The sequence below is a fragment of the Enhydra lutris genome, unplaced genomic scaffold (assembly GCF_002288905.1).
Source record: "Enhydra lutris kenyoni isolate GAN:26980312 unplaced genomic scaffold, ASM228890v2 scaffoldscaffold2, whole genome shotgun sequence".
Lineage (NCBI taxonomy): Eukaryota > Metazoa > Chordata > Mammalia > Carnivora > Mustelidae > Enhydra > Enhydra lutris.
In genome coordinates, this window is record NW_019154086.1 from 34515849 (window position 1) to 34587937 (window position 72089).

Below are 72089 nucleotides of genomic sequence, written 5' to 3' on the forward strand. Positions count from 1 at the left end.
TGACAAAAATATGTTATATGGTGGGGGAAAATATTTGTAAACCACATATTGAACAAAGGACTATTATCTTAAACTCTCAAAATATAAATAACTCTCAAAACTCAACAGAAAAGAAGGGGGAAAAAATTGGAAAATAGCCAAAAGCCATGAACAGACATTTCACACAATAAGATACAGATAGCAAGTAGGCATATGAAAATATACTCAACATCACTTATCATTAGGGAAATGCAAATTAAAACTACAATGATGGGGAGGAGTCAAGATGGCAGAGAAGTAGCAGGCTGAGACTACTTCAGGTAGCAGGAGATCAGCTAGATAGCTTATCTTAAGATTGCAAACACCTACAAATCCAATGGAAGATCAAAGAGAAGAAGAACAGCAATTCTAGAAACAGAAAATCAACCACTTTCTGGAAGGTAGGATGGGCAGAGAAGTGAATCCAAAGTGACAGGAAGATAGACCATGGGGGGAGGGGCCGGCTCCCGGCAAGCGGCGGGGCAACGGAGCACAAAATCAGGACTTTTAAAAGTCTGTTCCGCTGAGGGACATTGCTCCAGAGGCTAAACCGGGATGAAGCCCACGCGGGGTCAGCGTGGCCTCAGGTCCCGCAGGGTCACAGAAGGATCTGGGGTGTCTGAGTGTCACAGAGCTTGCAGGTATTAGAACGGGGAAGCCAGCTACAGAGACAGAGCCGAGGAGTGAGCTCATACCTCGGGGTTACCTTGAACCGGTTGCAGGCTCGGTCAGCTCGGAGCACGGCTAGAGGCCACGGTGACGGGAGTAATTGGGCGCTGTTCTCTGAGGGAGCACTGAGGAGTGGGGCCCCAGGCTCTCGGCTCCTCTGGGCCAGAGACTGGGAGGCCGCCATCTTCATTCCCGTCCTCCGGAACACTACGGAAAGCACTCAGGGAACAAAAGCTCCCAAAAGCAAACCCGAGCTGATTACTCAGCCCGGCCCCTGGTAAGGGCGGTGCAATTCCGCCTGGGGCAAAGACACTTGAGAATCACTACAACAGGCCCCTCCCCCAGAAGATCAACAAGAAATCCAGCCAGGACCAAGTTCACCTACCAAGGACTGCAGTTTCAATACCAAGGAGAGCAGCGGAATTCCAGAGGAGGAGAAAGCAAAGCACGGAACTCATGGCTTTCTCCCCATGATTCTTTAGTCTTGCAGTTAATTTAATTTTTTTTCTTTTTCAATTTTTTTTCTCTCTCTCTTCTGTTAAATTTTTTTTAACTTTTGCCCTTTTCTTTTTTTAACGTTGTTTAACTAGTTTATCTAATATATATATATATATTTTTCTTTTTTATATTTTTTCTTTATTCGTTTTCTTTTTTTAATTATTTCTTTCTTTCTTTCTTTTTTCTTTTTTTTTTCTTTCTGAACCTCTTTTTATCCCCTTTGACCCCCTCACGATTTGGGATCTCTTCTGATTTGGTTAAAGCATATTTTCTTGGGGTTGTTGCCACCCTTTTAGTATTTTACTTGCTCCTTCATATACTCGTATCTGGACAAAATGACAAGGCGGAAAAATCCACCACAAAAAAAAGAACAAGAGGCAGTACCAAAGGCTAGGGACCTAATCAATACAGATATTGGTAATATGTCAGATCTAGAGTTTGGAATGACGATTCTCAAGGTTCTAGCCGGGCTCGAAAAAGGCATGGAAGATATTAGAGAAACCCTCTTGGGAGATATAAAAGCCCTTTCTGGAGAAATAAAAGAACTAAAATCTAACCAAGTTGTAATAAAAAAAGCTATTGATGAGGTGCAATAAAAAATGGAGGCTCTCACTGCTAGGATAAATGAGGCAGAAGAAAGAATTAGCGATATAGAAGACCAAATGACAGAGAATAAAGAAGCTGAGCAAAAGAGGGACAAACAGCTACTGGACCACGAGGGCAGAATTCGAGAGATAAGTGACACCATAAGACGAAACAACATTAGAATAATTGGGATTCCAGAAGAAGAAGAAAGAGAGAGGGGAGCAGAAGGTATATTGGAGAGGATTATTGGAGAGAATTTCCCCTATATGGCAAAGGGAACAAGCATCAAAATCCAGGAGGTTCAGAGAACCCCCCTCAAAATCAATAAGAATAGGTCCACACCCCGTCACCTAATAGTAAAAGTTACAAGTCTTCGTGACAAAGAGAAAATCCTGAAAGCAGCCCTGGAAAAGAAGTCTGTAACATACAATGGTAAAAATATTAGATTGAGGGGCGCCTGGGTGGCTCGGTGGGTTAAAGCCTCTGCCTTTGGCTCAGGTCATGATCCCAGGGTCCTGGGATCAGGCCCCGCATCGGGCTCTCTGCTCAGTGGGGAGCCTGCTTCCACCTCTCTCTCTCTCTGCTTGCCTCTCAGCCTACTTGTGATCTCTGTCTGTCAAATTAAAAAAAAAAAAAATTGGATTGACAGCAGACTTATCCACAGAGACCTGGCAGGCCAGAAAGAGCTGGCATGATATATTCAGAGCACTAAACAAGAAAAACATGCAGCCAAGAATACTATATCCAGCTAGGCTATCATTGAAAATAGAAGGAGAGATTAAAAGCTTCCAGGACAAACAAAAACTGAAAGAATTTGCAAACACCAAACCAGTTCTACAGGAAATATTGAAAGGGGTCCTCTAAGCAAAGAGAGAGCCTAAAAGTACTAGATCAGAAAGGAACAGAGACAATATACAGGAACAGTCACCTTACAGGCAATACAATGGCGCTAAATTCATATCTCTCAATAGTTACCCTGAATGTTAATGGGCTAAATGCCCCAATCAAAAGACACAGGGTATCAGAATGGATAAAAAAACAAAACCCATCTATATGTTGCCTACAAGAAACTCATTTTAGACCCAAAGACACCTCCAGATTTAAAGTGAGGGGGTGGAAAACAATTTACCATGGTAATGGACATCAGAAGAAAGCAGGAGTGGCAATCCTTATATCAGATCAATTAGATTTTAAGCCAAAGACTATAATAAGAGATGAGGAAGGACACTATATCATACTCAAAGGAACTGTCCAACAAGAAGATCTAACAATTTTAAATATCTATGCCCCTAACATGGGAGCAGCCAACTATATAAACCAATTAATAACAAAATCAAAGAAACACATCGACAATAATACAATAATAGTAGGGGACTTTAACACTCCCCTCACTGAAATGGACAGATCATCCAAGCAAAAGATCAACAAGGAAATCAAGGCCTTAAATGACACACTGGACCAGATGGACATCACAGATATATTCAGAACATTTCATCCCAAAGCAACAGAATACACATTCTTCTCTAGTGCACATGGAACATTCTCCAGAATAGATCACATCCTCGGACCTAAATCGGGTCTCAACCGGTATCAAAAGATTGGGATCATTCCCTGTATATTTTCAGACCACAATGCTCTGAAGCTAGAACTCAATCACAAGAGGAAATTTGGAAAGAACCCAAATACATGGAGACTAAACAGCATCCTTCTAAAGAATGAATGGGTCAACCAGGAAATTAAAGAAGAGTTGAAAAAATTCATGGAAACAAATGATAATGAAAACACAACGGTTCAAAATCTGTGGGACACGACAAAGGCAGTCCTGAGAGGAAAATATATAGCGGTACAAGCCTTTCTCAAGAAACAAGAAAGGTCTCAGGTACACAACCTAACCCTACACCTAAAGGAGCTGGAGAAAGAACAAGAAAGAAACCCTCAACCCAGCAGGAGAAGAGAAATCATAAAGATCAGAGCAGAAATCAATGAAATAGAAACCAAAAAAACAATAGAACAAATCAACGAAACTAGGAGCTGGTTCTTTGAAAGAATTAATAAGATCGATAAACCCCTGGCCAGACTTATCAAAAAGAAAAGAGAAAGGACCCAAATAAATAAAATCATGAATGAAAGAGGAGAGATCACAACGAACACCAAAGAAATATAGACAATTATACGAACATACTATGAGCAACTCTACGTCAACAAATTTGACAATTTGGAAGCAATGGATGCATTCCTAGAGACATATAAACTACCACAACTGAACCAGGAAGAAATAGAAAGCCTGAACAGACCCATAACCAGTAAGGAGATTGAAACAGTCCTCAAAACTCTCCCCACAAACAAGAGCCCAGGGCCAGACGGCTTCCCGGGGGAATTCTACGAAACGTTTAAAGAAGAACTAATTCCTATTCTCCTGAAACTGTTCCAAAAAATAGAAATGGAAGGAAAACTTCCAAACTCATTTTATGAGGCCAGCATCACCTTGATCCCAAAACCAGACAAGGATCCCATCAAAAAAGAGAACTACAGACCAATATCCTTGATGAACACAGATGCGAAAATTCTCACCAAAATACTAGCCAATAGGATTCAACAGTACATGAAAAGGATTATTCACCACGACCAAGTGGGATTTATCCCAGGGCTGCAAGGTTGGCTCAACATCCGCAAATCAATCAATGTGATACAACACATTAATAAAAGAAAGAACAAGAACCATTTGATACTCTCAATAGATGCTGAAAAAGCATTTGACAAAGTGCATCATCCCTTCCTGATCAAAACTCTTCAAAGTGTAGGGATAGAGGGCACATACCTCAATATTATCAAAGCCATCTATGAAAAACCCGCCGCAAATATCATTCTCAATGGAGAAAAACTGAAAGCTTTTCCGCTAAGGTCAGGAACACGGCAGGGATGTCCATTATCACCACTGCTATTCAGCATAGTACTAGAAGTCCTAGCCTCAGCAATCAGACAACAAAAGGAAATTAAAGGCATCCAAATCGGCAAAGAAGAAGTCAAACTATCACTCTTCGCAGATGATAGGATACTATATGTGGAAAACCCAAAAGACTCCACTCCAAAACTGCTAGAACTTGTACAGGAATTCAGTGAAGTGTCAGGATATAAAATCAGTGCACAGAAATCAGTTGCATTTCTCTACACCAACGACAAGGCAGAAGAAAGAGAAATTAAGGAGTCAATCCCATTTACAGTTGCACCCAAAACTATAAGATACCTAGGAATAAACCTAACCAAAGAGACTAAGAATCTATACACAAAAAACTATAAAGTACTCATGAAAGAAATTGAGGAAGACACAAAGAAATGGAAAAATGTTCCATGCTCCTGGATTGGAAGAATAAATATTGTGAAAATGTCTATGCTACCTAAAGCAATCTACACATTTAATGCAATTCCTATCAAAGTACCATCCATTTTTTTTCAAAGAAATGGAACAAATAATCCTAAAATTTATATGGAACCAGAAAAGACCTCGAATAGCCAAAGGAATATTGAAAAAGAAAGCCAAAGTTGGTGGCATCACAATTCCGGACTTCCAGCTCTATTACAAAGCTGTCATCATCAAGACAGCATGGTACTGGCACAAAAACAGACACATAGATCAATGGAACAGAATAGAGAGCCCAGAAATAGACCCTCAACTCTATGGTCAACTAATCTTCGACAAAGCAGGAAAGAATGTCCAATGGAAAAAAGACAGCCTCTTCAATAAATGGTGTTGGGAAAATTGGACAGCCACATGCAGAAAAATGAAACTGGACCATTTCCTTACACCACACACGAAAATAGACTCAAAATGGATGAAGGACCTCAGTGTGAGAAAGGAATCCATCAAAATCTTTTAGGAGAACACAGGCAGCAACCTCTTCAAACTCAGCCGCAGCATCATCTTCCTAGGAACATCGCCAAAGGCAAGGGAAGCAAGGGCAATAATGAACTATTGGGATTTTATCAAGATCAAAAGCTTTTGCACAGCAAAGGAAACAGTTAACAAAACCAAAAGACAACTGACAGAATGGGAGAAGATATTTGCAAACGACATATCAGATAAAGGGCTAGTGTCCAAAATCTATAATTAACTTAGCAAACTCAACACCCAAAGAACAAATAATCCAATCAAGAAATGGGCAGAGGACATGAACAGACATTTCTGCAAAGAAGACATCCAGATGGCCAACAGACACATGAAAAAGTGCTCCACATCACTCGGCATCAGGGAAATACAAATCAAAACCACAATGAGATACCACCTCACACCAGTCAGAATGGCTAAAATTAACAAGTCAGGAAATGACAGATGCTGGCGAGGATGCGGAGAAAGGGGAACCCTCCTACACTGTTGGTGGGAATGCAAGCTGGTGCAACCACTCTGGAAAACAGCATGGAGGTTCCTCAAACTGTTGAAAATAGAACTACCCTATGACCCAGCAATTGCACTACTGGGTATTTACCCTAAAGATACAAACGTAGTGATCCGAAGGGGCACGTGCACCCGAATGTTTATAGCAGCAATGTCTACAATAGCCAAACTATGGAAAGAACCTAGATGTCCATCAACAGACGAATGGATAAAGAAGATGTGGTATATATACACAATGGAATACTATGCAGCCATCAAAAGAAATGAAATCTTGCCATTTGCGACGACGTGGATGGAACTAGAGGGTATCATGCTTAGCGAAATAAGTCAATCGGAGAAAGACAACTATCATATGATCTCCCTGATATGAGGAAGTGGAGATACAACATGGGGGGTTAAGTGGTTAGAAGAAGAATAAAGGAAACAAGATGGGATTGGGAGGGAGACAAACCATAAGTGACTCTTAATCTCACAATACAAACTGAGGGTTGATGGGGGGAGGGGGGTTGGGGGGGTCGGGTTATGGACTTGGGGAGGGTATCTGCTATGGTGAATGCTGTGAAGTGTGTAAACCTGGCGATTCACAGACCTGTACCCCAGGGATAAAAATATATATTTATAAAAAAAAAAATTGCCTGCTTTTAGCAGAAGATTAGGAGATGTGAAAAGAAAGAGGAAAGTGTGATGCATACTCAAAAACAAAAGCATATAGTAGAAACCACTATGAGGAGGTCTAAATATTGGACTTTTCCAACAAAGACTTTAAAGAAGCTATATAAATATGTCTAAAATTAAAGGAAACTATTTTTGATGAATTAAAGATAGGTATAATGACAATATCACACCAAATGGTAGAAATTATTTTAAAAAGAACCAAATGAAAATTCTAAATTTGGAAAACACATAGCTGAAATGAAGATTTACTAGAGGGCCCACCAGTCGATTTGAGTTTACAGAAGAAAATCTATGAAATTGAAGATAGATTAATAAAGATTATGTAATCTAAAGAACAAAGAGGAAAAATAAAGAGAACCTCAGAGGTTGCCTTAAAAATGTGTAATATGTGTAATAGGAATACCAGAAGAAGAAAAGAAAGAAGAGGTAGAAAAAGTTGGAGAAATAGTGGCTGAAAACTTCCCAATTTGATGTAAAACATCAATCTATATATCCAAGGGGTTCAACAAACCCAATAAACACAAAGACAGGATAAACACAAAGAGATCCAGACCCAGGCACAGCATAGTCAAATGTTGAAAGACAAAGACAAAGAAAAAAATTATTTTTACATACAAGTGAACACCAATAAAATCAACAGCTGACGTCTTTCCAAATCTATTCAATGAGTTGTGGGGAAGATGGCAAAGTTGGAGGACCCTAAGCTTACCTCATCCCATGGATACAGCTAGATAACTCCCACATCAATGTAAAAAACCCCCCAAGTAACCCAAAGACTGGGAGAACAGAGTTGCCACAGCCAAATGTATAGAAGAGGGGATTCTGAAGAAGGTAGGAAGTGTGGAGACCTGGCCAGGAAGTATATGAACGCAAGAGACTGTCCACCAGAGGGAAGGAGGTCGTAGACATGGAGAAGGGTGAGAAACAGACTCTCACACTAGGGAACCTGCACAGGGAAACAAATCCCCATAATCTATGGCTTTGAAGACCAGAGGGGCATAATATCATGTGTTCTTCTGATCAGCAGGGCTTAATCTGGAACTTTAAAATTCAGTGGGGTTTGGCTTTTGGAGAGCTTGAAGAGTGAAAGGAAATAATCCCTTCCCTTGATGAGACAGCACAACAAACAACCCCTTAGAGATGCAGCATAGTAGCAGCAGTTTGAAAAATGCCTGGGGTATACAGGAGGGGTATTTGTTCAAAAATCTCAGAGTGTATGCTGGAAGGGCAGAGATCATTTGGAGACTTCTCTAGGAACAAAGGAACTGGCAGATGCCATTTCTCTCCCCTGTCCCCACTCCTCCCAATCCCAGCCTAGATAAATGGATGTTGGCAGGAACCAGTATGGTGCCTACCTAACTTACTAACAGGGCACTCCCCCATGTTCTTCTGAAGACAAACCCCCTCCACGTGGGCCACTGCTCCAGGTCCCCTCCCAGAGTAGACCTGCACAAACCTTGTCAACTGCCCCCATGTTCTCTTGCAGACTTGCTCCTTCCAATATGCCCTTAGCCAGAGCCCATCCAAAGCAGAGCCACAAGCCTGACAGGTTGCAAGCAGCCCTGGCAGGGCCCACCACCACTCCAAAGTGACTCCTACCCCAAGGAAAGAGGAAGATAACCACACATACTAGTCTGACTTAAGCCCTAGCTATAGGCTGTGGGCAGACATCTACTCTGACTACAGGCCCCACCTACCAATGAAAGGAGGCGACACAGGGAAAGCACCCAGCAGTTCATTGCTACCACATCTCTGGCAAGCAGATGGTCTGACTCTGTGCAAGCCCAAGGCAGCCCCAGACTGGCCCACTAATGAAAGGGGGACCAGACCTCAGACTCATGAAAGAAAAGGACAAATCACAATAAGAGAGCTAAATGAAACAGAGATAACTAATTTCCCTGAGAGAATTTAAAGTAATGGTCACAAAGATACTCACTGGACTTGAGAAAAGAGTGGAGGACCTCATGAGATGCTCAATAAAGAGATAGAAAACATAAAAAAGAATGAATCAGAGATGAAGAACTTAATAACTGAAATTAAAAATACACTAGACGTAATAAATAGTGAACTAGAGGAAACAGAAGTATTGATAAGTGACCTGGAGAACAGAGTTATTAAAGGTAATCAAGCTGAACAAGAGAGAGAAAAATTAATAATAATAAATGAAAACAGACTTAGCTCAGCAAAACCATCAAGCATAATAATATTTACATTATAGGGATTCCATAAAAAGAAGAAAGAGAAATGGGGGCAGAAAATTTATTTGAAGAAATAATAACTGAAAACTTCCCAGATCTGGATAAAGAAACAGAAATTCAGATGTAGGAAGCACAGAGAAGCACCAACAAAATCAACCCAAGGTCCACACAAAGACACATAGTAATTTAAAGGTCAAAAAGTAGTGATAAAGAGAGAAGTTTAAAAGCAACAAAAAACCACAGTTGCATACAAGAGAAACCCCAAAAAGCTATCAGTTGATATTTCAACAGAAATTTTGTAGCCCCAAAGGGAGTGGCATGATATATTCAAAGTGCAGAAAGAAAAAAAAACTTGCAACCAAGAATAATCTATCCATAAGTCAAGCAGTGAGAATCAATTATCATATGCTCTCACTTGTGGAGCATAAGGAATAACACGGAGGACATTAGGAGAAGGAAAGGAAAAGTGAATTGGGGGAAATCAGAAGGGGGAGACAAAGTGTGAGAGACTATGGACTCTGAGAAACAAACTGAGGGTTTTGGAGGGGATGGTGGGTGGGGGGATATGTGAGCCTGGTAGTGGGTATTAAGGAGGGCACATATTGCACAGAGCATTGGGTGTGGTGCATAAACAATGAATCTTGGAACACTGAAAAAATAAAATTAAATAAAAAAAATACTCTATCCAGCAAAGCTATAATTCAGAATAGAAGGAGAAATAGAGTTTCCCAAAGAAACAAAATTTGAAGAAATTCATGACCACGAAACTGGGTCCTACAAGAAATGCAAAAGGGAGTGGAAAGGAAAGATCATAAGCAGGAGTAAGAAAAACAGGAAGTAGAAAAGCAGTAAAATTAAGTATATCTGAGGAAATCAATCAAGGGTTTCACAGAACAAAAGGATGAAAATTACAGCATCATACAACTAAAATGTGGAGAGGAGAGGGGTTAAGGAATGAGTTCAAACTTAAGCAACATCAACCTAATATAGACTGCTGTATGCATAAGATGCTATACAAACCTCATGATAACTATGAATCAAAAACCAGTAAGAGATATGCAAAAAAATAAAGAGAAAGGAATTCAAATATAGCACTAAAAAAAGCCAGCAAGCCATGACAGAAGAGAGCAAGAGAAGAAACGAAGAGAGAAGAACTACAAAAACAACCATAAAACAAGGAACAAAATGGCAATCAGTACATACCTATCAATAACTGCTTTGAATGTAAATGGACTGAATATTCCAATCAAAAGACATAGGGTGATGGAGTGAATAAAATGACAAGGTCCCCCTATATGCTACCTACAAGAGACTCATTTCAGACCTAAACACACATGCAGAATGAAAGTGAAGGGATGGAAAAGAATTTATCTTGCAAATAGAAGTGAAAAGAAAACTGAGGTAGTACCACTTATATGAGACAAAATAGACTTTAAAACAAAGACTGTAACAAGAGACAAAGAAGGACTCTACATAATCATAAAGGGAACAATCTAACAAGAAGATATAACAATTGCAAATATTTATGCACCCAATATGGGAGCAGCCAAATACATAAAACAGCTAATCACAAACACAAAGGAAGAAATCAACAGTAAGACAATAATAGTAGGGGGCTTTACCACCCCACTTACATCACTGGAAAGATCATCCAACAGAAAATCAACAAGGAAACAGTGGCTTTGAATGACACATTGGACCAGATGAATCTGACAGATATATTCAGAACATTCCATCCTAAAACAGAGGAATGCATATTCTTTTCAGGTGCACATGGAACATTCTCCAGAAGAGATCATGTTAGGTCACAAAACAAATCTCAACCAACTTAAAAAGATTGAAGTGGTATCATGCATCTTTTCTAACTACAATGCTATGAAACAAGGAAATCAAGCACAAGAAAAAATCTGGAAAGAACACAAATACATGGAGGTTAAATAACATACTACTGAACAATGAATGGGTCAACCAAGAAATCAAAGAGGAAACAAAAAAAAATACATGGAGACAAATGAAAATGAAAATACAGTGGTCTGAAATCTTTGGGATACAGCAACTGCTGTTTTGAGAGGGAAGTTTATAACAATACAGGTCTATCTCAAGAAGCAATAAAAATTTCAAATGAACAACAACCTCTCACTTAAAGGAACTGGAAAAAGAAGATCAAGGAAAACCCAAAACCAGTAGAAGGAAGGAAATAATAAAGATTAGAGTGGAAATAAACAAAGTAGAAACTAAACAGAAAACAAAAACCAGAAACTACTAGAACAGATCAATGAAACCAGGAGCTGGTTCTTTGAAAAAAATCAACAAAATTGATAAATCTTTGGCCAGACCCATTAAATAGTGTGTGTGCGTGTGTGTGTGTGTGTGTGTGTGTGCGTGTGTGTGTGTGTGTGTGTGTGTGTGTTGGGGTGGGGGGACTCAAATAAATAAAATTAGAAATAAAAGTGGAGAAATACCATCCAACATTATAGAAATACAAAGGATTACAAAATATTATTATAAAAAATTATATGCCAGCAAATTGGACAGCCTGGAAGAAATAGAAACATGTAACTTCCCAAGACTGAATCAGGAAGAAATAGAACATATGAACAGACTGATTACCTGCAATTAAATTGAATCTGTACTCAAAAAACTCTGAACAAACAAAAGTCCATGACCAGATAGCTTCACAGGTGAATTCTACCAAACATTTAAGAAAGAATTAATATCTATTCTTCTCCAAATCCATTTTATGAGGCCAGCATTATTATCCTGATAATAAAACCACATAGAGACACTACAACATAAGAGAACTATAGGCCAATATCTCTGACGAACATGGATACAAATATCCTTGACAAAATATTAGCAAACCCAATTAACAATGTATTTAAAGTCACTCAGCATGAGCAAGTGGGATTTATTCCTGGGATGCAAGGGTGGTTCAATATGTGCAAATCAACTCATGTGATACATCACATAAACATAAGAAAGGATAAAAACCATATGATCATTTCAATAGATGCAGAAAAAGCATTTGACAAAGTACAACATCCATGCATGATAACAACCCTCAACAAAATAGGTCTAGAGGGAACGTACCTCAACACAGTATAATCCATATAAGAAAAACCCACAGCCAACATCCTACTCAATGGTGAAAAACTAAGAAAATTTCCCCTAAGGTCAGGAACAAGACAAGGTTGTCAACTCTCACCACTTTTATTCAACATGGACCTAGAAGGCCTAGCCATAGCAATCAGAGAAGGAGAAATAAAAGGCATCCAAATTGGTAAGGAAGAAGTAAAACTTTCACTAGTTGCAGACAACATGAAACTATATATAGAAAACCCTAAAGATTCCACCAAAAACCTATAACTGATAAATGAATTCATTAATGTCACAAGATACAAAGTCACCATACAGAAATCCATTGCATTTCTATACACTAATAAAGAAGCAAAAGAAAGAAAAATTAAGAGTATAATCCCATTTATAAGTCCACCAAAAATAATATAATACCTAGGAATAATCTTAACCAAGGAGGTAAAAAACCTGTATTCTGAAAACTATAAAACATTGATGAAAGAAGTTGAAGATGACACAAACAAATGGAAAGATAGTCAGTGCTCATGGATTGGAAGAACAAATATTGTTAAAATATCTACTATCTAAATCTATAGATTTAATAGAATACTTATCAAACAACAAAAGCATTTTTCACAGAACAGAAAAGAAAATCTTAAAATTTGTAAGGAACACAAAGACCTTGAACATCCAAAGCAATCTAGAAAAAGAAGAACAAAACTTGAGGTATCACAATCCCAGATATCAAGATATACTACAGAGCTATAATAATCAAAACAGTATTGTACTGGGATGCCTGGGTGGCTCAGTCAGTTAAGCAGTTGCTTTGGGCTCAGGTTATGATCCTGGGGTCTTGGGATAGAGACCCATATTGGACTCCCTGCTCAACAGAGAATCTGTTTCTCCCTCTGCCTATCCCCCTGCTCATTCTCTCTCTCCCTAGCTCACTCACTCTCAAATAAATAAATAAAAATCTTAAAAAAACAAAAAACAGTATGGTACTGGAACAAAAATAGACATATAGATTAATAAAACAGAATGGAAAGCCCAGAAAGAAACCTGCCATTATATGGTTAATTAATATTAGACAGAGGAGGCAAGAATATGCAATGGGAAAGGGCAGTATCTTCAACAAATGTGTTGGGAACACTGGACAGCTACATGCAAAATGAAACTGCACCACTTTCTCACACCATACACAATAATAAACGCAAAATGGATTAAAGACCTATATGTGAGACCTGAAACCTTAAAAATCCTAGAGGAGAGCACAGGCAGTAATTTCTCTAACATTGGTCATAGCAACTTTTTTCTAGATATGTCTCCTGAGCCAAAGGAAACAAAAGAAAAAATGAACTATTGGGTTTACATCAAAATAAAAATCTCTGCACAGCAAAGGAAAAAATCAAGAAAAATAAAAGACAACCTACTGAATAGGAGAAGATATTCGCAAATGACAAATCCAATAAAAGGCTAGTATCTAAAATGTAAAAAGAATTTATAGAATTCAACACCAAAAAACCCGAATAATCTAATTAAAAATGGGGAGAGGACAGAGGACATGAACAGAAATTTCTCCAAAGAAGACATTCTCCATAAACAGGTAATATATTTCATATGATAGGTCCACATGCAATTAGGTCTATTTCTAAATTTTCTATTTGGTTTTTTTTTTTTTTTTTGGCTTATTTTAATTACAAATACCACACTTCTTATTGCAGAAATTTTATGTTTTGGGGTCTGATGTGACTAGTTTGCCCTCATTGTACTTTGTGTTCAGAAAGTTTCCCAACCATGCTTGCTTGTTTACTTTTTGAATTCTAGAATTAATTCTCTAAGTCCAGAAAGAAAATCCATTTATGTTGTTTTTATTGGTAATGTGTTAAATTTGTGGGAAGTAAAAAATTGATTCTAGAGAATGAGTAAGCAGATCAATAAATTTTGTAAATTTTAGGCAGTTGGTATGTAGTAATGAAGAGCTTTTTGTAGCACAGTGGGAAAGAGAGGGAATTTTGGAGAAATCTAGATTCAAATTTCTATTTGCTTCCTTACTTACTAGATGTGAAAACTTTAACAAATTGATTAATTTCCCTATGTTTGCATTTTCTCATTTAGAAAATGGAGATAATACTGAAGGTAGGGGTTGTTTTGGGATTAAACCTTCACAGGTGTGAATTTTCTGGTTCTTTTTCTTTCTTCTCTGATGCATAATGCCTGTATAGCACCTCGTCCATAGTGGAAACTACATAAATAAATATCTGTTGAATAAGTCAGTGATATATCTACCAAAGTTCCTGGCATTAATGGGAAATCAAATGGTAGTTCGCTTTTTTTTTAAATTTTAGAAACTATGCCAACATCAAATTCATAATCTTAAGCTATTTCCTTTGGCTTTTCATATTATTGAAATATTTTCTATAAAAGCCAGGAATGAATATTTTTCTCTATGATACCATTTACAATGAAAGTTTGATGTGGTTGAATGTGATTTTCTGAAGCTTATATTTTCAGTTTATATTTTCTTTAGTTTTATATTTACAATAGCCCTAAGTGATTGCTTACTGGAAGCAACTCATAAGTAATAAATTAAAAGTAGACTTACAGGAATAATGAGAAGAAAGATCAGTAAGTCATATCCATACTATCCGTATGCATTTTAACACTGCATAAGATTTGTAATTGGAGAAAAAAAATCTCTGAAAAAAAGATTTTTATCGGTTTCATTTGTTCATGAGTGGGGTTGTATTTGTTGTTAAATAGTAAAATTTCTAAAGCAAGTAACTGCAAAGGAAAGCTAAACAAAACTACTACTCAGTGAGTTGGTAGCAAGATTAGAATGAGAGAATGACTTATGTAGCTGTGAATAAGATTCTCAATAGCAGTAAATAGCTTTAATTGCTCAATTGTTCACTCAATATATATTCTTTCATTATTCTCTAAGTATATATTTAGAAATTTTAAATACGTTGTTTGATTTTTCTAAATATATATAGAGAGAGAGACAGACTGTGGAATACACAGAAAAAGGCAGAAAAAGACAAAGACACAGAGATTTTAAATACAATGAACCTAGTTCCATCCTTGTACAGATAAGTGTAGGGTAGAAAAATGCATATTGATATACTGATAGAAGCTCCGACTTCTGACAATGATTGCTGGAATTATATCTTTAATAATTCATGAAAATTGAGTCAGTATGTATTAATGGAAGCAAGATTGTCTTCCTTTAATTAACTGGAACTGTCCTAATGATGTTGTGGAGGGATACCTGAGCTAGTTATAAATGTAGCTCTTTTTTCTTCAAAATGTCCAAGTTCTTTGGTCAGTAACCAACACTAACTGGTTTCAACACAGGCTTTCCTGCAGGCTTTGGCTCTTCTAGTGTAAAAATTTCCCCCCAGTGTCTTTCTTTTTATCCTCCTTGTTTTCTTGGAACTATTGCTATAATGATACATGCATATGAGTAGATAGATATTTCTATCAATATTTAATTGTGGTATAGTAGAATTTATAGACCTTGAAATAAAAAAAAAAGCTAAATTCAAATTTTGGCTTTACTATTTATTAGTCAAATGACCTGGGCAAATCATTTGATTTCTCTGAATATCAGTTTCTTCATAGGCAAACCAGCAGGTAATTTCTTCAATTACAAATTGGTGGTTGTAACTTCTTTGTCAACGGGTTAATGTCTTCTAAATGCCTAACACAGTGTTAGGCACAAAGTAAATACTCAATCAAGAGTTGTTACTTACTATTTATTATAGTCTGAAGTTAATCTGACTAGCTTCCCTGGAAGGATATATGGGGTGATAGCTGTTATGTGTGTGTCTCCTTTGGGAAGTTGTTTGGTAAGGAGGAAACCAAGTTTCTTCCTTCTAATTCATCAAAGACTTTCACTTGTTAAACCACCTGGTTCATTCCCATATGTCAAATTAATACTTCACACAGCTAATCCCTCCTCTTTGAAACATTTCTGCACATACCTCCCAGGAGGCTGATCTATTTGTCTAGAGGCTCCTTCTCTGCCTCCTTTGCTTGTTTGTTTTCAGCAAATTGATAACCTAAATTTTGCAATGCTCCAAAGGCTTAGTTCTTTGACCTCCCTTCTTCCTATACTCATTCCTTCGGGGTCCTTTTCATTTTCATAACTTTAAGCACCATTTTAATGCTGATCACTTCCCATCTTAATGCTCAGCCCAGACCTCACTCCTGAGTCTCACACACAAATACCGAACTGATCTTATCTCAGTTTTTTCATTCATAAAATGAGTTTGGTAATACCATTCTGTCTGTTCTCTGGCTCAGGTTTTGAGGATGAAAATGAATTTGTGAATGATGTTAGAAAATTCCAAAGGTATATGAAGTCCTAATTATCTTGTAACATTTTAATATATGCAATATGTTATTTAAACACCATAATAACTACATTTTGTGTTTAAAACTAAACAACTAACTTACTAACTAGCATTTTTTCAATAGCTTTAAATTTGAATGTACTATAATCATTAAATTGTAAATTTCAGGCACAGTTTGCAGGCTCCTACAAAGACGCTATTTTGGGGAATAGTTGGTGCACAAACCATGCTAGCATGTTTTTTGTCATTACACTTATTTACTTTATTTCCTTTTGGTAATTCACTATAATGTGAATGAGTAAGGTTTCCTTATTAAAAGTTAGGAATGTCAGATTGAGTAAAAACAAAATAAAAATAGGATGATCCATGAAAGTGACTTAAAGAAAAAAAAATGACATACAGAAATTAGAAAAAAAAAACACAACAAACGGTTAAATGCTAACAGAAAGAAAGCAACATAACAAGAAACACACACTACAGAAGAGATTCTCAATAATCAAGTGGACAGGGGAACCAGTTACATGGATGAGATTCAGAATACTTCTTAACTGTAATGTTTGCTTGGTGGACTCGAAGTAAAGATTTTGTATGGCCTGACAATGGGAATTTCCCTTCACCAAGGGTAATCTGAATAACATCTCTGCAGAGTGCCTAACCTGCCAACAGCAATGTCCAGTATTGAGACTTCAATATGGCACCATTCCACCTGGATTACCAGCCAATCATCGATACAGGTTGATTGCACTGTACCATTCTTTCATGGAGAGAACAGAATTTGGCTTCCCTGGAATGGATAGTTGCTATAAATCCAGATTTGCTTTTTCTAGTTGTCATGTTCTTGCCATCAGTACCATCACAGTTAGGATATTGACATTTACATAATCAAGATATAGAATATTTTTATCAACACAAAGATCTCTTATGTTGCCCTTTTATAGCCATCCCACCTATCTTCCACACCTTTATCTCTGATTCTTAAAATAATCATTAATCTCTTCCCCATCTCTATAATTTTATTTCAAAAATGTGATGTAAACAAAATGATATATGACCTTTTGAGGGTAGCTCTTTTCACTTAGCACAATTCCCTGGCAATTAATACTAGTTATTGTATATATCAGTAGTTCATTCCTTTTTATTGCTGAGTAATATTCTGTAGTATGGATTCATCAGTTTCATTAACCATTCACCTATTGAGAGACATCTGGATTGCTTCCAGGTTGGGGCTATGATCAGTCCTGTATAGTTTGTGTGAATGTAACTTCTTATTTCTCTGGGATAAGTGCCCAAGCATATCATACGGGATATGCCTGTATGCCCAAGCATTCATACGGGAATTGCATGTTTAATTTTATAGGAAACTGCCAGACCGTTTTCCAAAGTGGATGTATTATTTCCTTTTCACCAACAATATATGCTAGATCTAGTTTCTTTGCATTCTCCACAGCATTTGGAGTTATCACTACTTTCTATTTTAGCCATTCTGTATACGTATAGTGATATCTCACTGTAGGTTTTTTTTTTTTTAATTTAAAAAATTTTTTTATAAACATATATTTTTATCCCCAGGGATACAGGTGTGTGAATCGCCAGGTTTACACACTTCACAGCATTCACCATAGCAGATACCCTCCCCAAGTCCATAACCCGACCCCCCCAACCCCCCTCCCCCCATCAACCCTCAGTTTGTATTGTGAGATTAAGAGTCACTTATGGTTTGTCTCCCTCCCAATCCCATCTTGTTTCCTTTATTCTTCTTCTAACCACTTAACCCCCCATGTTGTATCTCCACTTCCTCATATCAGGGAGATCATATGATAGTTGTCTTTCTCCGATTGACTTATTTCGCTAAGCATGATACCCTCTAGTTCCATCCACGTCGTCGCAAATGGCAAGATTTCATTTCTTTTGATGGCTGCATAGTATTCCATTGTGTATATATACCACATCTTCTTTATCCATTCATCTGTTGATGGACATCTAGGTTCTTTCCATAGTTTGGCTATTGTAGACATTGCTGCTATAAACATTCGGGTGCACGTGCCCCTTCGGATCACTACGTTTGTATCTTTAGGGTAAATACCCAGTAGTGCAATTGCTGGGTCATAGGGTAGTTCTATTTTCAACAGTTTGAGGAACCTCCATGCTGTTTTCCAGAGTGGTTGCACCAGCTTGCATTCCCACCAACAGTGTAGGAGGGTTCCCCTTTCTCCGCATCCTCGCCAGCATCTGTCATTTCCTGACTGGTTAATTTAAGCCATTCTGACTGGTGTGAGGTGATATCTCATTGTGGTTTTGATTTGTATTTCCCTGATGCCGAGTGATATGGAGCACTTTTTCATGTGTCTGTTGGCCATCTGGATGTCTTCTTTGCAGAAATGTCTGTTCATGTCCTCTGCCCATTTCTTGATTGGATTATTTGTTCTTTGGGTGTTGAGTTTGCTAAGTTAATTATAGATTTTGGACACTAGCCCTTTATCTGATATGTCGTTTGCAAATATCTTCTCCCATTCTGTCAGTTGTCTTTTGGTTTTGTTAACTGTTTCCTTTGCTGTGCAAAAGCTTTTGATCTTGATAAAATCCCAATAGTTCATTATTGCCCTTGCTTCCCTTGCCTTTGGCGATGTTCCTAGGAAGATGATGCTGCGGCTGAGTTTGAAGAGGTTGCTGCCTGTGTTCTCCTAAAAGATTTTGATGGATTCCTTTCTCACACTGAGGTCCTTCATCCATTTTGAGTCTATTTTCGTGTGTGGTGTAAGGAAATGGTCCAGTTTCATTTTTCTGCATGTGGCTGTCCAATTTTCCCAACACCATTTGTTGAAGAGGCTGTCTTTTTTCCATTGGACATTCTTTCCTGCTTTGTCGAAGATTAGTTGACCATAGAGTTGAGGGTCTATTTCTGGGCTCTCTATTCTGTTCCATTGATCTATGTGTCTGTTTTTGTGCCAGTACCATGCTGTCTTGATGATGACAGCTTTGTAATAGAGCTGGAAGTCCGGAATTGTGATGCCACCAACTTTGGCTTTCTTTTTCAATATTGCTTTGGCTATTCAAGGTCTTTTCTGGTTCCATATAAATTTTAGGATTATTTGTTCCATTTCTTTGAAAAAAATGGATGGTACTTTGATAGGAATTGCATTAAATGTGTAGATTGCTTTAGGTAGCATAGACATTTTCACAATATTTATTCTTCCAATCCAGGAGCATGGAACATTTTTCCATTTCTTTGTGTCTTCCTTAATTTCTTTCATGAGTACTTTATAGTTTTCTGTGTATAGATTCTTAGTCTCTTTGGTTAGGTTTATTCCTAGGTATCTTATAGTTTTGGGTGCAACTGTAAATGGGATTGACTCCTTAATTTCTCTTTCTTCTGCCTTGTCGTTGGTGTAGAGAAATGCAACTGATTTCTGTGCACTGATTTTATATCCTGACACTTCACTGAATTCCTGTACAAGTTCTAGCAGTTTTGGAGTGGAGTCTTTTGGGTTTTCCACATATAGTATCCTATCATCTGCGAAGAGTGATAGTTTGACTTCTTCTTTGCCGATTTGGATGCCTTTAATTTCCTTTTGTTGTCTGATTGCTGAGGCTAGGACTTCTAGTACTATGCTGAATAGCAGTGGTGATAATGGACATCCCTGCCGTGTTCCTGACCTTAGCAGAAAAGCTTTCAGTTTTTCTCCATTGAGAATGATATTTGCGGCGGGTTTTTCATAGATGGCTTTGATAATATTGAGGTATGTGCCCTCTATCCCTACACTTTGAAGAGTTTTGATCAGGAAGGGATGATGCACTTTGTCAAATGCTTTTTCAGCATCTATTGAGAGTATCAAATGGTTCTTGTTCTTTCTTTTATTAATGTGTTGTATCACATTGATTGATTTGCGGATGTTGAGCCAACCTTGCAGCCCTGGGATAAATCCCACTTGGTCGTGGTGAATAATCCTTTTCATGTACTGTTGAATCCTATTGGCTAGTATTTTGGTGAGAATTTTCGCATCTGTGTTCATCAAGGATATTGGTCTGTAGTTCTCTTTTTTGATGGGATCCTTGTCTGGTTTTGGGATCAAGGTGATGCTGGCCTCATAAAATGAGTTTGGAAGTTTTCCTTCCATTTCTATTTTTTGGAACAGTTTCAGGAGAATAGGAATTAGTTCTTCTTTAAACGTTTCGTAGAATTCCCCCGGGAAGCCGTCTGGCCCTGGGCTCTTGTTTGTGGGGAGAGTTTTGAGGACTGTTTCAATCTCCTTACTGGTTATGGGTCTGTTCAGGCTTTCTATTTCTTCCTGGTTCAGTTGTGGTAGTTTATATGTCTCTAGGAATGCATCCATTGCTTCCAAATTGTCAAATTTGTTGACGTAGAGTTGCTCATAGTATGTTCGTATAATTGTCTATATTTCTTTGGTGTTCGTTGTGATCTCTCCTCTTTCATTCATGATTTTATTTATTTGGGTCCTTTCTCTTTTCTTTTTGATCAGTCTGGCCAGGGGTTTACCGATCTTATTAATTCTTTCAAAGAACCAGCTCCTAGTTTCGTTGATTTGTTCTATTGTTTTTTTGGTTTCTATTTCATTGATTTCTGCTCTGATCTTTATGATTTCTCTTCTCCTGCTGGGTTGAGGGTTTCTTTCTTGTTCTTTCTCCAGCTCCTTTAGGTGTAGGGTTAGGTTGTGTACCTGAGACCTTTCTTGTTTCTTGAGAAAGGCTTGTACCGCTATATATTTTCCTCTCAGGACTGCCTTTGTTGTGTCCCACAGATTTTGAACCGTTGTGTTTTCATTATCATTTGTTTCCATGAATTTTTTCAACTCTTCTTTAATTTCCTGGTTGACCCATTCATTCTTTAGAAGGATGCTGTTTAGTCTCCATGTATTTGGGTTCTTTCCAAATTTCCTCTTGTGATTGAGTTCTAGCTTCAGAGCATTGTGGTCTGAAAATATACAGGGAATGATCCCAATCTTTTGATACCGGTTGAGACCCGATTTAGGTCCGAGGATGTGATCTATTCTGGAGAATGTTCCATGTGCACTAGAGAAGAATGTGTATTCTGTTGCTTTGGGATGAAATGTTCTGAATATATCTGTGATGTCCATCTGGTCCAGTGTGTCATTTAAGGCCTTGATTTCCTTGTTGATCTTTTGCTTGGATGATCTGTCCATTTCAGTGAGGGGAGTGTTAAAGTCCCCTACTATTATTGTATTATTGTTGATGTGTTTCTTTGATTTTGTTATTAATTGGTTCATATAGTTGGCTGCTCCCACGTTAGGGGCATAGATATTTAAAATTGTTAGATCTTCTTGTTGGACAGATCCTTTGAGTATGATATAGTGTCCTTCCTCATCTCTTATTATAGTCTTTGGCTTAAAATCTAATTGATCTAAGGATTGCCACTCCTGCTTTCTTCTGATGTCCATTACCATGGTAAATTGTTTTCCACCCCCTCACTTTAAATCTGGAGGTGTCTTTGGGTCTAAAATGAGTTTCTTGTAGGCAACATATAGATGGGTTTTGTTTTTTTATCCATTCTGATACCCTGTGTCTTTTGATTGGGGCATTTAGCCCATTAACATTCAGGGTAACTATTGAGAGATATGAATTTGGCGCCATTGTATTGCCTGTAAGGTGACTGTTCCTGTATATTGTCTCTGTTCCTTTCTGATCTAGTACTTTTAGGCTCTCTCTTTGCTTAGAGGACCCCTTTCAATATTTCCTGTAGAGCTGGTTTGGTGTTTGCAAATTCTTTCAGTTTTTGTTTGTCCTGGAAGCTTTTAATCTCTCCTTCTATTTTCAATGATAGCCTAGCTGGATATAGTATTCTTGGCTGCATGTTTTTCTTGTTTAGTGCTCTGAATATATCATGCCAGCTCTTTCTGGCCTGCCAGGTCTCTGTGGATAAGTCTGCTGTCAATCCAATTTTTTTTTTTTTTAATTTGACAGACAGAGATCACAAGTAGGCTGAGAGGCAAGCAGAGAGAGAGAGAGGTGGAAGCAGGCTCCCCACTGAGCAGAGAGCCCGATGCGGGGCCCGATCCCAGGACCCTGGGATCATGACCTGAGCCGAAGGCAGAGGCTTTAACCCACCGAGCCACCCAGGCGCCCCTCAATCTAATATTTTTACCATTGTATGTTACAGACTTCTTTTCCAGGGCTGCTTTCAGGATTTTCTCTTTGTCACGAAGACTTGTAACTTTTACTATTAGGTGACGGGGTGTGGACCTATTCTTATTGATTTTGAGGGGGGTTCTCTGAACCTCCTGGATTTTGATGCTTGTTCCCTTTGCCATATAGGGGAAATTCTCTCCAATAATCCTCTCCAATATACCTTCTGCTCCCCTCTCTCTTTCTTCTTCTTCTGGAATCCCAATTATTCTAATGTTGTTTCGTCTTATGGTGTCACTTATCTCTCGAATTCTGCCCTCGTGGTCCAGTAGCTGTTTGTCCCTCTTTTGCTCAGCTTCTTTATTCTCTGTCATTTGGTCTTCTATATCGCTAATTCTTTCTTCTGCCTCATTTATCCTAGCAGTGAGAGCCTCCATTTTTTATTGCACCTCATCAATAGCTTTTTTTATTACAACTTGGTTAGATTTTAGTTCTTTTATTTCTCCAGAAAGGGCTTTTATATCTCCTGAGAGGGTTTCTCTAATATCTTCCATGCCTTTTTCGAGCCCGGCTAGAACCTTGAGAATCGTCATTCCAAACTCTAGATCTGACATATTACCAATATCTGTATTGATTAGGTCCCTAGCCTTTGGTACTGCCTCTTGTTCTTTTTTTTGTGGTGGATTTTTCCGCCTTGTCATTTTGTCCAGATACGAGTATATGAAGGAGCAAGTAAAATACTAAAAGGGTGGCAACAACCCCAAGAAAATATGCTTTAACCAAATCAGAAGAGATCCCAAATCGTGAGGGGGTCAAAGGGGATAAAAAGAGGTTCAGAAAGAAAAAAAAAAGAAAAAAGAAAGAAAGAAAGAAACAATTAAAAAAAGAAAACGAATAAAGAAAAAATATAAAAAAGAAAAAAATATATATATATATTAGATAAACTAGTTAAAAAACGTTAAAAAAAGAAAAGGGCAAAAGTTAAAAAAAATTTAGCAGAAGAGAGAGAGAAAAAAAATTGAAAAAGAAAAAAAAATTAAATTAACTGCAAGACTAAAGAATCATGGGGAGAAAGCCATGAGTTCCGTGCTTTGCTTTCTCCTCCTCTGGAATTCCGCTGCTCTCCTTGGTATTGAAACTGCAGTCCTTGGTAGGTGAACTTGGTCCTGGCTGGATTTCTTGTTGATCTTCTGGGGGAGGGGCCTGTTGTAGTGATTCTCAAGTGTCTTTGCCCCAGGCGGAATTGCACCGCCCTTACCAGGGGCCGGGCTGAGTAATCAGCTCGGGTTTGCTTTTGGGAGCTTTTGTTCCCTGAGCGCTTTCCGTAGCGTTCCGGAGGACGGGAATGAAGATGGCGTCCTCCCAGTCTCTGGCCCAGAGGAGCCGAGAGCCTGGGGCCCCACTCCTCAGTGCTCCCTCAGAGAACAGCGCCCAATTATTCCCATCACCCTGGCCTCTGGCCACACTCTGAGCTCACAAGCCTGTGTCCAGTTCAAGGTTACCCCGAGGTGTGAGCTCACTCCTTGGCTCTGTCTCTGTAGGCGGCTTCCCTGTTCTAATACCTGCAAGCTCTGTGACACTCAGACACTCCAGATCCTTCTGTTACCCTGCAGGACCTGAGGCCACGCTGACCCCGCGTGGGCTTCATCCCGGTTTAGCCTCTGGAGCGATGTCCCTCAGCGGAACAGACTTTTAAAAGTCCTGATTTTGTGCTCCGTTGCCCCGCCGCTTGCCGGGAGCCGGCCCCTCCCCCCGCGGTCTATCTTCCTGTCACTTTGGATTCACTTTTCTGCCAGTCCTACCTTTCAGAAGGTGGTTGATTTTCTGTTTCTAGAATTACTATTCTTCTTCTCTTTGATCTTCCATTGGATTTGTAGGTGTTTGCAATCTTTAGATAAGCTATCTAGCTGATCTCCTGCTACCTGAAGTAGTCTCAGCCTGCTACTTCTCTGCCATCTTGACTCCTCCCCCTTTGATAATATATTGTAGTCACTCTGAATTATGATTCATATCTCCCATGTTTGTTGATATTGTTTGGTTGTTTATTTTTTAGTGACTTGACTAGACTACTTTGCTGAAGTCTATTTTCTCTAGAGTGTGCAGTTTCTGACATCATTCTGAAGGCTGTGCAACCTAGGGCCCACACATAGTCTTCCTGATCACCAGGAAGTGACTGGTTTTAACTTGCTTTCCTTGACTATCTTTTTTGCTGATATCCCCATTAAGTTTCTGGTTGGTTTTTTTTATTGGCATCATATGTCACTCTTAACATCCCCTAATGGCTAGATAATTATTCCATTTAAAAAATACTTGTTAAATAAAGTTTAACACAGTCTCCCCCAATTGAAGTTAGATGTTTTGTCAAGGGCAGGTGTTGTCAGGAACTTTCTTTTATATATATATTTCAACTGATAAATGATAGATACAGAATGTTACCATTCTAATGAATGAATGGATATACACAATGAATTCCAAAGGCACTAAAATCATAAAAACTGTCAACCAGTTGTTTTGAATCTCAGGGTTGAAAAACACATCTTTCACCTTTAAAGTTTCTTGTAAAAGGGGGAAAAGAGCCTTATTAACATTCTAGACCTAACTGTAATGTTTTTGGATAAATATAGAAAAATTTGTTAAATGACACCATGAGAATATAATCAACAACATCTAAATGTTGGCAGTTCTAGGACAAATCATTCACTTTTTTAAAGAAATAAATCAAGAAGTAGAAGAAAACAGATGGGAAGAAGAAACCTACGGATTATTAAAGACCTAAGAGACCGATATCAATGGATCTTCTGTAGATCCTGATTTTAGCAAATTGTAAAATAAAATGTGACACTCAAGGAAATTTTAACACTGATAAAATGTTGTATATCATTATGTAATTATATTTAATTATTTAGGTATAATAATCTTATAGTGATCTATGTTTTCAAAACTATTCTTATGTTTAGAGATATATGATGAAATATTTACAGATAAAATAAATTATTATACATGCACTTCAAAATGATCCAGAGATAGAAAATGTGTAAATATAATAATGAAGCAAAATTGGTAATGAATTGATAATTATTGAAACTGGCAATGAAATGACTCATGGCTTCCTTATATTATTTTGAAATTTTCCACAATAAAAAGCTTAAAAATAAGCAACACATATTTACCAACCATACAGTCATCACCATGTTAACCAATGTGGAACAATAAAAGAACTATATATTATGATTTTAAACTACAAGAACTTTTGCTCTAATTCAGGTGAGAAGGTTAAAGTTATAAAACAATAAAAATCAATGGAATTAAAAATTAAAATACATGGTGCAGATTGTAGGCATCCAGAGGGGAATTAAATTCCTAAGACTTGAGGAAGTTAGAAGATAAGAGATTCAAGCTGGTATTTTTAAAAGATGAGACAAAGCTGAACAGAAAAGAGCTTTGGCAATTTACTAGATTCTGTAAAGGTTAATAAATAAAAATCTCTTCTTACTATTTTGCTTGGGATATACTGCCCAATAATCCACCCCTGGACTCTCAAAGGTAAACTAAGAAGGTTTAAAGATTTAGGAATTCTTCCTTGAATTAATCTCTGAATATTAAATTATGGAAATTTCATCAAGTACACATAGTCCTTTTGTCATCATACTTTAAAGGTCATCTCTTATTCTCTTGAAGAGAAACTGTCTCTTCTCAGTAAAAAACAAACCAAAATACATATTTCAAATAAAAGTAAAGATGGAAGGTCTTTCCCTGCACATACTGCCACTTTCCAAAGGAAATCATTACACAAGTTAGCGAGGAGTTAAATATATCCTTAAGAAAAAGGTATCTTCTTTGCTGAATGCTATGCTTCTAATTGAGCCTGGCACAGTATAGTCTATAAGTAAATATTTGTTGATTCAATTCTGAGTGAAATTAAGGAGAAAAAAGTTAACAGAAGAATGAGCAAGGGATAGTTAAAAAAATTAACAAAATATAAAAAGGTGTTTATAATTAAAATATGCAAAGAAATTTGCAAATATTAAATAATTTGACAAAATGTGATGAAGCAGGCACTTTCATATACAGGAAGTAGAAGCACAAACTGAAGAGCAATTGGGCTCTATTTATTAAAGTTAATACTCTTTTAGCCACAATTACATATTTAGAAATTTTACTATTATACTTACACAAGAACGCAAAAATATATCTACATATAGATGTATACTGAAGCATTGTATGTAATAACAAATCAACAAAAACTTCAAACAACCAAAATGTTAAGGATTAAATAAATTATGAAGCATAATGCAGAATTTTTTTTTTTTAATTTTTAAAAAAATATTTTATTTATTTATTTGACAGAGAGAGAGTAGGCAGAGAGGCAGGCAGAGAGAGAGGGGGAAGCAGGTTCCCTGCTGAGCAGAGAGCCCGATGCGGACCTCAATCCCAGGACCCTGAGACCATGACCTGAGCCGAAGGTAGAGGCTTAACCCACTGAGCCACCCAGGTGCCCCCATAATGCAGAATTTAACAGAGCAGTGTAGATCCATAAGATGATAGGGAAAAATATTCTAGTAATATTATTAAGTAAAAAGCTAGGTTCCATGGTGAGTGCTGTGAAGTGTATAAACCTGGCAATTCACAGACCTGTACCCCTGGGGCTAATAATACATTATAGGTTTATAAAAAAAATTTAAAAATTATTAAAAAAAAAAAAAAAGCTAGGTTCCAAAGAATAGGCATTGTAGGACATCATTTGTTTTTTCTGAGAGCATACACAAACTTACATGGTCACATTTACATGTATGTAAAACATTTCTGAAGAGATATAAACCCACTTTCCACACACATATTGTGTGAGTAAGTCACATTAGGAATAGCTTATTGTTGACAACAGTAATACTGTAATTTGTAAGTATTTGCAAACAATACTATTTATTTTTAATAAAAAATTTTAATGTTGATAACAGTAATATTAATGCAACATTCGCTATTCATGAATCAGAAAACTTTTTAAAAACTGTGACAATTTCAGATATTTAGAATTATTTTATTTTAGAATTCTTTAAAACCCTCTAGAAGACCAAATTATTTAAAATATTGTTTATTTTTAAGAAAGAAGGCATTATCATATTACTACCAAATTTTTACTACGAATGGTAAGTTCTTCAAATTTTGTTTGAAAGTATTCTCTCTGGTTAACATCTGCTTCAATCTAGCTACATTGTAGTAGAATTAAATAATTGAAGAATCATCAGAATGTCAACTTTCGTATTCTGTGCACAAGATGAAAAGCTGTAATTTAGTGCTACATTTTCACTAAACTGGTTATAAGAAATAGTGTGTTTAAAGCTAACATTCAGTATTATACGCAAAAAACACAAAATGGAAGTCACGAAGCATGTAAGGGATTCTAAATAACCTATTTGGAGTTGGCCTATTTTCTGTGTATCCTGTGATTTTGATAACACTGACTGGAATGACAAGGTCATTTTTGCATCTTCATTTAGATTTTTACCCTAAAAAGAAAGGCACTAACACTTCTACTCCCATTTCTGAGCCCAGCTGATCATTCATAAAATGTTACAACCTATATATTCTTTCCTGGTTTGGAGAAAGCATATTTAAAACAAACAAACAAACAAAAAACAAACAAACAAACAAAAACTGCCACATTGAAAAGTAAAACAAATTACATTTAAAAATTACAGCTATTTCCTAGCTCATGCCATTTTAGTGAATTTTGCTCAATATTATGCCTGCAGTTGCTCAGCTGTAATTTGCAAAGCTAGTGTAGAGGGAACAAAGAGCTGTTTTATGAGAACTGCAGGAAGTGATGTCATGCTGGGTAAGTAGATCCAAAAGATTATTCCACTCCAAAAGTGCTTTCAAATGTGAAATAAGAAGGGAAGTAAATGAACTTAAGACATTACAGAGAAAACAACCTTAACAAGGAACTTAGGCAAAAATGTCTCTGAAGAAAGAAAGTGTTGTGTTATGAGGGCTCACAAACAGATGCCTGAAGCAAAAAGCACCCGTCCAAGCCAGAGTTTGTGAGGGTCAAGGGCAGAGGTCTACAAATAGTAGCTCATGGGCAGCATCCAGCCTATGGGCATGATTACTTTGCATGTTTAATTGAGCAAGTATTTAAAAATCAGATTTCACATAAAATGCTATATTTTTAACTTCTTTTGGGAAAAAAATCCATGTTCTTCAATCATAGAATGACATTTGATATAATGACATAGAATGGCACTAAAACAATTGAGTGCCATGAGTGGTGGTTGCCCCTCACAGAGAGGATACCTTCCTCCCATTATCCATTACCCACAGTCCTTGCTTTACTACTATTCCAAATTATTTCATCATGTAAATTAGAAAGAGCTGCTTTTTCTCAAGATAATTTACTACTATCACCCAGAAAATTTTCTTAATAGATATACTCATCTATTACAAACTGTGATTTGTCGTACAAATGTTGACAGAGTTCCTTGGAATTGCTCAATGCAGTCTGCCCAGTGGTATATGGAGGCATAATGCTGGATCGCTCACTCATGGCACCTGCTTTTAGGGGACTTAGAATAACATGGGATGAAATGAATAAGACAAAACCAGAGCAACACAGGATCTATTCTTTCGACACTAACATCACGATTAACATCTTCTCTCTTCTTTTCTTTTTCTTTTTCCCCTCCTCCTTTCCTTCCTTCCTTCCTTCTTTCCTCCTTCTTTCCTTATATCCTCCCTCACTCCTACCTCCCTCCCTTCATCCCTCTCTTCTTTCCCCCACAAACTTATCTAGTTATTAACAAAATATTTAAAATAGGTAAAATATAATTGATCTATTGTTCATTTAAATTTGCTAAGAGACCAAACCAAAACATTATCAGTAGTCTTGCGTGACTCAAAGATCATGAATAAATAAGTTTTCTCCTAGAAACTATTTCAGAAGCAAGAGGAAAAAAAGTATGTAAAATATGTCTCTCTTACATAGTACCTCAAAGAATATAAATTTTTCTTTCAAACAATTATCAATATGTTTTCTGAAGGAGTATCTGAGAGGATAGGAAGAAGACATTTTCCTGAAGTATATCTATCTGGACTATAAAGTACCCAAATCTTACCTTCCAAAACTTAAGAACAAGAAATAACGTTTAAAAAATTAGAAGAAAAAAAAAACAATAACAATATTCTTTGGCTTATTTGTTTTGCTTTCTTCTCTCTTCCGTCAGAAATAACATATAAGCTTTTCAGTGAGGGCTTACCTGAACACCCAAGCTAAAGTTGATCTCCCATTTTTCTCTATGTCATGACCCTACTTGTTTACTTCATAGTTCTAAATATGCATGTATTTGATCAATTTATTCAGCTCATTTGTTGAGTGCCTGCCACATGTCAGACATTACTGTGGGCACTGGGAAGAGCAAGGTAAATCTTCCTGCTGAGGTCTCACTATCTACTGTGAAGATACACAAATAACAGACAGGCACATAAGTAAAATCATTATCTACTGGGGTAAATGCAATCCTTAGTTCATATTTCTATTTTTCCGTCCCACTAGCCTGTGTCTACATGTATTTTGTCTTCTACTATATCCCAGCACCAAGGACCATTCTGGCACATTCTCTGACTAAGTGGCTGAATGATTTTACTAACATTTTTTATTTTAGTGAAATGAATTTCTGTGATAACGTACAAGTAAGGGACCCAGAATATTAGTGATTGCAGGTAACTATAACCTATGTGAGTGGTGAGGGGTTTATACCTGATACATTTGAGTTCAGGTAATGATTAATTAATTACATTATAAAAAAAAGGTTTTTGGAAAATAAATGAAGAAAATGCTTCTACTGCTCAAATATCACCATGGCTAATACCTCAGTGCTTATTTTTCCAGAGCTTATTGTGTGAAATAAATATTTATAAAAATATGTATTTCTTTAACAAAATAATGTCATACTATACATGCTGCCTTGAAACCTGCTTTTTTAAAAAAATCAATACTGGCTACTTTTACATTTCAATAAATATGATAAGGCTTTACTCTATTTCCTCCTGAAAACTTGACAGTTCAGTGAGTACAATCCAACAGCTAATAATTCTGAGTCATAACCAAGCCAAACAAAAAACTTATGAGCCATGATCTGTTCGTACATTTGAGATTTTAAAATAGTATACATTTTTAAAGGGAAAGGGGGAGGAGAGGAGAGAATATACATCCACTGAAGTGAATCAGGGAGCAAATTAATACTATTGCTATTTCATGAGAATAACCAACCCCCATGCACTCAAGTGGTTATTATCCTAGATGGAATGTCAGTTCTAACATTTCTCTACTTGAATTGTTTACTTGTACCCATATTGTTCCAGAAGAGAATTTCAAGTGAAATGTCATCATTAATACTTCTCTACTTGAAGTATTCTCTTTAATAATTTATCCATATGCCATATTTCTTTGGGGAAAAAAGCACTTAGGGTGCGTAACAAAGATGTGTACATACATAAAAAGAGTATAAATAAGAAAAATACAGGTCAAAAAAGAAATAGAATCAAGAATTAAGTTAGAAAACAAAATATATCTATTCTAGAAATATGTCAACAATGTTATTTATAAAATAGAATGGAAAAATACATTTTATTAATATTGTTAGACTAGGTATAAGATATGAGTATTCTTTCCTAAAATGTTGCTCATGTGTTTATTAACATGAAACCAGTGGGGGAAAACCTCATGTGTTACTGGAATGAGTAACAGTGGAATTTACTTCAGGTATGGGTGACATATTAGGATCTCTTTCAAATCGAATTGTTTCATTCTGTTTTGCATGCTGCCCTTGATTGCCTGGCCTTCCCAGAGCTTTTTGATCCTGAGATTTATTATTTTTGTGCAGCTATGGCCTTTCATCTGAAACTACCAAATTCCCCCACATCCTCATTTTGAAGAACTGCCTGGCAGAAGGAAAGCAATGACCAAGCAAAGAGAGCAAGTCTTACAAAGGATTGACCCTGCCAATCTCCCCTGCCTTGGAGTCCACTTTATTCCATCTATTTTTATTCTAACTTTTGATAAATCTCATCTCTGTTACCCCTGATTATTACCAGATGGAATGAAGGGGAGGGGCGACTGGACAATTAAAATCCCTCTAGCTTCTTGACCCTGATTAGCTGACCCTGTTGGAAAATAGGTCTTCAAGGATTTATAGTCAATTTTACCAAACATAAGTGGGATGCTATATAATGACAATTTGTGCCCGCCCAAACTCATATGTTGAAATCTAATCTCTAATGTAATGTAAATATTGGGAGAGCCTTTGGGAGGTGATTAGGTGAGGAAGGTGAAGGCCCCATTAATGGTGTTAAAAGAGACCCTGCAGAGTTCCCTTGCCCTTTCTGGCATGTGAGACAGCAAAAAGAGGGCCCTGTATGAACCAGGAAGCAGGCTTTTTTGCCTGACACTGAATCTGCCAGCACCTTGATTTTGGACTTCTCAGCCTTCAGAACCATGAAAAAAAAATGTTTGTTGTTTGTAAGCCACCCAGTCTGGGGACTTTGTTATAGCACTCTGAAGTGACTAAGAACATGGCAGACGTTCCAGATCACTTCTAATACTGTATCTTGTCCTTACTAAAAGTAAGGGGAAAAATTAATACATACAATGCTAATCAAAATTTATTTTCATAGTTGGTATAAATAAGAATGTGGTTGAAACAGCAATGAGAATACATATCACACTTGTCACCTGTAAGAAGGGGGGAAATGGGGAGGATGGAGGATAATGGGATCCTGTCCACTGTATAATTTAATTTTATTTTAATTTGAAACAACTCAAAATTAGTAAGATCTAATAAAGAAACAAAGACGGAAGGTGGCAGGAAGGAAAGATGAAAGGATAAAAGGAAGGCACAAAGGAAAGAGGGAGGAAAGAAAAGAAGAGGGAGGAAGGGGGCAGCTATAACATGCGGAAATTAAATATCTCTAATGTGGAAAATGGAAGGAAAAGGAGAAGCTTTTATATATTGCTTAACTTACTGTCAGTGCCAAATTCTCATTTTTGTGACTAATTATAATATATAGTATATAGATTACATCAACTAATCTATTATGCACTTATAACCGGAGACAGAAACTAAAAACAGTGAGTTATTCCTGTTCAGGATGAAAGTGCCAGGTCACATTATAAGTGTGTCTATTTGTGAGTGGCTTTCTACAGACCAGTATGCCAAACATTGTAACATCTGTACGCTCAGAATAAACCCAGCTGAATTGTAAGGGTAACCTTCAACTTTTAATACAGAGACTATTATTTCAGGCAACATTCTTAAATCTAACTCTTTTCTTCAGACTGTACCTCTTTTGTTTGTCCACATTATGAAACCCAAAACTCCAGTTTGCAACTCCAACTATAAACCTTCTGAGCCAATACGAACATGTGCCGCAGCTCACAAGATGTCTGGACCTGCGGAGACCTGCAGGGGCCTCTTCAGCACTTCTTTCCAGTCATGTAATAACCCCCAAACCTATTTCCTTTCCTCTTTTCTTGCAAAACAGAGACAAGGGATGGCTCTTGTGAAAGACTCCAAAAAACTAAAATAACATAGCCAGCTAGGTCTCTCAGTGCCGTTGACATGCGACAGCTTGTACAAACAAAAGAAATGTGGAATGTAAATTTATTTCTATTTCAAATATTTTCTCAGTGGTAAATCTTTAAGACAGACTTGGGAGAAGTGGCCGGGAAGCCAATTTCTGTGTTTACTCATTTCTGTGATGTAAGCATTCCCACCATGACTGATTCCCAACAACCAACTCTTTACACTCAGAAGCGAGTTACCCTCTTCAGCATTCCTTGTCCCTTCTCTGCTTTGTGCTCCGACTATCATTTCACTTCAGCCATCAGTGTTTCCAATTGAACATACCAACGACTCCACCCCAGATTCAGTCCCTGAACCCTCCATCTATCCTTAGCAATGCAGCCAGAAATATCTTTCTAAAATGAAAAGGTTCTTGGGAAGCGTGGGTGGCATGATTCAGTAAGTGCTGGACTCTTGATTTCCGCTCAGGTCATGATCTCAGGGTAGTGAGATAGAGACCCTTGTTAGAATCCACTCTGAGCACAGAGTCTGCTGTAGACTTCTCTCCCTCTTCCTTTGCCCCTTCCCCTGCTCGCTCTCTCTCAAATAAATATTAAAAAAAAAAAAAAAGGCAAAGTTTCTGGATCAACGTGATTCACTGTCTTCAGACAAAGCCCAAAGACCTACCACAGCCTTAGATCATTCTTTTTTATTTGACCCATATCTATATTTTACCGAGCCACAGTGATTGGCTTGAAGTTCCTTGAAAATTACCCCACATGTCTCTGTGTATTTGTGTACCCCATAGTTTATTTTGTTACTAGTGCCTTTGTTTTGGTTATTTCATATCCTCAAGACATCTTTCCTTCCTCCTCATCATGGTAATTCAAGGGTGTTCTGTTGGAGTACACTCCTTTCACGCTTTTCCAAAATATAATTCCTAAAACAAACTTGTATGATGACACTAAAAATCCTGTATTGCAACTATTTGTTCACACGTTTACCTTCTCAATAGACTGTGAACTTCGGGAAAGAAGCCACATTTACTTTTCAGTTGTAAAGGAACATAGTTGAAATACTGATGTCATGTCTATAAGCTGAAAATATTGTCAGTTTTGAGTATCTATCTTTATAATGTGTTCCCTGGCAGAATGAAGTTAGCAGGATTGAGTGTAAAATAAATGTTTTTCAATATTTCAAATTTTGCTATTTTGCATCAGTATATGCCTTTTTTGGTATTTCTTTTAGAAAACAAAACAAAAAATAAAGTGTCTGAAAATACACATTAGATTTAGATGATCCTAAGCTAAGAATATATATCACCCTGGACTTATGCCTTAGAATTCAAAACAATTTTAATAAAGAGAAACCATCAAAAATAAAACTTAGCAGGGACAAGTTTAATGTGGCATACTTGGAATTAAAAAAAAAAACCAAAATTACACAAATTGAAGAAAATAGAGAAATCATAATTAGCTGCATATGTATAAAAACACTGAATTTTAAAAAACATAAAACAGGATTGTATAAACAAGAACAGAACTTTAATAATCAGTCATGTTTTGATTAATTCAACAAACATTTCTTGACAGTCTGATCTATGCAAAGCACCAACTGGATATGATCATTTATGAGTTGATACTAAGGAAGAACTATGTCCATTTAATCTACTTTTAATAGACCACCAGAACAGTCCTTTAAGAAATCCTTCTAAATGATGAGAATGAGGAAATGGTAATAAACCATATAATAAGAACTGGTCAGGTATTCCCTCTGTTTTTGACTCTATAACTTTAAGAGACATAAAAAAATTTGAAAGAAGTTCAAAGAAGTCATAAAGAATTCACAGCATTGATTTAAAGTTTAAAGCAATTATCTTTAAAAAAGAAATAAAAAAAATTTGTATTATTTAAATGGAGAAGGAAGGATGAGGACCACAATCCTTTATCTGAAACCTTTAGAAACAAATATGTTCCAGACTTCAGAAAATTTGAGATTTTTAAAAGTTAACACCTGTGTATCGATTATAATACATAAACCAACTCTATCCTACAACATCTCTCAGCAGGGTCTAGGACAAGACTACAAACACTTCCATATTTCTGTAGTCAAACCTATGATTTGTCTTATCAAGTGGGATAAAGAAAGACTACACACAGCTTCATGTAGGTTCAGGCCAGATCAGATTTTGCCATCAAATGAGTAACCAATAAAATTTCAGCTTTCAGAGCTTTTTGGATCTCAGACTTTGTCTTGCTGATATACAGTATGAGAGATTTGGGTTCAGGAAAGATTTCAAGCATTGAAAGGTTTATTTGCATTTACTTGTAGATGGAGTGGTTAAATAGATGTTCTCTATTTAAAGTGCTTCTGGGGCAGCTTGGTGGCTCAGATGGTTAAGCGTCTGCCTTCAGCTCAGGTCATGATCTCAGGGTCCTGGGATCGAGCTCAGCAAGGTGCCTGTCTCCCCCTCTCTCTCTGCCTGCCTCTCTGCCTACTTGTGATATCTCTCTGTCAAATAAATAAATAAAATCTTAAAAAAAAGAATAAGGTGCTTCTTGATGTGATGAGCCCTGGGTATTACACAACAAATAATGAGTGATTAGACATATCAAAACTAATGATGTACTATATGTTTGTTAATTAAATTTAATTTTTTTTAAAGATTTTATTTATTTATTTGACAGAGAGAGATCACAAGTATGCAGAGAGGCAGGCAGGGAGAGAGAGGAGGAAGCAGGCTCCCTGCAGAGCAGAGAGCCTGATGTGGGGCTCGATCCCAGGACTCTGGGATCATGACCTGAGCCAAAGGCAGAGGCTTTAACCCACTGAGCCATCCAGGCACCCCAGTTAATTAAATTTAAATTTTAAAAAATTAAATGTTTCTTCAATTCAACATTAAATAAATGTAGCCAAGAGGGAGTATCACTTCTCAAGGTCTTCTCATCATCTCACAATTACTTTGCATTTTCCTTATGTAACACCATTTCTTCTCCACTCTTGCCTAGAACGGTTTTTCCTCCTCTCCCAGTGACTCACATCCTTCATAAAACCATTCCAGATCAGCACCTCTGGATCTACGAAGTGTAAACCCTTCAGAATCTGCTTTGCCCTTTCTCTTTTATCCAGGCTTCAACCTGGACTTCAGTCCACTATGTTATGTCTCCACATACATGTGACAGCTCCTTCCTCATTGATGGTCTGGGGTTTTACAGGTGACCATAAAGCAAAGAAAATTATGTGTGTTTCAAGACAAGGGTAAATTTTAAGTTGAGATATTTTTGATAGAAAACATACTTTTATATACCCTTTTCATAAGCCAAGAATAAAATGTCTAAAGCACTTTTAAAAACATACATTTAAGATTTGAGCACTCTCAAATCACAAGTTTCAGTTCACCTGAAAAACTAAATTTCCTTTTACTTCAGCTTAAAAAAGAGCTTTCTAAGATTCTAAACAAGCAAACGAATTAACAAATCAGTCATGACTTTCTTGCAACCCTTAAAATATAGCTCATGTTAGAATGTTATATACATGTCTATTATAAGATATATAGTGTCTATAATTTATAGCCATGACCATTATTTTTGCCATATTTATATATAAAAATACAAGTGTCAATTTTATTTAATCAAGTGAAAAACATATTTAAAAAGTGTTTTTATTATCGCATAGATTTTCTTACTTTGTATCCACCATAGGTTTTTTTTAAAAACATGAGAAGAAATTTAATTTAATCTAATAAATATTCTATTTTTTTGTTTAACTCCTTCCACAATATGTATTATTCTTTCCATTATATCACAAATATTTTAGAACCTAACATCTAGCATACATGGTATAAAAATTTACCTACCATCCTTCTTTATCTCTTTCTTCTTTCCCTCCCTTGCTTTTGTTTTCCTGCTCCAAAGGAAAAATTTCGATGTTGACCATAAGAAGCAGTGTTTTGCCTCTCTCACAAAAAAAAATTTTTTTTTAAGTTAAAGGGTTCCAGTGTTTTCCTCAGAAAGCAGAGGTTTCTGATGCTGTTATTTTCAAACATAGTTTTTGGTTTCTGTGATTTTTTTTTTTACAAATATTTTGCATTATTTATTAAGTATTTGAAATGTTGGGTTTGGGTTTTTTTGTTTTTTTTTGTTTTTCCAGAGGGATAATAAGATTCTTAAATGTGCCAAATTAGAGGCAGACAATCCAAGCCCAGGGCTGAAAAGGCATATTGATGTTATTTCATTTAGCAGAAAACTACAGATGTTTTCCCAAAGGATATATATGGAGTTTGCAGAATCAGTTTTTAATTGTGTTCATGAAAGAATCAGGAAGTGGAAGCTATATGGACAATATACACTCTTAGTCTTACATGTCTTAAAAATCACTTTTTCATTAGAAAAACAATAATCATGTTTGGTTATTTTGTGAAAGCTATATGCATCAGCATAATGTATATGTGAAAAGAACTGACAGCAATGTCTGAAGGAGTAGAGCACTGTTTTGTTTTGTTTTGTTTTTTCATGAAATTTCTGCCAAGAAGTCATGAGGCCAAATGACCATTTTACTTAGATTTTTCTCAACCACAGGAAGTTGAAAACTTTATTCATTTTCTAGTCCAGTCTTATACTCAAGAAATCCATTTGGCTTTTGAATAGATCTAAGTAGATTCCAAAATTCTCACTGTCTTCTAATATTGTGGTGGGCATTAATATAGAGCACTCATATTCAAACATTCCAAACACCTGTTGTAGAAAATGGGCATTTTTTCTTCCTTAATTGGCCTACTCATGTATAGTAATGGAAAAAATCCAGAATTAGGAATATTTAAAGTCTTATACTGTGACCATGATAGTGGTTATGGCAGAAGAGAATATTTTATTTGTAATTTTTGGGAGTGGAGGGTTCTGAGACTGGAAGGATCCGTTCCAGATTTGTAATCATCTACAGACAATGAGAGATAAATGAAGATTGTGGTAACAGAACTATAAATGAGGCATATATGTCAGTAATAATTCATTGGTAAAACATGTAGAACATAATATATATTGGATGTGAAGTATTGAAAGAAAATGAAGACTTGAAGGCAATGCTTAAATTAATCCTGGTCTGAATTTAATCTTTGTTACTTTCCCCTTGCTCACTCTGCGCCGGTCATAATAACCTCTTTGCCATTATACAAAAACATAAGACACATTCTTTTGTTAGTGGCTTTGAACTTGCTATTCCTTCTTCTCTTCCTCCGGACATTTCCATGGCTTGTTCCTTCTGTCAGGTGTTTGTTCAAAGTTATCTTCTCAGTGAGGACTTGGATGACCTTCTTGTTTAATATTGCAACTATCCCTAACCCTCAACATGATGGCGATCAGGAATCTGATGGAGTTATTATAGATATGGGAGAATAGAAGTCTCGTTCTCTTTTGAACACATCAAAATTAAAAAAAGATGTGTTGGAGGCAGTTACAAAAATAAATTTGTAACATAGTAAAGATACAGAATGTAACTGTATACTCCTAGAGGCACTCAAAATAAAGGTAATATGGCTATTAGAAATGCTGCTTCAGGGAAGAATGAAGTATTCATGGCAACTAAAAAAGCCAGGCAAATTATAAAAATGCTTTTTTTTTTTTAAAGGTTATCAGAGAACTGCCAAAGCAAAAAGTCAGGAGAACTGAAATTCCAGAGAAAACAGGTAAATTCAGAGGTAGACTGAGGATCTATAATTTCTGTTTTCTCTGGGGACATTTGCTGATTCTGGGTATAAACAAAAGGTTTAGAATAAGAGCACAAAGACAGAGAGCTGCTGCTAAGGCACAGATAAACAACCACAGTTTTGGAAGTTATGTGGGTTCAAGTGACAAAATTAGAGACCCAAGGGACCTCAACACACAGCCAATACCCATCTCAAGACTTTGCTATATTCTGAAGATATGCAGAGCAAAAGTTTAAAGAGCTAATACAAATAACTCTGAAAAGCAGAGGGGAAATTCCAACTTCTTAGTACTAAAGAGACAAAGACACTAAATTCTCGGTTAAAGGCTTATTGAAGGCCATACCAGAGGAACAGATACAAATCATAAGTAGAATGAATCCTACCAAAACTATATCTCAACTGCAACTCCCTGAGCTTACTCCATAACTGGATGAAAGTGATCAATTTTTCATTATATATATATTTTTATTAAGACATAACTTTTTTAGAGCAGATTTAAGTTCATAGCAACATGAAGAGAAGGGAAGGGAAGGAAAGAGAAAAGAATTCCAGGTACCCTTAGTCCCCACACATGTACAAGCCTCCCTTGTCAACGTCCCTCAACAGAATGGTACATTTGTTATAACTGATGAACCTAGACTAACACATCATAATCACACAAAGTCTACAATTGATATTATATATATACATATATATAATATATAATATACAATATACGTTATACGATATACAATATCTAATATAAAGGTTCACTCTTGGTGGTGTACATTCTATGGGATTGGACAAATGTATACTGACATGTATCCATCATCATGATATCAAACAGAGTATTTTTACTGTCCTAAAAATCCTCTGTGTTCCGCTATTCATTTACCCCCTACACTCATCTCCAACCACAGGCAACCACAGATCTTTTTGCTGTCTCTATAGTTGGCTTTTTTTTTTTTTTTAATGGCATATAGTTGGAATCATACGGTATGCGGCCTTTTCAGATTGGCTTCTTTCACTTAGTAATATGCATTTACATTTCCTCCATGTTTTTCCACAGCTTGATAACTCCCTTCCCTGTAGCACGGAAGAATATTCTATTACTTGGATATACCAGTCTATTTTTCCATTTATTTGTCCTACTGAAGACATCTTGGTTACTTCCAAATTTGGCAACTATGAATAAACCTGCATCCATGTGCAGGTTTTTGTGTGGATATAAGTTTTCAGGCCTTCTGGGTAAATACCAGGGAACATGACTGCCATATTTTTGATAAAAACTGAAAGAATTCATTCCCAGTAAGTTTGTTTTAAAAGGAGTATTAAAGAAACTTTTTTCGGCAGAAGGAAATCAAAACAAGTATACATAGAAAAGAATAAGAATATCAGAAAGGATGAATGAGTGAATAAATATATATGAATGCTGTCTACACAAAATGGTTCTAGTAATGCTTTGGGAAGTTTAAAATATATGTAGAATTAAAATTGAAAACAATTATTATTCAAAAAGTAGGCATTGATATATGAAGCTAAAGTTTTCTAAAGTTCTAACATTAATGTGGAACTGGTAAAAGTAATATCTTGTTCTAGACAATTATTATCAAGGAAACATCATAAAATCAAGGAACAAAATTATAAAAAGAATAACAAAACAGTGTATGACTAGTAAGTATAGAATAAAATGTGGAAGAATTAGAGTTGTCATCCAAGAGATGGCAAGAAATTTAAAAAACACATAAAATAAAAAAATAAAATAAAAAAAAACACATAAAATAGATTAGTTAAATAAGAAGTTGTAAAATAATAGGTATAGCCCAGCATTACAAACAATATTATTAAATACAAATGGACTCCATATTACAAGTAAAAGGTTAAGATTATTAGATTGGATTTTAAAAGGCCTACATGCTGTTTATAAGAAACACACCTTAAATGTAAAACACAGAGGGGCACCTGGGTGGCTCAGTGGGTTAAGCCTCTAGCTTTGGCTCAGGTCATGATCTCAGGGTCCTGGGATTGAGCCCCACATTGGGCTCCCTGCTCAGCGGGGAGCCTGCTTCCCCTTCTCTCTCTGCCTGCCTCTCTGCCTACTTGAGATCTCTCTCTGTGTCAAATAAATAAATTAATAAATAAAAATTTTTTTTAAATGTAAAACACAGAAAGAATGTATGTAAAAGGACTGAGAAAGGTATTTTATACAAACTCTAATCAAAAAAAAACTGACATAGCTATGCTAATATTAGAGAAAGCAGTCTTCAAGGGAAGCACCATTAGTAGAGATCGAGTAGCACTTCGCAAATAAAGGGGCTGATACAACCACAAGACACCAAGTTCTAAATATATATGCATCTAATAGCATGGCTTCAAAATATATAAAATATAATTAGACAACTGAAGAGGAAAGCAGACAAATTCACAATCATAATGAAAATTTTAACACACCTCTTATGACAGCTGATAGAAAAAGCCAAAACAAACAAATATAAGCAAATACAATACATATGAACAGTATAATTAAGTCTGACCTAAACGACATATATAGAATTCTGCACCAAACAATGTTGGACTTCACATCCTTTTCGTGTACACATTATATTAAATTGTCTTGTGTTCTGTATTGCTTTGTATTAATCAGAGTTCTCCAGAAAAACAGAACCAATAGATAATGTGTGTGTGTGTGTGTGTGTGTGTGTGTATTCTATATGTATGTGTGTATAATTATCTATAACATCAATACGTATGTTTTCTATTTATATAAAATTTGTATATAATATCTATGTATATATAATATATAAAAGAGAATTAATAGGGTATATACACCCTAAAGGGTATATACCCAAAGCAGTAGAACATGTATATTCTACTTAATGTATTATACACACACACACACACACACACACACACACACTGTGCTTTATACAAGGAATTGGTCATGTGATTATAGAGGTTAACAAGTCTAAAATTTGCAGAGCCAATAGTCCAGTTTGAGTCCAAAGGCCTGCAGGCTTCTATAGAACCAGTAGAAGCTAATGTCTCAGTTTGAAGACCATTAGATGAGAGAATTCTCTCTTCCTTGAAGGAGTCCCAGCCTTTTGCTCTGTTCAGGCCTTCAAATTGATTGGATGAGGCCCATTCATATTATGTAGAGTAATCTGATTTACTTAGTCTAACAATTTAAATGTTATCTCATCCAAAAACAGTTTCACAGAAACACCCAGAATAATGTGTTGTTTTTGTTTTCCTTTTTTTTTTTTTTTTTTTTTTTGACCAGAATGATGTTTAACAAAAAAATCTGGGCACCCTGTGGCCTAGTCAAGTTGACACATAAAATTAACCATAACATGTTCATTATAAAGAAATACTCCTTGTTGTCAAGTCACAATCTAATCATGCCAGGAATCAGAAAAAAATAGGAATCACACAAATTATCAGTGATAGGAATGAAAAATGATACTTTACTATAGACCCCAAAGACTTTAAAGTAATAAAATGCCTGATGATTTGGATAAAATGATAACTTCCTAAAAACACAAGTTTCTAAAATTGGCAAGAAAATAAATAGAAAGTTTAAATAATCAATATCTATGAAAGAAATTGAATTTGTTAAGTTCATCCTACAAAGAAAATCCTACTTAGGCAATGTAATTAGTGAAATCTTCCAAACATGAAAAGGACAGTAACAATAGGATATATTAGAAACAGAGAGAAAACTTCACAACTGTTTTTGCAAATCCAACATAACCTTGATTCCAGAACCAGATATTACAAGCAAAATTATAACCTCAAAGAAGACAAGGGCTTAGAAGTGTCAGGAATAAGAAGGGAAATCAATAGAGCAGAAACATAGCAAACAAGGGGAAGAGTGAATAGAATTGGAGAGAAATAGGGGCCAGCCAAGTAGAACTCTACAGGCCATGGAAGAAGATTCTGAAATTTATTAAAGTCAGTAGTCAACAGTTCATTTACACTCATATATTCAACCTAGTTATGGAATCTCATGTCCTAATTATATTTAACAAGTAGAATCTTCACAGAATATCACCTCAATGTGATATAAAAGATTTTTATTGAATCCTTTTACTTGAATCCTTTTAAATGTTTAAGGAACTATGCTCATGTCACTTTTGAAACAAATAAAAATATAAAAGATTTAAAATTTCCCCTTGGATATCATATTAGGACAAATTTTAATAATTAATATTTAACAATACAAACTGGTTCCTCTTAAAGGTACACATAAGTACTATTATTAAAAAGCACATTGCTGTCACTTCAAATGTCTTATTTTATTGACTGATTTTCCCCTCTTGGCGCTGCAAATTTTTAAAAAAGGTGTCCAGTAAAATTTCCTTCCTTCCTTCTCTCATCTGGAACCTTCTATTTTTGTCCTTCCCTCTTTTTCCTTTCTTTCATGGAATGTATACTTGAGGTCAAAATGTAGCCAAACATGTCAAAGGAAGCTTCTTTCACTTCTCAAGTATAGTCCAATTCGGATTTTTAACAAGTGAAACCAGAGAAATGTTATCATATAAGCACATGAAGATAAAGTGGTTCCAAAATTTTTGAGTCAATATATGACTACAAGAATAATTTGAGAACTCAAGCTCTGTTGACAAAACTCTATAAAATGTTTGATTATATTTGACCACAAAAGTATATTCCCTTTTTTGAAATTGCTAAAAATAAAAATTATGACTACCACCAATGAGCTAATCTCAGTATAGGTTTTGCAAAGCTAGCAAATAAAAAAGTCTCAGTTTCTTAACATGGTAAAAGTTTATCTCTTGCTTTCACAAAAAGGGTGCAGGTCAAGAGGATCTTCTACTGATTTACTTTCTGAGATGACTCAAAGTTACCTAGGCTTCCAGTTGTGTCTGCCGTCTTGGGAGTCCTTGTTCCTCACCATGTGGATGAGTGAATGTAAGATCATGAGGACCTTTTAGAAGTCAAGCAGAGGGGCGCCTGGGTGGCTCAGGGGGTTAGGCCTCTGCCTTCGGCTGGGGTCATGATCTCAGGGTCCTGGGATTGAGCCCTGCATCGGGCTCTCTGCTCTGCAGGGAGCCTGTTTCCCTCTCTGTCTCTGCCTACTTGTGATCTCTCTCTCTCTCTCTCTCTCTCTCTCTGTCAAATAAATAAATAAAATCTTAAAAGATAATTAAAAAAAAAAAAAGAAGTCAAGCAGAATACATCTTTCCATTCACATTCCATTGCCCAGAACTAATATAGCCCAATCTAAATGCCTTCTTGTGTGCCCAAGAGAAATAGAAAATGGTTTGGTGGTCACATAGCACAATACTAGCGCAAGCTGAAAATGCATATTCAGAAAGTTAATAGAATATGTAAGTCCATATTTGAGGCCTCACAAATAAAATAGATGACTGTTCACATTAAAAAAAAATTCATACTGGACGCCTAAGTGGCTCAGAAGATTAAGTGCCCAACTCTTGATTTCTATTCACATCATGATTTTAGGGTCCTAAAGCCTGGGCTCTGTGCTCAGCATGGAGTCAGCTTGAGAATCTGTCTCTCTCTCTGCCCCTCCCACCACTCACATGCACACATGTGCGCACACAATCTCTCTAAATAAATAAACACATAAAATCTTTTTAAAAATTCAGACAATAGAAACAGGAGATAGAGTAAGGGGAAGTCAAAATGAAAAGACTATGCCTCATTATTATTGATAAATTGACTATAGGGCTACCTATGTACACAGATACAGAGTAAACAATAACATATCATTTATTTTGCTTCTAGGTAATCATATATCCAAACTGCAACTCTTAACAGGCTTTTCTCTTCTCTGGGAATATTTCAGACTGTTTTTGCAAAATGGGACAAACCTTGAACAAAAGTGCATAAAGGTCTATTATCTTGCTCAAAAACAATATACACATTGAGTCTTTTTCAGTAGTAAATTATGGAGTCCTATACTTCAAAATGAATTTTTCTTCCAACTACATTAAAAATACACACATACACATATATGTATATGTAAGTATGCATATATTTCCAAGAATTATGGAATATTTGAATCTGCTTTAATTTGCTAAGAAATGAAAAGTTATAATCTTTATGGCTCAAACAAATAAACAGCAACAACAACAAAACTAAGGTCCAATGCTTGGCAAAATAATAATTTAATAGCAAGGAGTTAGCATGTAAAAAGCTAATTCTCTTATGAAAAGCCAATTTCTCTCTGCCCTCTGAAAGTGATGTCTGGGTTAGTAATTTGAAGCACTAATTGCCTGAGTTTAAAAACTCCTGGGATTTATAAGTGCCAGAAGGTCAAAATAGTAGGACAGGTAAGTGAAGGCTTGTTAGCATGAACTAGCGATTGGGTTCTGGTGTTGCAGATACTTTCTGTTAAATGAAAGGATGAAAAGGGAAAATAACCCAAGGGAATGCTGAGTTAAAAAGCTGGTAGCAGCAGGAGGCCTTAGAGCAAAGCAATCATTAAAAGTCCTTTGCCATTGGCTTCTTTAAAAGAGCTAACCACGCTTCCTGATGACATGCTTCATGGTCTAATCCAGTTTTTTTGGTTTTGGTTTTCCTTTAGAGACAGCAGTTCACTGCTGGCCTTACTCGTGCAGCCGAAATGCACTTTTCCAAGCAACCCTGTCGCACATGGAAGGCACAGGCAGACTGTGAAACAGAAATCTTGCAGAATACGTTTTCCTTTCCGTGCTTGACCCTTTATACATTTCTGCTGAATCTCAGGACTGGTTTGCTTACCTACCCCGTCTCCTCCATTGTCTTCTTTCCCTTTGATGTCCTCAATTTCTGAACAAACAGTCTCCAGCCAGCCGGGTAGTGCTCTGTCCTTCATAGCTTTCCCGGCCCCAGGGGGAACAAATGTCGTCCTTCGGAAGAGGCATCTCTGTCAGAGTTGGGATGCAGAAGGACAGTGTTGACAGGAAGCACCTCTGTCCTAAAGCATTGAAAATCAGTGTCCTTCAGGATTCAAACTGCATTTTAAATTTATCTCTTGATGCTGTCACAAGAGTAATATGCTCATAAAAATTAAAACAAATAGAGAATGAAAAAGACTTCTCCTGCCTCCTCCCCCAATCAAAATAGCTTGATGTGTGGTCTTTTCCACTATTATCCTATACATACATAATCATGTATATGCCATACATACATACATCTGTGCACTTATATCTGTAAATTGAGTTATAGATTACATATGATAGAACACATATATTTTAAGTGTACAATTTAGTGAGTTTTAACAAATATACACTCCTGAGTAACCATTACCCCAGTGAAGATATAGGACCTATCAATCACTCCAGAAAATTCCCTCATACTCTTTTGTAGGCAATTTCAACAGCCCCAGAGCTAATAGTCATATTTCAAACATCATAGATTTGTTTAGCCTCTTCTTAAACTTTGTATACCTTTTGTTTATGATTTTCTTTGCTCAATATAATGCTTTTAGGTGCCGACCTTGTTGCAAAACATATCAATAGTTTATTTATTTATTTATTTATTTGCCAAGTAGCAATCCATTTGGTATGAATCCACAATTTTTTAAAGATCTCTCTATCAGTGGAGATGTACACATATATAACTTTCTGTACACAAAAGGGGTTGCACTATGCAACAACTTCCATGCCTTTTCATTTTTCAGCTCAGAATTACATCCTGGACATGCTTCCTTAAATGTCCCTGTGACTCAACTGATTCTTTACTAAGAGAGCATACTCTTCCTTCATAGGGATATGCTGCAAGTTACCCTTGCAAACAGTTGCAAAAGTTACCATGGTAAAGATATGTCTAAGACACATACAGTATGTCTAAATCAAAATCAATATTTTCTCTCACTCTGCAACTCCATTACCAAGATAGGATCATATTTGACACTTTTTTAAAAAAATAATAAACTAGTAGTTATGAAACTATTACTTTAAATAAGAATACATATTCCTGTGCTGGTTTTATCAACTTTAGAAATATGTCTTGGTTGGGGTGCCTGGGTGGCTCAGTGGATTGGGCCTCTGCCTTCGGCTCGGGTCGTGATCTCAGGGTCCTGGGATTGAGCCCCGCGTCGGGCTCTCTGCTCGGTGGGGAGCCTGCTTCTCCCTCTCTCTCTGCCGGCCTCTCTGTCTAGTTGTGATCTCTCTCTGTGTCAAATAAATAAATAAGATCTTTAAAAAAAAAAAAAAAAAGAAATATGTCTTGGCCCTCTGATATGAAAAATGAGGATTTTAGTATTTTTTGTATTATTCTCACTTCCTTTACCTATCTATACCTCCAGATTTATATTTTGGTTATGTTGTTGTTTTTACATTATAAACATCTTTACATTCTGTTCTACAACAATAAGTAGTCCATTCTGTCTAGAATTTGGTTCTGTAAATGTAAACACATATAAGAGCATTTCAAAGCTATCAAGACATAAATTTTATTCACTCAAGAACCAAGTAGTATAAATAGGACCAAAAAAGAGAAGTAAATGTTATATTATATCAATAATCCCCTATTACTTAAAGGTGAATATTCCAAGTTTGGAGAGTGGAGTAATCCATTTTTTCTGCTTTTAGCAGGCGTTTCAAAATCCTTTCCATTATAATTAACTAGAATCTGTATTTTAACTTTTTTGGGGGGAGGGGAGCAGAATTCCTGTTTCATTTTGTGGAAATATTTCCATACAGATTTTTTTTTTTTGCCAGGTACATAATTAACTTCGAGTCTTTGCATTTTCAGAATATGAATTTGCCACATATTTGAGAGTTTATGATGAAGTGCTGAGAACCAGAAGTCTGATACCCTCCATCTAGATCTGTCTCCTTCACAGGGAACCTCCCTTTTCTCTCTGAATGCTTTCAGGTCTTTTTCCCCTTCATTCCCGGTGGTCTAAAATTTCCAGCACCTACCTATATTGGGGCTTCATTCATTTGTCCTGTCTGCCACTGGTGGACTATTTTTATCTGGACTCTACTTTCTTTTTCTTTATTTAAAATATTGTTTCTGGGGCACCTGGGTGGCTCAGATGGTTAAGTGTCTGCCTTCTCCTCTGGTCACGATTCCAGGGTCCTGGGATCAAGTTCTGCATCAGACTCCCTGCTCAGTGGAGAGCCAGCTTCTCCCTCTCCCTCTACTGCTCCCCCTGCTTGTGCTCTCTCTCGTTTTGTCAAATAAATAAATAAAATCTTAAAAAATAAAGTAAAATATTATTTCTTCATTTTCTTTTAACTGCTGTGCTGAACTTTCTCTTGGTTTATTATATCTTTACAAACCTTCCTGAAAATACTAATTCAATTATTTAGTATAGGGGTTTGTTGTTGGTATCCTAATTACCATGTTTTTCCTTCAAGACTAAAATTCTTTTATTTTTATATTGGTTTTTCCTAATCAGTTAATTAAGTTGAATGCATTCATATAAATACAACATTGACTACTGATACTAAAATATAGACTCCCCTACCGTAACCTGTGGGTTTCTGGAGAGCTGGTCCTTATTTCTCTCCAATCTCATCTCCTTTCTCCTTATGTTTGTCATGCTTCCATCCTACTGGCCTTCATTTTTCTTGTTGGCTCTTCTAACCCTTTGCCCTCTATATGGATATTGTATTTGTTGTTCCTTCTGCCTAGAATCCTCTTTCTCCAGCTCTTTGTTTAGCTGGCTCTTTATCATCCTTTAGGTTTTTCTGCTCAAATGTCATCTCTTCAGAAAAGATCACCCCAAGCTTCCAATCTAAAGTGGACTCCATCTTGACACCCCATTTCATTGATAATATTTACCACAAGCCATGATAAACACGCTAGTTTCTTAGTTTACCTGTTTATATTTATGTCCTATCTAGGAAGTTATGGCAGAGACTTTCAGTGCCTTAATCACTATTCACTATCCCATGCACCCAGCACTATGCCTGGAGCAGAGTAGACAGTCTTGACTTGACTTGAATTTAAGTTGAATTGATATAAGCATCTCTGCTCAGAAAACTAGTGTTCCTACCCAACTACTTGAAACATAACAATCAACTCTTACATCAATTTGGATAAGGAGAAGAAACAAGTGCAGAAGGATGGCAAAAGCATTTTACAATTTCAGCCCATTTTACATTTTTAAAAAATCTACAATGATACGATTTATTCTCTTATCTATAAAATCAAGCAATATGTTTTAAATGTAAATGCCTTACTGCTGCTGAATACTCATTAAGTATAAGCTCTATTTGCCTTTCCATTTTCTTTATATACAGTTGTGTTTTAATTAAGGACAATAGCCTACACTAGCAGCCTTTGGGACATATCTCATTGATCAAAGGTGAGAAACAAATAGGCGACATTTACAAGGACCCCAAGGCACATATGTCTTTCATGTGGAAAGAGACCAATTTAAAGTCTCACAGTGTGGTATTACTAATGGTCCTCAGCTGGGCAACCATCTGAAAGTACAGTTTCGATTAGAATGCAATTACTTTTCTGTAAGTAATGGAGAAAAAGGATTGACTCATCAGAGAATACAGGATAGGAAATGTGGGGGTGGGAGGGTAAAGAGAGCAGCTGTTAAGTGAAATGTAGAAATTGGAAATACAAACCTTGAGAAAATTCTTCAGTTACTACACATAAATATTGGAAAAATAATGTCTTCAAAGCCATAGCTTGAAGGGGCTGTTTTTAAGGGCAATTTTGTTAAGGCTAATGGGTAAGCCAAATAATTTAATACCTAATATAGTCAATGAACTTCATATATTCTAAGCTAAAATAGCTTCATAATAATATGACAATATCTTTGGTAACTACTCCCAGACATCAAGCAATTAAATAAAAAAGACTCCAAACCTTCTCTTTAACACAGTCACTAATTAGTTCATAAGATAATCTTTTGTTTTTCCAAATTTCTAAAATCTAATTTCTCATCTTAATGAATGACTTCGAGTATAGAGCTGATGTCATTTTAAAAATATTGGCCAAACAGTCTCTTTTTAAAGGTTATTAGAAATTGCACTTCAACTGAAGTAGTCAGGCAAGAGTTCCCTCCCCTCACCTCTGAAGAAGGTCCATTTATTCCTGAGACATAATGAACAGGAAAGGATGTGGATTTGGGCATATCAGACCAGACAGAGTGTAAAGATGAGGGGCCACACTGAAAATAGGGGCATCAATTGAATGGCTGCAGGCTAAGCAGTAAGTCCCACCTTCATCCCCTCCAGTTACCTTCTTTGCTTGGCTCAAAGAATATACCAATATGTACATATACACACACACACAGACAGGTGTGCGCATGCACACACATACACATGAACACACAGCAGATCCCTGGAAGGCTAAACTCTAGAGAAACTTCGTGGGTCCAGACAAAAGACCTATGGATTTGTATACTATCTAAAGAGAAAAAAGCCCAGAAGAGAAACTCAAGAGAAGAGAAACATTGAAGGAACTGACAGAAAAATATAAAATGCAAGAAAAAAAAGAAAAAGAAGGAAGGAAGGGAAAGAGAGAGGGAAACAGAAAGGGGGGGGGAGGAAAAATGGATGGAAAAAGGAAGGAAGATTGGAAAGAAGGATAGAAGGAATGAAGAAAAAGATGAAGAATGAGCAAGCCAGAGAGGCAATAGAAGCACCAGAAAAGTAAAGATGGTGCTGTATACACCAAGAAAAGATGACACTTTCCAATATCAAATGCTGAGTAGAAGTTAAACCAAATAAGATTAGAAGCATGCCCATGGAATATCACCACATTTGTGTGTGTTTGCTTTTATTTTGCACCCTTTTCAAGAGCATTTTCATTAGAGTACTGTGAAGGGAAGCTAGATTATGGGTGGAGGAATGAATGGGAAATGAGGATAATCAGAAAAATAGCATAGGCAGTTCTTTCTTTTTTTTTTTTACTTTTTTTTTTATTGTGTTATGTTAGTCACCATACAGTATGTCATTATTTTTTGATGTAGTGTTCTAAGATTCATTGTTTACGTATAACACCCAGTGCTCCATGCAATACGTACTCTCCTTAATACCGATCACGGGGCCAACCCACCCCACCCCACCTCCCCTCTAAAACCCTGTTTGTTTCTTGGAATCTATAGTCTCTCATGGTTTGTCTCCCCCTCCGATTTCCCCTCTTCATTTTTCCTTCCTTCTCCTATATCCTCCATGCTGTTCCTTATGTTTCATGAGTAAATGAAATTACCATATGATAATTGACTTTCTCTGCTAGACTTACATCACTTAGCATAATCTCCTCCAGTCCCATCCATGTTGATGCAAAAGTTGGGTATTCATCCTTTCTGATGGCTGAGTAATATTCCATTGTATATATAAACCACATCTTTATCCATTCATCTGTTGAAGGACATCTCAGTTCTTCCCACAGTTTGGCTATTGTGGACATTGCTGCTATGAACACATTGGGATGCATATGGCCCTTCTTTTCACTACATCTGTATCTGGGGTAAATACCCAGTAGTGCAATTGCTAGGTCATACGATAGCTCTATTTTTAATTTTTTGAGGATACTCCAACACTTGTTTTCCAAAGTAGCTACACCAACTGGCATTCCCACAAATAGTGTAAAGGTGTTCCCCTTTTTCCACATCCTCTCCAACAATTTTTTTTCTTGCCTTGTTAGTTTTTGCCATTCTAACTGGTATAAGGTGGTATCTCAGTGTGGTTTTGATTTTAATTTCCCTGATGGCTAATGATGATGAACATTTTTTCATATGTCTGTTAGCCATTTGTATGTCTTCTTTGGAGGAGTGTCTGTTCATGTCTTCTGCCCATTTTTTGACTTCTTTCGTTTTTGGATGTTGAGTTTGAGAAGTTCTTTATAAATCTTGGATATTAGCCCTTTGTCTTTAGTGTCATTTACAAATATCCTCTCCCATTCCATTGGCTTCCTCTTTCTTTTGTTGACTGTTTCCTTCGCTGTGCAGAAGCTTTTGATCTTGATGAAGTCCCCAAAGTTCATTTTCACTTTTGTTTCCTTTGCCTTTGGAGACGTGTCTTGAAAGAAGTTGCTGTGGCCAATGTCAAAGAGGTTACTGCCTATGTTCTCTAGGATTTTGATGGATTCCTAACTCACATTGAGGTCTTTCATCCATTTTGAGTTTATCTTTGTGTATGGCATATGAGAATGGATGAGTTTCATTCTTCTGTATATTGCTGTCCAATTTTCCCAGCACCATTTATTGAAGAGACTGTCTTTTTTTCACTGGATATTTTTTCCTGCTTTGTCGAAGATTATTTGGCCATAGAGTTGAGGGTCCATATCATGGCTCTCTACTGTGATCCATTGGTCTATGTGCCTGTTTTTGTGCCAGGACCATGCTGTCTTGGTGATCCCAGCTTTGTAATATAGCTAGAAATCAGGCAGTGTGATGCCCCCAGCTTTGCTTTTCTTTTTCAAGATTTCCGTGGTGATTTGGGGTCTTATCTGGTTCCATACAAATTTTAGGATTGTTTGTTCCAGAGCTTTGAAGAATGCTGATGGTATTTTGATCGGGATGCCATTGAAAGTACAGATTTCTCTCGACAGCATAGACACTTTAACAATGTTTATTCTTCCAATCCATGAGCATGGAATATTTTTCCATCTTTTTGTGTCTTCTTCTATTTCTTTCATTAGTGTTCTGTAGTTCTAGAGTATAGATCATTTACTTCTTTGGTTAGGTTTATTCCAAGGTATCTTATGGTTTTTGGTGCTATTGTAAATGGAATCAATTCTCTAATTTCTCTTTCTAGAGTTTCATTGTTAGTATATAAGAAAGCAACTGATTTCTGTGCATTGATTTTGTATCCCGCCACATTATAGAATTGCTGTATCAGTTCTAGTAATTTGAGTGTGGAGTCTTTTGGGTTTTCTATATAAAATATGTCATCTGTGAAGAGAGAGAGTTTGACTTCTTTGAATACATTGAATATATTTTTTGAATACATTTTTTTTAATGTATTTGAATACATTTTTTTTCTTTTTGTTGTCTGATTGCTGTTGCTAGGACTTCTAGTACTATGTTGAACAATAGTGGTGAGAGTGGGCATCCTTGTCATGTTCCTGATCTTAAAGGAAAGGTTCTCAGCTTTTCTCCATTGAGAATGATATTCACTGGGGGTTTTTCATAGATGGATTTTATGAAATTAAGGAATGGTCCCCGTATCCCTATATTGTGAAGAGCTTTAATCAGGAACGGATACTATATTTTGTCAAATGCTTTTTCTGCATCAATTGAGAGAACTATGCAGTTCTTCTCTCTTCTCTTATTTATTTGTTCTAGCACAATGATTCGCGAATGTTGAACCACCCTTGCATCCCATGGATAAATCCCACCTGGTCATGGTGGATAAACTTTTTAATGTATTGTTGGATCCTATTAGCTAGGATCTTGTTGAGAATCTTGGCATCCATATTAATCAAGGATATTAGTCTGAAATTCTCCTTTTTGATAGGGTCTTTGCCTAGTTTAGCAATCTAGGTAATGCTGGCATCATGGAAAGACTGGAAGTTTTCCTTCTGTTTCTATTTTTTGAAACAGCTTCAGGAGAATAGGTATTATTTCTTCTTTGAATGGTCGGTAGAATTCCCTAGGGAATCCATCAGGTCCTCGACTCTTGTTTTTTGGGAAGTTTTTGATCATTGCTTCAATATCTTTATTGGTTTTGGTCTATTCAAGGTGTTAATTTCTTCTTGTTTCAGACTTGAAAGTTTATAGGTTTCCAGGAATGCAACCATTTCTTCTAGGTTGTTTAACTTATTGGCATATAGCTGTTGATAATAATTTCTGATGATTGTTTCTATTTCCTTGGTGTTAGTCATGATCTCCCCCCTTTCATTCATAATTTTATTAATTCAGGTCTTTTCTCTTTTCTTTTGGATTAGTCTGGCTGGTGGTTTACCGATCTTATTCTTTCCAAGAAACAGTTTCTAGTTTTATTGATGTGTTCTACTATATCTCTGGTTTCTAATTCAATGATCTCTGCTCTAATCTTAATTATTTCCCTTCTCATGCATGGGTAGCCTTAATCTGGTGTTGATTCTCCAGTTCTTTAAGGTGTAAAGAGAGTTTGGGTATTTGGAATTTTTCTATTTTTTTGAGTGAAGCTTGGATGGTTATGTATTTCCTCCCTAGACCACCTTTGTCATATCCCATAGGTTTTGGACTAATGTGTTTTTGTTCTCATTGTTTTCCATGAATTAAGTTCTTTGATTTCCTGGTTGACCCAAACGTTCTTGAGCAGGATGGTCTTTAGCTTCCAAGTGTTTGAATTTCTTCCAACCTTTTTCTTGTGATTGAATTCCAGTTTCAAAGCATTGTGGTCTGAGAATATTCAGGGAATAATCTCAATTTTTTGGTATCAGTTAAGACCTGATTTGTGACCCAGTATGTGGTCTACTCTGGAGAAAGTCCCATGTGCACTTGAGAAAAATGAGTATTCTGTTGTTTTAAGGTGGAATGTTCTGTATATATCTATGAAGCCCATCTGGTCCAGTGTGTCATTCAATGCTCTTGTTTCTTTGTTGATTTTCTACTTAGATGATCTGTCTATTGCTGAGAGTGGAGTGTTAAGATCCCCTACAATTAACATATTACTATCAATATGTCTCTTTATTTTATTTTGATTAACAGTTGGCTTATGTAGTTGGCTGCTCCCATGTTGGGGGCATATATATTTACAATTATTAGATCTTCTTGTTGGATAGACCCTTTAAGAATGATATAGTGTCCTTCTGTATCTCTGACTATGGTCTTTAGCTTAAAATCTATTTTGTTGGATACGAGGATTGCTACCTCAGTGTTCTTTTGTGGTCCGTTGGTAGAAAAGATAGTTCTCCATCCCTTCACTTTCAGTCTGGATGTATCTTTAGCTTCATAATTAGTGTCTTGTAGACAGCATATGGATGGGTTCTGTCTTTTTATCTAATCTGCAATCCTGCATCATTTTATGGGAGCATTTAGGCCCTTCACATTGAGAGTGATTATTGAAAGATATGTTTTTATTGTCATCATGTTGCCTATGAGGTCCTTGTTTCTATAGATTGTCTCTGTAAATTTCTGTTCTATATTACTCTTGGGATCTTTCTTCTTTTATAGAGCCCCCTTAGTATTTCTTGCAGGGCTGGCTTAGTGGTCACATATTCTTTCAGTTTTTGCCATCTTGGAAGCTCTTTATCTCTCCATCCATTCTAAATGACAGCCCTGCTGGATAAAGTATTCTTGGCTGCATGTTCTTCTCATTTAGTATCCTGAATATGTCTTGCTAATCCTTTCTGGTTTGCCAGGTTTCTGTGACAGGTCTGACTTTATTTTGATGTTCCTCCCTCTCTTTGTAAGGAATCTCTTCCCCCTAGCTGCCCTTAAGGTGTTTCCGTGGTTTTTAGATTCACAAGTTTCACAATCATATGCCTGGGGGTCAGTCTGCCTTCCTTGATCTTGGGGGGGATTCTCTCTGCCCCAAAGACATGAAAGTTTGGTTCATTCACCAGATTAGGGAAATTCTCAGCTAGGATTTGCTCAACAACATCTTCTAGTCCTCTCTCTCTCTATATCCCCTCAGGGATCCCAGTAATTCTGACATTGGAACATTTTGTGGTGTCATTTCTCTATTTCTGTTTTCATGGATTCTAAGCTGTTTGCTCCAGACCTCCTCCTGATCCTTCTTTTCTATCAGTTTGTCTTCTAGATCCCTAATTCATTCTTCTGCTTCATTTACCCTAGTTGTTAGAGTATCTAGATTAGATTGGATATGATTGATAGCATTTTTAAGTTCTGCCAGATCAGCTCTCACTTCTGCCCTTAGAGAATCTATGTTGTCATTAATGGTTTTCTCTAGGGTGCCTGAGTGGTTCAGTTGTTTGGGTGTCTGCCTTTGGCTCTGGTCATGATCCTGCTCAGCAGGGAGTCTGCTTCTCCCTCTGCCTTTCACCCCATGCTCTCTCTCTAAAATGAATACATAAAATATTTAAAAGAAAAAGAAAAAAACGGTTTTCTCCATCCTAGCTGTTATCTGCATAACTGTTACCCTGAAGTCTGTTTTGAACATCTTGCTTATGTCCATATCCATTAGATCTGTGGCAGAGGTCACAATCTCTGAATTTTTCCTGTGTTGGGGGTTCCTCCTCCTAGTCATTCTGGTGAAAGATGGTTGAGGGAATGTACAGAGTCCAAACTATTGACCACAACCCAAGCAAGATGCACCTGTTTTATAGGGACTTTAGGGTTATTCACCTCTTGTTCTTTTATCCTGTCTTCTCGGGGAGGGGCCTGATGTGCTGTTACTCAGGCAACCCTGTTTGGGCAGAATTGCCCTGCCCCTGTCGGGGGCAGGGGATGTGCTCAGTAAAAATTGGTTTTGAGGGACTTTTGTTCTCTGGATTCTTTCCCTGGCAGTTTTCTGCATCTCTGCTGAGAGTCAGAACAAAAGTGACCAAATCCAGTCCTCTGTCTCAGAACAGAGAGATCACAGTCTGTTTCCCCGAAAGCCCTTCAGGCCATACTGACTCCACCTTTTTTTTTTTTTTTTCCTGTGCTGCTAAAAACCACAGTGTCCTGAGTTGTGCACCCCACAGCAGCACTCCCAGGCCTTGCTTCCAGGTCCAGGCATGTCTCTGCACTTTGTGCTTCTTAAAATCACCAGCCACCTCCAGTTCACACATGTGCCCCCACAGCTCCAGGTTTCAGTCTGGGGCTGCCCTGAAGTTCTTTCTCCATGAATATAGGTCTGCAAGTCTGTGCCTGGTCCCCAGCATGGGGCACTTTTGTGCTCCTGTGTTATTTCACCTTCCTGGTGCCAGCGCTTATGGTGGTTCCCACCCCCTTCTGTTTATCTTCCAATATCTGCCTGCAGAATTGCAGCTCCCCATTTCATACCTCAAAACCAGCTGCTCAAGATATTCTGTTGGTATAGATTCTGATATAACTTCTTACATCTCAGACTGATTTCATGGGTGTTCAGAGTGGTCTGGTAGATATCCAGCTCAATTCAAGAGACCCCTACACCTCTGCCATAGGGTCCCCTACACCTCTGCCATCTTCTTTGTTTCCCTAGGCAGTTCTTTCAATAAGTTTAACTATAAAGGAGAGGAGAAACTTGGAGGAGGGGCTAGAGGGTCTGAAAAGGATGAAGAGTTGGAATGAATGAATGATTGGTTGTTTGTATTTGCCATTTTGTTTTTAAGAAGAGGCAGTAGTAATTTAAGTCTACACTGGAAAAATAAAGAGGCAAAGAAGTTGACAAAAGAAAAGAGAGATTGGGTAATTAATGAAGTTGGGTTATGGAAAGAGACAGAACCAGAGCCTGGGTGGAAAGAAGAATCCAGGCAAGAGGAGGAATCCTCTTCTAATTGCATAGGAGCAGAAGAGAGATGGGAGCGTTATGGTCACAAGTACATCTGTAGACTTTGTAGCAGGAAGGCAAAGGGAAACCTTTCTCAAATTTCTCTTTTCTCTGTGAAGTAAGTGGTAAGGTGCACACTGAGAACCAGAACAGTAGAGAAGAGAATTCAGGATAGGCAAGATGGAGAAGAAAAGCAAGAATTGACAGAGAACTAGCCAAATTGCCACCGTTTGAGTTGAGATTGGAGATTGAATGTATTGTGTCCTGAATAAATTTCATTGTGTGATAGTTCCACAGTCCAAAGTACCATAAAAAAAAAAAAAAAAAATGAGAAGTTTGGTGAATGTTTCACCAGGCAGCTATAAAGGGAGAAGAATGAGTTAAGGGGTTTGAGGCATTCATAAGATTGGTGAAAATAATGAACCAGAGATCCAAGCTTCATAGGGAAGGAAATTAATGCATCAGTGTATCAATGGTCAAAATAAGACAGATGAGCTGGCATATTGAAAGTAAACTGAATAGAAAATAAGGATCTGGGCACCTGGGTGTCTCAGTGGGTTAAAGCCTCTGCCTTCGGCTCAGGTCATGATCCCAGAGTCCTGGGATCAAGCCCCATCAAATCTTTAAAAAAAAAAGAAAAGAAGGATCTTAGGAAATGCCACCTCTGTACACCTTAAGATCATCCTTGAGTCTACCCTTATTCCTATAACTACTCTGTAAGAAGTTCTCATTAGCTCCACCAAAACAAAAGTATTTCCTGAGTCTGTTCATTTTTCATCCATCCTTTGCCAACACCCCTGTCTAATGCACAAGTAGACCACTATGACATCCTGTTAACACCCAGCCCCCATTTTGTCTCTGTTTTTTCCCTAATGCTGTCTCTATATAATAGCCAGAGTGACCTGCTGTAAGTTCAGTACTGCCTTAGCTACCCCAATCACACTTTGTTTTTTTTTTTTTAATATTTTATTTATTTATTTGACAGAGAGAGAGAGAGAGCACAAGAAGGCAGAGCGGCAGGCAGAGGGAGGAGAAGCAGGCTCTCCACTGAGCAGGGAGCCCGATATGGGGCTCGATCCCAAGACCCTGGGATCATGACCTGAGCCGAAGGCAGAGGCTCAACCTACTGAGCCACCCAGGTGCCCCCCCAATCACACTTTAAATAAAATCTAAATTACTTACAAAATCCTCCTCCAAGATTCTAGATAATCTATCCCTGCAGACCTTTCCGATTTTTGTCTTCTACCTTATTTATTACAGATGAGGAGTCAATGAATTGAGGAGACCAAGACGGTAGATGGGTCATTCATCTGGCACTGAAGTCACGTGAGAGAGTTATGATGAAGTAAACAGCTCCCAAGAAACTCAGACTTTTGGGTGCCTGGGTGGGTGGCTCAGTTGGTTAAGCGACTGCCTTTGGTTCAGGTCATGATCCCAGATTCCTGGGATAGAATCCTGCACCAGGCTCCCTGCTCAGTGGAGAGTCTGCTTCTCCCTCTGTTCCTCCCCCCAAGAGAGCTTGTGCTCTCTTTCTCTCATCTCTCTCTCTCTCTCTCTAATAAAAAAGTAAAATCTTTTAAAAAAAAGAAAAGAAACTTGGACTTTTGTTTGATCATTCATTTTGATAAAATGATTAAATTAGTTAGAAAAGTAATAAAAATATACTGTACTGTACTATAAACCCTTTAAAGATATGGACTACAACCTATTTATGTTTCTATCCCCAGAAATTAGCACATTGCCTGGTAGAGCATAATGAGAGCACCCAGCAATTTTGATTGGTTGAATAAATACATGGAGGTATAAACATAGAAGTTTATAGGATGGATGTATTAGAGTCTGTTGTTTTTACTTGCTGTGCATCTATCTATTCCCCCCAATTTTGCTTTGGGAAATAACCCAGTCTTTCCTTCATAAAGTCTCATTAAGCCTGTCAGGGAGTCCCATCCACTCCTGGCATGTGGCTTAGTCAAGCTCATCATTCTTCTTCAGGGAATTTCAATCTTGACCAGAATGATGTTGAAACAGGAAAACTGTTGGAACTGGTTCATGTCCATAGCAACACACTAAGAAGATTGTCCCTTAATTTCTAAAAATTCGAATACCTGGGATAACCTGCTTTCTTTGCGTTTTGAGAGATAGTTCTTTGACTTTTCCTTCACTATTGTGAGTTACATCATAGATTACTAATAATTTTTTTTAGCATAAGTTAAGCAGAGTCCTTTTTTCTTGCTTGCAGCCAGAGAACACTAAGAAACTGGAAATGTAACACAGTTAGGAGAAAGCATATTTATTCTAATAATTATAGAGTACTGTTATGTACAAAATAAAATATCAGAAATTCTTCTGGACAAAAAATATAAAAATTCTTTCATAAAGACTTCTTTGTCTTCAAGCCACTTAAAGGGAGATAAGGAAAATTATTAAATAAGTTTAATTCAAGATAAAATGAAATTAGTGGCATAAGAGATACAGATGAAATGCCAAAGGGAATTGCAGAAGGGGATTATTTCAGTTGGGGTAATTGTGGTAGAACCAACATTTGGTCTATGCTTGGGTTTGGGGTATGCTGACTTAGGAAAGGCATTCAGGATCAGCACAGCAGTACAAAGAGGTATGCATCAACTATGTATGATGGTCACTGAATAGATTAATTTGCCACAGCACAGGATTCATGAAGGATAATAATGAGTAGTATATTGGAACTGAAAAACCAGGCTAGGAGAAGTCTGGGTTGGAGTTTGAAGGCAATAGGAAACCAAACATACTCTCTGTGCAGTGTTGTGTAGAAAAGCAAGGTGTGCAGAGTTATGTATGGTATACTGGAGAAAGGTAAAGAACAAATTAAAAGGGCAAACTTTTAAGGTATTCACAATAGTTTGATCAAGGCATAATCAGTACCAGAATGAAGACAATTTCAAATATTTTCCATTTAACTGATGATGGAAAGGTAAGAACCAAAAAAGGTAGTGAGGTCTTGAACTGAGTAAGATGATGAAATTGATAAAAAAAAAAAATATTCCACAGCTCTGTATCTTGAACTTTTATTTTTCTGCCTTCCCTCTCCCACGTTTCAGTTCTCCATCTCCAACTACCCGCACATCTTCACTGGGATAAGCCAGTGATATCATAAACTAACATACCTAAAAACGAACATCTTCTTGGATACTCTACCCTATAAATCACCTTCCCTTCTTTTTTCACAAACTTAGAAACAGCTCCATCTCTTCCTGTCCTTCAATTCCAATTCACCTCTACGTCACATCATTTAGAGAAAACCCTTATTCATTCATGCCTGGTTCATGGCAGCATCATCCTGATAAATATCACTGTTCCCATTTCTCCCCACTATATAGGAAGACATCAATAAAGTCTGCCTAAAGTTGATAAATTAATCTGGTAAGCACAATGTAGCTTTCACTCCCATGTAGACACACTGGAAACACTTAAAAATAATATTATTACTTCCATGCTCAAAAAATTATAATGTATCCTACTTACTCCAAATTTTGATGGGTAAGAACCACTTTTTCTATTCTTTCTGATTTCTTAAGGTCCACTATGAGATGTGTGTGTGCATGTGTATATTTGTGTATGTGGGGGAGTATGACTGTGGGCATGTGCACACATTAATGATACAGCCAGAGGACACAGGGGATAGAAACCCAGATTCCCCAGGGGGAAGGCCACATTACCCAGGTAGATATCACCTTTTACACTTCAATTCTGAGGGCCATGATGGGGAAAGAAGGAAAGTGAAATGGTAGCTGCTCTACTTGTGTCTACTTGGGTGAACTCTGGCAGGTTAAAAACCTCTGTTTATCTGTTTGTGTATTCAGCTGCTTCATCTTCAGAGGTTTCTATTGATTGAACCCATCCACATAATGTCCAGCTTTAATCCACATTATTCCAAAAGGACAAATACTGTGTACCAATAGATACTTGAAACCAAACCAACCAAACAAACAAAACTGGTTTGGTCTAGTAACTGCAGGTCCTGACACCTGAAAATCACTAGACTCAGGTAACTAGATTAATTCATTCTAGTGAAATTAACTAGATTCTGTGAAAGTAACTAGATTCATTCATGTAGAAAAGAGATAGCCAAGAGGATTTTAGTATGATTTTAGTATATACTTGGCACTTATTTAGAGATTGGTGACCTAAGGGACTCCTGACTGGCTTAGTTATGAAGCATCTGCCTTTGGTTCAGGTCATGATCCCTGGGTTCTGGGATCCAGCCCTGTATCAGGATCCCTCCTCAGTGGGGAGCCTGCTTCTCCCTCTCACACTCCTCTGCTTATGTTCTCTCTCTTGCTATCTCTGTCAAATAAATAAATTAGTTTAAAAAAAATAGAGATTGATGACCTAAGAACAAGAAGACATAATCTCAGTGTCTCCAGTTTCAGTTAAATACACACTGAAAAATATATTTTAAAAATACTGTGTAATCATATTTTTGGAATGTCTTTAAGGGAACAGGTCTTTGTTTGATAGTAGGGCTGAGGTGTGGTCCTGTCTGAAGTCAGGTTGAGAGACACATAGGATGGGAAGAGAATTTTTTAGTTCAAAGTCCTGCTCTCTGACATCTTACTGCAATTTTGTGCACTCAGGAGAGGGTTAAAATGAAATGGCAATTTTCCCAAACATAATAAGTTCAGAATGAACAGATTTGTGGGTATTTCACACTGGCACTGATTGCAGTGGGCACAGGAGAATAGGATGACAAATGTGTTTGTTATAAGATAAAGAGTTTATCTGAATGCATGAATTTAGTAATTAAGAGACTTTGAAGTATCTCTCTCTCTCTCTTTTAGGTATTCTCTTTTGAATTTAGTGTTGATAGTCCATTTAGAGATACATTTCTTACAAAGTCTTGCAATAGATTCTAAATAAGCTCAGGTTAGAGCCTATGGCTCATTGCTCAAATGTCTCCATGTTGGTAGTGCCTGACTTCATCGTTATTAAAAACTTGGCATTGGTCCAAACATCTGGGCTGTCTTAGCATGAAAATAAAAGCCACAATGGAAATTGTGACTAAAGCCACTTAAAAAAATACGTATCGGATTTTTTACTCGAGCATATGAGTGTTATTTTTCATTCTGCTCTTTGAGCCTTGTTCTTTTCTTACCTAATCACCAGAACGTAATTCATCAGAACTACAAGGATGGACTTCACTGCAGTTGCATTTTCTCCTGAGGAAAAAGACACAGCTCACTGTGGCTGTAATAAATTTGATCTACAGTGCTTTTCCATGTAAATTTATGTTCTGTGATAATGAAGCTGCTATATATCCCTCTTTTAGTCAAAATTCCCTAAAGCTAATATTCATTTGTTTATTCACTCAGTAAGTATTTACTGAGTATGTACTATATGCCAGCACTGCTGATATTCAATGATTAGCATAAATTTTTCCCAGCCCTCAAAATCATATGTAGTCTGTATTATTGAAAGTCTTGACTCAATTATGAGCAAACAAGATGGTCAGTTTATTCTTTCAAATATGTATATTCATAAGAATTCATATATATATACATATGACTGGCTTTACCCTATATAAAGGGTATCTTTTATATCGCTGGGGACTCTCAACTGCTAATGTCAAGGATAAGTACAGGAGACAGACTTTTGTTAAATCACACAAAGATACTACAATTGTTATGTAGATGAGGAATGGTGCTTGAGTTGCTATAAAATCATATAAAAGAGAGGGGGGAAGGAACTTGCCCCAGGAAGTAGTTTTTATATTAGAAGCGGAAGGATAAGTAGGTTTAAGAAGGTACATTGTGGTGAGCTTCAGAAGAAAATCTGAAGCAGAGGATACACTATTTACAAAAGTCCTGTGGTAAAAGGGAGTGCAGTATCTTCCATTAATTGAAAGAAATTCAGTACAGCCAGGGACAGAATGAGAAAAAGAGTTGGGGAGCACTGGGAAATCTAAGATTAGCATGTTTGCTCCTTGCTCATCTTTCCTTTCATATAACTCCAGTATGGAGTCATCTGTAGCAAAGGAGAAAATTATTTGGTTCATTAGCTGAAGTTTGTTTAGTGAGTTCTACTAATGTGTCCCTATCTGACTAAAGTGTGATAGGACCATAAAAAGTGGTGAACAGCAGTGAGGACCCCTGTCCTCAAACTTTCCCTTTTCCCTGAGACAGGATTGGAGGAGCAGGGACTTTTAAGTTACTAATAGAAATCAAAGTTAAAATATGTCTAAAATCACCTGCTGCCCCTGTCATACCACATACGATAGACACATATGCACACACATGCACACCAGGTCCTCCAGCATGGTGGGGTAAGAAGAGCAAACCATATCCCAAGCTTCTATGAACTAAGCTGGTCTACCCACCAATGGTCCACTAGGCCACAAAGGCAAGACAGCTCCCATGGTATCTGAACCATCAGCAGCAGACATCAGAGCTCTAAGGTTACCAGCCCTTGGAGTCAGGTACTGGTATGTTTATGAATATATATGGATAAGTCGACCCTTCTGTTTGACCACAATTGAGTAAAGAATATCAGCAATGCCTGCTACATATAACTGTGATTAAATAAATTACTGGATAACTACTTGCTTAATATCTCTGTTACCTGCTGGAAGACAAATTCCCCCAGAGGGAGGGGTATGTCTTTCCAATTCATCCCTGTAGGCCCAGTAGAGTGCTTTGTATGTATCTATCACCAAAACTGTTCATTTTTGTTGATGACAGAATGGTGTCATTTCCTTTGATGGGAGACAATGAAGAAAGAGGATGTGTGAAGGGAAAGATCAGAGACCTGGAGCTCAGATGAGCAATCTAGACCTTGGCTATCAAATAGGATCACTGAATTAAGGATTGTATTTTGAGCTTTGGGGTTAAATAAGGTTGTAGAAAAGATAGAGTGAGACAAGAATAGACAAAAACATTGAAACCATACTTTTATTCTAATGGAATAAATAAAAGAACAAAGATATCCAGGCCAACCCAGAAGGGAGAGGCACTTCCTTCCCTAGGGGTGTGTAGGACAGGTTAAGGTGATCCAGGAAGGGGAAAGTGGTGTGAAGGGTGTTAGGACCAGAACAAAGGCTATGAGCAAAAGCAAGGGTTGGGAGGATGAAAAAGGTGTGTGTGAGTTTGTGTGTGTGTGTGTGTGTGTGTGTGTGTGTGTGTGTGTAGCAACCTACAAGAAGAAAAGTGCTGGGCACAGGACAAGACAAGTAGCAGAACCTAGACTGCTGAGCCAGTGTGTTTTAGAAGGATCTTGGATGGATTATCAGAATGTAATATGGAGGCTAGATATAAAGGGGACATGACTAACAGCAGGGAAGAAGCTAGATGGTGAAAGACTACAGAAATAAATGGCAGGGAGGAGAGACAGGGTCCAGGATCTTGAGTAGTTCCTACAGTAACTCCTTCAGTGACTTGGGCAGTTATTTGTTGAAAGAATGAAGGAGGAATCAATCAATCAATGCATCAATGAATTAATGACACAATTTCAAGGAGATTCCATAATTAGAAGAAAAAAGATGGAATTATTCTTTTGGAAATGAAAACAATTTGTATTTCTTAACAGGAAAAAAGGTATTTTTAAATTGTCATACATTCAATGTAAATCACATAAAAGAGGGTTTTTTTCTTTTTCTTTTTTTTTTTAAGGCCATAAAGCAAAGTAGTACTCTTGTGACCTACAAAAGGAAATATTCAAAAGCTTGAAATTAATATAGACCAACTTTGGTTTTCTTAATAACTCTTCATTGAATCTGTGATATTTTGGATCTAATGGCTCTGAAACCACTGAATTTCATACATAGTCAGATCTCTAAGATTATATTTATTTCAAACTCCCAGTTACAATGCTCAATTCCTAAAAAGTGTAATTGACCATAACCCTGTGCTATGATAAATGCCTATCATCATAATCTACAAAACAACCCCAAATTCAACACATATTCCTTGAGTTTGACAGGTTTAGAATTCTTTATTTATTGAATGGGCATTTTGCTTTCATTAAGGTATTCTCCAATTTATAGCCAGAAAATTATCTCCAGCTGACAGCTAGAATTTATAGTCTTCCTTCTCTAAAGCCCAGGAAAAGTAAAAATATAACACAAAGATATATAGCTAGTGAGTTAAAAAGCCAGGACAAAAACTACTGAGCATTGTTCTTGTTCTAGCACCAAAGTATTACTATTGTGCTCATAACATTATAGGTTTTACCAAACTAGATTAATTGAAAAATAAATATTTAATTATCACCCTTCAAAGCCACTGAAAGATCTGGTTTTAGACATGAAAATGTTTATACTTCATTAATATTGCATCACATAAAAGGGAATTTATAGCTTTGAAGAGCATAGCACTTCATAGCTTCACTCTTTTGGAAAAAATTTTAAACCTTCTTTAAAGTTATTTACTTAAGGCAGGTGGCATTTTTTGCCTTTTCTTTTTGATAAAATATAATTTGATCCAAGGTAATGAGAAGTATCCCTTTGAGGTCTGAAGTCTCATTTTTTTCCCCAAAAGAGAGGCATACATCAGAGGCACATTTCAAGACTTCAAACTGTGTGGTCAAATAGCTTGTGCATGGTGAATATTTGTTGGTTGGCTGGTTTATTCGATTTACTGATTAACTGAAATATAAATTGAATACATTTACCATTCTTGGTAAGATTAACGAGGTGAAATATGATTGGTGATCAAACTAATAAATTAGCAATGAGCAGCCACGGAATCTTGAGTTTTACAACTTTCACTTTTAGAAAGTGAAATCTTCTTTAAGTTTTTATTGAAATTCCAGTTAGTTAACATACAATGTAGTAGTTTTAGGTGTACAATTTTTAGTGATTCAACACTTAAATACAACACCTGGTGTTCATCACAAGTGCACTCCTTAATCCCCATCACCTATTTCATGGATCTGCCTACCCACCTCTCCTCTGGTAACTATTCGTTTGGTCTCTATAGTTAAGAGTCTGTTTCTTGGGGCACCTGGGTGGCTCAGTTAGTTGAGCAACTGCCTTCAGCTCAGGTCACGATCCTGGAGTCCCAAGATCAAGTCCTGCATTGGCTTCCCTGTTCAGCATGGGGTCTGTTTCTCCCACTACCCCTCCCCCTACTCATGCTCTCTCTCTCTCTCTCTCTCTCTCAAATAAATAAATAAAATCTTTTTTAAAAAAAGAGTCTCTTTCTTGGTTTGCCTCCTTCTTTTTTCTCCCTCTATGATTGTTTGTTTTGTTTCTCAAATTCCACATATGAGTGAAATCATATTCTTTGGTCTTTCTCTGGCTGACTTATTTCACTTAGCATATACTCTCTAGCTCCATTCATGTCTTTGCAAATGGCAAAAATTCTTTTTTATGGCTGTGTTATATTCCTTTATATATATATATATAGATATAGATATATATTTATATATTTATAAATATAAAGGCTATGTGTGTATGTGTGTGTGTGTGTGTGTGTGTGTGTATATATATATATATATATATATATATATATATATGCCGTATCTTCTTTATCCATTCATTAGTCGATGCCATATTTGGGCATTTTCCATAATTTGGTTATTGTGGATAATGGTGCTAAAAACATCAGGGTGCGTTTATTCCTCTGAATTAGTATTTTTGGATCCTTTGGGTAAATACCTAATAGTGCAATTGCTGGATCCCAGAGTAGTTCTATTTTAACTTTTGGAGGAAGGTCCATATTGTTTTCCAAGGTGCTGCACCAGTTCACATTACCACCAATAATGCAAGAGGGTTCGCCTTTCTCTACATCCTAACCAATGCCTGTTGTTTCTTGTGGTGTTAATTGAAATGGCTAAAATTTTAGCCATTCTGACAAGTGTGAGATGATATCTCATTGTAGTTTTGATGAGTGATGTCATAGCCAGAGCAAACAGATGACAACAACAAAAGTAAAAGGCATCCAAATTAGCAAAGAAGTAAAACTTTCACCATTTGCAGATGACATGATATCTATAAAGAAAGCCCAAAAGATTCCACCAAAAAATTGCTAGAACTGATACACAAATTCAGTAAAGTTACAGGATACAAAATCAATGTACAGAAATCTGTTGTTGTATTTCTATACACCAATAATGAAGCAGCAGAAAGGGAAACCAAGGAATCAATCCCATTTACAACTGCACCAAAACCCATAAGATATCTATGAATAAACCTGACCAAAGAGGTAAAAGATCTATACTCTGAAAACTATAAAGCACGATGATATCTCAATGTGGTTTTGATTTGAATTTCCCTAATGGCTAAGGATGATGAACATTTTTTCATATGTCTGTTAGCCATTTGTATGTCTTCTTTGGAGGAGTGTCTGTTCATGTCTTCTGCCCATTTTTGACTTCTTTGATTTTTGGATGTTGAGTTTGAGAAGTTCTTTATACATCTTGTATATTAGCCCTTTGTTGTAGTGTCATTTGCAAATATTTTCTTCCATTCCACTGGCTGCCTCTTTCTTTTGTTGACTGTTTCCTTTGCTGTGCAGAAGCTTTTGATCTTGATGAAGTCCCCAAAGTTCATTTTCACTTTTGTTTCCTTTGCCTTTGGAGACGTGTCTTGAAAGAAGTTGCTGTGGCCAATGTCAAAGAGGTTACTGCCTATGTTCTCCTCCAGGATTTTGATGGATTCCTAACTCACATTGAGGTCTTTCATCCATTTTGAGTTTATCTTTGTGTATGGCATATGAGAATGGATGAGTTTCATTCTTCTGTATATAGCTGTCCAATTTTCCCAGCACCATTTATTGAAGAGACTTTTTTTCCACTGGATATTTTTTCCTGCTTTGTCGAAGATTATTTGGCCATAGAGTTGAGGGTCCATATCATGGCTCTCTACTGTGACCCAGTGGTCTATGCACCTGTTTTTGTGCCAGGACCATGCCATCTTGGTGATCCCAGCTTTGTAATATAGCTTGAAATCAGGCAACATGATGTCCCAGCTTTGTTTTTCTTTTTCAAGATTTCTGTGGTGATTTGGGGTCTTATCTGGTTCCATACAAATTTTAGGATTGTTTGTTCCAGGGCTTCGAAGAATGCTGATGGTATTTTGATTGGGATGGCATTAAAAGTATAGGTTGCTCTGGGCAACATGGACATTTTAACAATGTTTATTCTCCCAATCCATGAGCATAGAATGTTTTTCCATCTTTTGGTGTCCACATTGAGATATCACCGTACACCAGTTAGAATAGCAAAAATTGACAAGTCAAGAAACAACAAATGTTCGAGAGGATATGAAGAAAGGGGAACCCTCTTACACTGTTGGTGGGAATGCCAGTTGGTATAGCCAATTTGGAAAACAGTGTGGAGGTTCTTCAAAAAATTAAAAATAGAGCTACCTTATGACCTGGCAATTGCACTACTGGGTGTTTACCCCAAAGATACAGATGTAGTGAAAAGAAGGACCATATGCACCCCAATGTGTTCATAGCAGCAATGTCCACAACTGCCAAACTGTGGAAAGAGCTGAGATGCCCTTACAGACAAATGGATAAATAAGATGTGATCCATGTACACAATGGAATATTACTCAGCCATCAGAAAGGATGAATACCCAGCTTTTGCATTAACATGGATGGAACTGGAGGAGATTATGCTGAGTGAAATAAGTCAAGCAGAGAAAGCCAATTATCATATAGTTTCACTCACATGTGGAACATAAGAAATAGCATGGAGGACATTAGGAGAAGAAAGGGAAAAATGTAGGGAGGAAATCAGAGGGAGAGACAAACCAAGAGAGACTGTGGCTCTGAGAAACAAGCAGGGTTTTAGATGGGATGGAGGTGGCAGATGGGTTGGCCTGGTGATGGGTATTAAGGAGGGCATGTATTGCATGGAGCACTGGGTGTTATATGTAAACAATGAATCTTGGAACACTACATCAAAAACTAATGACATACTGTATGGTGACTAACATAACATAATTAAAAAAAACACTGATGAAAGAAATTAAAGATGACACAAAGAAATGGAAAACCATTCCCCGCTCGTGGATTAGAAGAACATCATTAAAAAGTCTATACTACTCAAAGTCATTTATAGACTTCTCTGGAGTTTAATTTCAATTTTTAATGTGGAATAACATTATTATTAACGTAGTCCAGAAAGATAGTATAAGAAGCTTTATTTTTAGCCTAAAAATGAAGAAAATAACTTTTAAAGACCTGAAAATAATTTGTCCAAAGTTAGAACTCTAAGAATAAAACCAAGGTCTTCTGAAATGTTGATACAAATAAATGAGGTGTGAACATGTACTGGAAAGCAGTCAAGACCAAGTAGTTCTGATCTTGGGTTCTAGTCTCATTTTCCCCATCAAATTATGAACATTTTGGAAGTCTTCCTGGCACACACTAGACACACAATAAATGTTGATGAATAAATGAATGAATGAATATGATGCCTATTTAACCATGGGAAATTCACTTAGACCCTCTAAGATTCAAATTCTCCAAAGAAGAGTAGATTATTTCAAAGCTGAGTAGGTTTGTAATTGGACCATCACTGGAGTCATTTCTTCCTCTAAAGTTCAGTGGCTCATCTTGAATATTACCATGATGTCAAAACTACTTTCTAAGTTCAAATATAAAGCAATCTTGTTTTTAACAAGTTTGACTACATCTTCTAAATTTAGGGGCCATATTTCTGTCATTTAACATTAAATGCTTAAAGATTCATTTGCATATTCGTACCTATACTTGATATTAAATAGTATTGAATATATATGTGTATGTGTTAAGGGAATACTTTTCTTTATTCATTGCAGTGATGTTTCAAGATAGTTTTATTAAAGATATAAAGATAAGTTTTAAATAAATGTAGTATAAAACTATACTTAGTTTCAATATTTGGGAACTCCAATTTCAATTTCTGGTCAACCAGAATCAAGACAATCAGAATAAATGACAGATTTATATCATACTTTTTAATATCCTTCATTCTGGGACAAAGATATTCAATATCCTTTACAGATGACTCTTTCAAAGTACTTTTTGACAATAAGACATAAACCTAACCTTGGAACAATGTTCTCTTAAGCCTTCTTCAACTTTAAAATTTTATGAGGTTCTCGTTATCTAACTAAGCTATGAAGATTTAAAATGATTAATATTAACAGTAATTCTATTCATCTTGAGTCTACATAGGAAAAAGTCTAAATCAAAGTCTTTATAAAAAGTATAGTAACATCTTGCTGATCTTAATGTCATGTACTGGTGACCTCAGGTGTTCGAAACCTGAAAATATATTTTAAAAGCCCTTTAGCTTGTAAAATATCCCTTAAAAATATTATATCTCAGGGTACCTGGGTGGCTCAATCGTTAAGCGTCTGCCTTCAGCTCAGGTAATGATCCCAGGGTCCTGGGATGGAGCCCCACATCGGGCTTTCTGCTCAGTGGGAAGCCTGCTTCTCCCCCTCCCAGTCCCCATGCTTGTGTTCCCTCTCTCGGTGTCTCTCTTTCTGTCAAATAAATAAATAAAAATCTTTATAAAAATAAAATCTTTATAAAAATAATAATAATATATAATAATATAAAAAATTCTCTCTGCCTCTCTCTTATAAGGATACTTATGATTGCAATCATTTAGGGTCCATTTGGGTAATCCAGAATAATCTTACCATGTCAAAATTTTAAATTTAACTACATTTTCAAAGTTCCTTTTTTTTCCTTTTAGAGTAACATTTGCAGCTTCCAAGGATTAGAACCCGGTATCTGTGGTTTCCATCACTCAGCCTACTATAATACGGTAGGTGAAAATTAAACTCACCAAAATTCTTAATGAAGTTGTCAGCATGTAGTAAAAAGCTATTCACTGAACACTAAAAAAAAGTTGAGTACCTACCATGAATGAGGATCTACCAATACATCAGGAAAAAAAAAAAAAAGGATGGAATCCTTCCCTTCAAAGAGTTCTCATTTTAGTGGGGGAGACATATAACCAAAAATAGATAAACTGATATATAGGACGGATGGATGGATGGATGGATAGATAGATAAAATGATGGGGAAAATAAAGCATAGCAAGGAGGCTAAGATACACTAGAGGTGAGAGGGGTGAGGAAGGTTACATTTATAAGATGGCAATTAAGTAGATACTTGTTCATGGAAAAAATCCATCAAAGTTAGCCACTATTATTATTAGCATCTATCACAGTTTATAATTCTGTATTTATCTATATCATGATTTGCTTAACATCTAGTTCCCTAATTAAATTTCCATAAGGCAGAACTGGGCCTAGTTGAGAAACTGCTGCATTTCAGAGTACTTATACATAGGAGACATTAAACAAATATTAGTAGGGTAACTGAATAAAAATAACCAGATTAACAAATATTTTCATTTAAATACAAAATAACATTGCTATAATGTTTTTTAATCTCAGACTTCCACTTCTGGCTCCAATTAGAGCAGCTTTAAGCGGACAGACTAATGCTACAACTATACATTTAGATATAAAACAAACAAAAACTCACAAGTATTTGAAAAAGGAAAGTGCTGAAGAGAACAAACATGTAGGAGGCCAAATCAGAGAGAGAATAGAATCTCAAGAAAGGTGAAATGACATTCTTTGAACCACTTTTTCCCTTAAGGCTTTTGCCAATTGTAAACACAGGACAAGAGAAAAAAGCAAAGGAACTATAGTCAAGAGTCAGATAATTCAGCAGATATTTGGACAATCTCAAAGAAATAAAGAGATATTACAGGGATTTTCCTACTGATACTAACCAATTTTCTAATTGTCCAACACCCACTGTTGTCCAGCAATTCAGTTTAGTTCTTACACTAGATATCTGGAGTTAGCTCAGACCAAACAGGTTAAGGGCTCAGTACCACAAGACTGCTCCCACTTCAGGAAATAATACTCTTATTAATAATAAAATAATTATAATAATAATTTTATATTATATTATATTATATAATAAAAAGATGATAATAATGAATACTCTTATTTCTGCCCAGCTGTCTATAAATTCTGGGGTTCCCACAACTCCAACCCAGGGTTAATAAT